At 46.3% G+C, this 56,062-nt stretch overlaps 1 protein-coding gene across 1 annotated transcript; it reads left to right on the forward strand.

Annotated features, from left to right (window-relative positions):
- The first annotated feature begins 19,982 nt into the window (after window positions 1-19,982).
- On the forward strand, window positions 19,983-33,615 carry LOC129343290 (hyaluronan synthase 1-like). Its single transcript, XM_054999433.1, has 5 exons — window positions 19,983-20,027; window positions 26,403-27,100; window positions 29,380-29,605; window positions 30,931-31,063; window positions 32,264-33,615. The coding sequence occupies exons 2-5, from the start codon at window positions 26,405-26,407 to the stop codon at window positions 32,937-32,939; spliced, it is 1,731 nt and encodes a 576-aa protein (XP_054855408.1). The 5' UTR covers window positions 19,983-20,027; window positions 26,403-26,404; the 3' UTR covers window positions 32,940-33,615.
- Window positions 33,616-56,062: the final 22,447 nt, after the last annotated feature.

The raw sequence follows: 56,062 nt of genomic DNA on the forward strand, positions 1-56,062 counted from the left end.
AACAATGCAAAACCGAATTATTCAAAAAGGCTTTTTACTCAGATAGGAGACCTGCAGGGCTTTTTTTCAGTGGGAACGCAGTGGAACGGAGTTCCGGCACCTCTTGAAAATGGTCACATGGCCAGTGGCCCCGCCTCACAGCACAGAAGGCAATCTAAACTCCCCTCTGTCTGGAGATCAGGGGGCGGGGCCACCGGCCATGTGACCATTTTCACCAAGGGCGATTTAAACTTTAAAAAACTCCCCCCTTGTTCCAGCTGACCCACAGTGATGTCATTGTACAGTCCTGAGTTCCACCACTGAGTTCCACCACCTCTTTTCCCAGAAAAAAAGCCCTGGAGACCTTTATTGTAGGGGTCTCAGATGCTTTGCTAATAAGTTAGGGACCATAGACTTCACCATGTCACCTTGCATATTATTTGTTGCTTTGAATATGTGCTTCATGTTATCTAATGTCAGTCCTAGAAATGATTATGTTCTGTTTCAGTAGTTCTTCAACTCTGTTTTGGATGCTTGCTAATGCTGTTTTTGTAAAATCCTATGACATTGTTTATGGAAATGTCCTTGACACTGTATGGAAATATCCTTGATATTGATTGTACTATCTCACACTATGTAATCTGCCTTGAGTCTCAGTAAGAAAGGCAGACTATGAATGAATGAATGAATGAATGAATGAATGAATGAATGAATGAATGAATGAATGAATGAATGAATGAATGAATGAATGAATGAATGAATGAATGAATGAATGAATGTTTGGAGGTTCCTTTTCTTTCTGGTTTCAGCTTTGGTGACTTTGTTGCATCATAAACAGCAGGATTTGAGTTCAGTGGCACCTTAAAGACCAACAAGATTTTCAGAGTATACGCTTTTGGGAGCCAGAATTCCCTTCTTCCAATGTGAACCTGTGTTTGAAGAAGGGAGCTTTGACTCTCAAAAGCTTATACACTAAACGTCTCGTTGGTCTCTAAGGTGTCTCTGAACTCAAATCCTGCTGTTCTACTGCCGATCAACATGGCTACCCATCTAAACTTGCTCTGTGAAAGCTCCACTAAAACGGCAAATCAATCATATTTTCCTTTGTTAAGAACAGCTAGAATATACAAGAGAACTACAGGAAATTGTTGGTGTTGTAATTCTGGAACGGTTGCAGTGGAGCTGTTCAAAAGCACAAAGGTTTGGAGGTGAGGTGGTTAATATATTTCCCTTAAACTCCTTAATCTTGGCATTAAACAGCTTTTTAAATGTTAAAGAATTAGAATTAAACACTCTTATTTGCATTTAGCCAAAATGGTTTTAAATGTGGGTTGCCCAACTATGGCTTGGGAATTTTCTTAGATATTTGCCAGCCAGTGCCTAGAGAAGGCAGAATTTGGGCAGGGGACAGAATTCAGTGGAGATGCGATGCCATAGACTCTGCCCTCCAAAGCTGCCATTTCTGTTAGAGGTAGCGTTCCCAGTTGCCCGCCGACAGTAAACAATCTTCCAAGGTTTTGCCCTGTTGTCCAACGATCGCTGGCGATTGGCGGAAGTTTGCAAACCGCCTGGCAATTGCTTGCCACCAGCAGGCAGCCCAAGCAAGTGTGCAGCAGGCACTTCCTTGAGTGATGTCATCGCACCCGCAGCAGGCATGCCCCCGCACTTAGCAGGAGCAAATTTTGACCCCCAAACGGGCTGAATTGGCCATGCACAAAGCATTGGAGCACTCCCGCTGTCAGCACGATGATGTCACTTCCTGGAACTGAGGTCATCACATTGGCACCAGGAGCACCCACACACGGAAGACCGGGCAACCCAAATCAGAAAACCTGATCTCAATAATCCAGAGATCAGCTGTAAGACCAGGAGAACCCAAGCCTTACCTGGAGGTTGGGTAAGGTAGGGAGGTTGGCAACCTTATTTACATGTTATGCCCATTTTATTATGAATTAAATCATAACTACATTCAAGTCCCCAAATATTAAAGCGGCCAGAATCAGAACATGCTTTGAAGTCTAAAAATCTAATAACACAGGCCCAAAAGGAAAAGGAACGGAGAGATAATTAGTATAGATTATGAAACTCTAAGCCCTAACCTGGATAGCCCAGGTGAGCTTGATCTTCTCGGATCTCAAAAGCTAAGCAGGGTCCATCTTAGTAATTGGATGGGAGACCTCCAACAAAGACCAGAGTTGCAGAGGCAGGCAATGGCAAACCACCTCTGGAAGTCTCTTGCCATGAAAACCCCACCAGGGGTCGCCGTAAGTCAGCTATGACTTGAGGGCACTCTCCACTCCACCAAACTAAATATTTCATTCCATTGTAGAGCTTTTAAAAAAAAATCTTCTTGTTTCCAGCATGTCAAGAGCACAACCCAGTATCAACCCGTCACATCCTGTGCCCACTGGAGTCAACAAAACATTCTCCTTGGTAAAGAAGCAGCCTTAAGATAAGGGCCCCAAAGATCCATTTCCACCCTCCTCCTTCCCATTTTTTTAAAGAATAAGCAGCCTGCTGAAGAGTTCTGGAGGACTTACACAGTGTGATGCATTATTTTGGGTCTCAATAAAAAATATTACATTTGTAGTTTTAGGTGGGTAGCCATTTTGGTCTGTAGTAGAAGAGCAAGAATTGGGTCCAGTAGCACCTTAAAGACCAACTAGATTTCTAGGGTGTGAGTTTTCGAAAGTCAAAGCTCCCTTCGTCAGTTTTGCTTGCCGTCATTAATAATATAATTGTCTCTCCAAGATAATACTGCTTGAGCCTCTCTTCTTTTTTTACAAAATTTGTGCTGGATTTTACCAGGAGTTGGGCCACTGACTTTAGAACTATCCAATTACCACCATTTTTAACTGAAAACATCAACAGGAATAAGGATTTCATTCCGTGACAGGAAAGATTTCACCGTGTTGATTTCTACAGATCTGATCTTGTATGAACCTGTCTTTTACTGTAGCAGAACCTTGCTCTGTCTACCTGATAGCGTTGTTTGCAGAGTAGCAGGAATCTCCGGCAAGAAAGGTGTTTCCTAAAATCGACTACCTTTGAGAGATCTTTGGAGACAGCAAGAATTGACGCCAGCATATTGCGCGAGAAGCTGCAGTGCTTTGTTTTTAATTTATCTCCAGCTAGTGAACAACTCCGTCTCAGCCGGTCCCCTTGCATAAAAATATCTTGTATCCAATTTTCTTGCAGCTCTTTCAGAAGGATGGTGAGTTGGGCAACACAGCCTTCTTAAGTAGCGGCAGGATGAGAAGACGCAGTTAACGGAAATTCCCAAAACCGCAGCTACGCCAGGAATGGGGCTGCCAAACAGATATTTAAAGCACAGCTTCTATTGTTGACTCACCTGGAGTCAATTGGCATTAGCAATCAGTGTGTGTCACCACAAGCTGCCTCCTTTCCCACACACAATTGTGATGGGGGCCGTAGCAGCTGGACATGCTGCAGTTCTTTTTGCTGGGAGTGAGGTTGCCACCTGATTTTCCTAGAAGAGCTCCTCTACCTTTAAGAGCTGCACAACAGGAGCAAATGCTGCAGGGAAAATCCACCCGTCCCTATGTAAGCGTGCATGGAAAGTCCTTCATCTGTTGATGTTCTGCCTGTTATAGGATTTCCAACCCCTGGAAGGGGCCTGGAGCTCTCACAGCTTTGCAACTGCTGTCCTTGCTTCTGAAATCAAGTCCTCTGGAAGAAACAGTTGCTTTGAAAGGTGGACACTATAGCATTGTACTCTGCTAAAGCCCCTCCCCTCCTCAATCTTTACCCTCACCAGACTCCTCCCCTAAATCTCCAGGAATTTCCCAAAACAGAGCTGGCAACCGTAGCCTGTTAAAAGTAGAGGAACTTTGCCAACAAAACAAAATCAGTACAGACTGCTGTAGTGGGGAAGACCAAAGCCTAGAGTGGTAGAAAACCCCTATTCTGGCAATTAGAGTAGGTATTATATTTGTATGCTTCTTTAATTGAAGGTAATTTCATCCCACCCTCCATGCATTTCTTCCCCTTTCCCCATATTATCCTCACAGCAACCCTTTAAGGTAGCAGGTTTTGAGTGCAGTGGCACCTTAAGAGAACAACAAGAATTTCAGAGTGTAAGCTTTCAAGAATCAGAGCTCCCTTTTTCAGACAGAAAGGAGCTCTCACTCACGAGAAGCTTATACTCTGAAAGTTTTGTTGGTCTCTAAGGTGCCACTTGACTGAAATCCTACTGTTCTGCTGCAGACCAACACGGCTGCCCACCTAAAAAGACCCTTTAAGGTAGGCGAGGTTGAGAATGACTGCTCCAAGATCTCCCAGCGAGCCATTGACCACCAATCAAACCTCATTTCTGTTTTTGAAACCCTACAGCTAGAAGACCACACATTCAAACAGGATGTTGAGTTCGGGGAAAGATCATTCCAAAGAAGATTAAGAGAAGGATGCGCTGACGGAAGTTTAAGGGGGGGAACGTGTGTTGATGTTTCTTGAATACTTAAGTGGATCACAGAAACAAGAGACCAATTGTTCACCCCTCTCCAAAACAAAAAGCAAAAAGGAAGAGCTTGAAATGGCAGAGCTAATGTTCCACGAAACAAGGAGAGGAGGAGGAATTTCGGTTTATAGAAGAAGTCAGGATTGGTTGGCTAAGCCCCCTTCACAGGTGGCTTCAGGCCTTGGCAGCAGGGAGATGATTCTACGATCTTCATGCAAGCTTTCCCAGGAGCCCATCATGTTGAACTTAGTTTACTTCTGAGTCAATATTTACTGACTTTATTCCTACCTTGCCTTTCTCCCAAATGGGGACCCAAAGTGGCTGATCCCGTTCTCCTTTTCTCCATTTTATCCTTACAACAAGCCTGTGAGGTAGGTTAGCCTGAGAGAATGTGATTGGCCCAAGGTCTCCCAGTGAGTTTCCAGGGCAGAGTGGGAATATGAACCTGGGCCTCACAGATCCTAGTCCAACACTCTAACCACAACATCATGCTAGCATTGTTTTAGGCTGCAATAAACCATCGAATAAGCTAAAACCAGCAGAACGTAGCAGTCCTTGGCTCAATCATCAACCAAAAGGGAGATAGCAACCAAGAAATCTGAAGAAGATTGAGACTTGGAAGAGCAGCTGTGAGGGAACGAGAGACGATCCTTAAAGATAAAGATGTCTCTCTGGGAACCAAGATCAAGATAATCCAAACTATGGTATTCCCCATTGCCATGTATGGATGTGAAAGTTGGACAGTGAAGAAAGCTGACAGGAAAAAAATGATTCATTTGAAATGTGGTGCTGGAGGAGAGTTTTGCGGATATCAACCAAAGAGACAAATAAGTAGTTTCTAGATCAAATCAAGCCTGAATTCTCCCTGAAAGCTAAAATGACAAAACTAAGGCTACCGTACTTTGATCACATCATGAGAAGGCAAGATTAGCTGGAAAAGTCAATAATGCTAGAAAAAGTGGAAGGCAGTAGGAAAAGAGGAAGACCTAAAACAGGATGGCTTGACTCAATACAATAAGCCAAGTCCTCCAGTTTGCAAGATCTGAGCACGTCTGTTAACGACAGGACATTTTGGAGGTCTTTCATTCATAGGGTCGCCTTAGGTCAAAGGCCACTTGACAGCACATAACATATACAGCAATCATACAGGGTATGATATGGGGGGCCTACAGCTGCAGACAATTGCCAGAAAGTGGTTGAAATAAGGAACAAAAAAATGGAAGGTAGAGGATCCCAGCTGATCATGAACGAGTGCGAGTGGAGGGCTGTCAGGACAAATGAGCGGGTGGCAGTGGTGATTTCTGCTATGGAGCAGTTAAACCAGATTCAAAGGAATAGGAGAAGGGGATCAATGGCTCTTATATATCTTGGAACCTGAAAGGTCTTTGGAAACAGGCCCCACTTTAGTAGAAACCAGACAAAAGATGCATTATTTAAGACCAGGGCTTTTTTTCAGGGGGAACGCGGGGGAACGGCGTTCCGGAACCTCTTGAAAATGGTCACATGGCTGGTGGCCCCGCCCCCTGATCTCCAGACAGAGGGGAGTTGAGATGGCCCGCCACGCCGCGGTGTGAAGGGCAATCTCAACTCCCCTCTGTCTGTCGATCAGGTGGCGGGGCCAACAGCCATGTGACCATTTTCTCCGAGGGCAACCCGCTGAGTTCCACCACCTCTTTTCCCAGAAAAAAAGCCCTGTTTAAGACCATACTCCCCAAAGTGAGTCCAGCACTCTGATCCTAAGCACGGTTTCTCGGGTTGGTGGTGACCCCCCTAAGGAATTAGAGTTCTCCCAGAATTACAAATTAACTCCAAGTGACAGGGATCAGTTCCCCAGGAGGAAATAGAAGCATCAGAGGGTAGGCGTTGAACTTCCTCCCAGCCCCAAACTTCACCTCCCCCAGGATTTTTGGAGTTGGCAAATCAAAGGGTTTGCCTTTAAGTAAGTGTGTGCAGGACTGCAACCTTAGACCTTAGTCTTATCTGCACTTACTTGGGAGCAAGTCCCACTAAACACCTTCCAAAACTGCTCAATGAGAAACTGGGACACTGTTATATACCAATCCACCCTACTCGCGCAGTAAGGGTCATTGCCTTCTCCTCCAAGTTGTTTGAAGGATTTTCTCCATTTGTCATTTGTATCCTGCAGTTCAAACACATTCAGCACAATCTCTCATCAACCTGCCTTTTATTAATTCAGGCTAGTAGTCTATCAAGATCAGTCCTCTACCCTGACCAGGACTAGATTTCTGGGGGTCTCAGGTAGAGGGTGTCTCCTCTCACTTTTGACCTGATCCTTTTACCTGGAACTGCTGGGGATTGAACTGGAGACCTTCTGCATGTTAGGTAGTTATTCTACTACTGAGCCACACAGCTTCTTTCTTATTGTGATAGTTATGGTGGGGGGACTGTAGGAAAGCCAGGGCAATCAGGTGCACATTTTTTAAAGGATCCCCAAAAGGGAATATCGGGAAAGCATTTTAGCAGAGTTAAATACTGGAAAATAAGGTCTGTTATTGGTAAACAGAGACCACTGAAGCATTTAAAAGCACAGCCGGACTTGCTTCTGAGTAAGCAGTCATAAAACTGGGCTGAACTCCTTTTTGAGTAGAACACATCACATTTAATCTTTACATCTTAATGATGTGGGTTTTTAAAATATATATATTAGCTTAAAAAGCCAGTTCTTAGTTAAATAGCTCTGTTTTATTTTAGATCCAATCTCTGTTGGTATTTTTGTGTTTGATTCTTTCTCTGCTTTGTTAGCCTGTGGTGTTTTTTTGTCCCAGGCAAGGAAAATCAAAATGGGCACCTCCTTCCCTCTCAACTTGGGGCCTGGTTTTCATGACTTACCAAAATGGAGGCAGGAAAGAGTTTGCCCTGTGGAATAAGCTGCTCGTAACAACGGCTTCATATTGCTCCATGGTAAGGCAAGAGAACTGATGTTCAGGCAGTGCAACTTTTTCTAGTTTTTCAGTCTTTGCCTTTTGTGTGTGTGTTTTGGGGGGAATTTATTTTTTTCTGTCTTGGGCACCAAAACCTCTTGATCGGTCTCTGACCCCTGAGAAGTTCCCAAAAGCCCTGGAACTCCGTTTCAAAAACCACTTCTATCCTGGGATGGCCTCAGGCCAAACACTTAAATTTTGACGGAATGTCATTCCGGATAGAAAGGCATTTTTAAAATGTCTTTTAAAGAGCAGTTGCTGTTTTTGTTCAGGTTTTGCAGACTCGGGAGTAAACGCCAGAACCAATTCCCACATACGCTCCAAAATGTGTCTGTATTGATGATCCCTCAAGAGTCTTCCCCTAGTCTACCGTTCAGGGAGAAGCAATGCCCACTGAATTCAGTGGGACTTTCTCCAAAGTAAGGGCACATAAAAAAATCCAGAAATGATAACGTTAATCCTGGGATAAAGAAGAGATGAAAAATTGCAATTATGTGGTTCGGTTCAGAGATAACATAAAAAGCTGCTTTGCTTATTTATAACAATAGCAATATTCAATTTATATACCGCCCTTCAGGACAACTTAACACCCTCTCAAATCGGTTTACAAAGTGTGTTATTATTATCCCCACAACAATCACTCTGTGAGGTGGGTGGGGCTGAGAGAGCTTTGAGAGAGCTGTGAATGACCCAAGGTCACCCAGTTGGCTTCAAGCGGAGGAGCAGGGAATCAAACCTGGTTCTCCAGATTAGAGTCCTGCTGCTCTTAACCATTATACCAAACTGGCTCTCATAAATATCCCACCTTTCTCCCTCATGTGGATCAATGTAGCCTACATCATTGTTATCCTCTCTTCCATTTTATGCTCACAACAATCCTATAAGGTAGGTTAGGAGGAGAAAGTGACTGGCCCATGGTCACACAGTGAGTTTCAATGGCAGAATGTAGAACCTAGTCCTGCACTTCAATTACTATGCTAAGCTAGCCCCCACAGCTGTTTCAGGTTGGGAAAATGGAACAAATTGGGGCGGCATAAACCCCCTTTCCCTGCCTGCTGCAGTTGTTGTCAGAATCGGACCTCTGAGTGCCTGGGAACTAATTTCCTAGGCGGGAACTTGGAACAAACGCTTGTTTGAAAATCCTTGTAGCTCTCCCAGACATGACATGAGTATTTTGTATGGTGTAATTTGGCCATAAGCGTATGTAAGATCAGGTTACAAGTCGTGAATTCTGTTTAACGTGCTTTAAAACAAAATACTTACGGTCTGCTTACAAACACGCTTTGCTTCTGAAGGTAATGAAGGATACTCCAAGTAAATACAACTGGCAGAGAAAGGTGTTTGGTGGTGCGTAATGGAATTGGGGGCATACCTGTTCAAAAATGCAATCCTTAGTGCGAGCATAAGGAGATTCCAAGTATATAAGTGTTCCTATTTTCATTCTCTGAAAAGTTGAGGAGGGTACTTGAATTACATGCTGGAAGGTATTTCATGCAGTTGGTGGGAATCAAAAGCAGAAGAATGGGGAGGGGGGGTGAGAAGTACCTTCTATCTGAGTGCCGCGTCACCAGGAACTCATTCCCAGGGTATTTGGTAGCGGGAGGCAAGCCACACATGTCACGAAACTGGGTGCGTCTTCTCGCCCAGTACCTACAGCCGTCAGTCATTCCACAGTGCTGAAGGATTAGGAAATGACTGTGGCTGAGGAGGGCAAGGGCAGAACTTGGCAAGGAGAAGAGGGCCCTGGGGCGGTCTTTGCAAAGGCTCATAGGCAGTGACGGTGGGGTGTTTGCAAACATGCGGGCAAGCTGAACTGGGGATTAGGATGGAGGGGAGGGGCGGAAATCTCGAGAGCTGAAACAGAAGACTGCAAAGGCAGGGAACGGTCTGGAGGTGGTTGGGATTAATCTGTGCATTTTAGAGATGGGTAGTAATGCTACCATTTTATAATCCTTATCCCAGAGCCTCATTGCTGAGGGAAAAGGGGTCTTAGCTGGTAGAGTTGCCAACTCCAGGCTGGAAAATTCCTGGAGATTCAGGGGTGGAGCCTGGGAAGGGCAGAGCTGGAGGAGGGACCTCAGAGTCTACCATCCAAAGCAGTCATTTCTTCCAGGGGAACTAATCTCTGTAGGCTGCAGCTCAATTGTAACTCCAGGAGATCTCCAGGTTGCACCTGGAGACTGGCAAGGCCGCTGAGAAGTGGGAGGGGGAGAAAATTCCAAGGGTCCTGGCCACTATGTAGCCCCAGGGAGTGGGACAGGTCATTTACATTTGTTTTCGGACAATTTTTGGCAGCCCTTCTCACTCTGCTTCCACCAATGGCCAGGGTCGGCAGCTTGCAGTTCATGGGGGCATATGCTCCTCTCCAGGCTTCTCCTGGGCCTATGGGAAAGGGCAGGAGGAAATATCCTGTTATGTTCCTTTACATAGCAACTCCCCTTACCAGAGGGAGAAAGGAGAAAGGTGACGACCCAGTGACCCCAGTGGCCCAGCGGAAAACCATACAGGAATTCAGAGATATGAATATCCATTAATGGATAAGGCACGATCAGGGCTTTTTTTCTGGGAAAAGAGGTGGTGGAACTCAGTGGGTTGCCCTTGGAGAAAATGGTCACATGGCTGGTAGTCCCGCCCCCTGATCTCCAGACAGAGGGGAGTTTAGATTGCCCTCCGAGCGGCACGGAGGGCAATCTAAACTCCCCTCTGTTTGGAGATCAGGGGGCGGGGCCACCAGCCATGTGACCATTTTCAAGAGGTTCCGGAACTCCGTTCCACTGCATTCCCGCTGAAAAAAGTCCTGAGCACGATTATTGCCATGCCCCAGAAGGGTCTTGATCACATCTTGTCACATTGGGTGACTGCTAAAACTCTGTCCAACTTGGTTAGAGTCACATGTCTGCACGGCCATTGCTTGACATCCCCTTCAAAACTGCAGTATATTGAAAAATGGATGTCCCTTCCCGACCAATTTGCCCTTTTCTTTCCCCCCATACACACATGCAGTTCATGTGGATGATTATTTGGAGGGGATATGGAAGTTCAGGAAGGCACCGTTATAAAGGCTTCGGAACCTCAGTATTGTGGTCTTTCATGTATCACCTTGCTGCTCCTGGATAGCTCTGTAACCCCCCTTCTTCATTAAAGTATGCCAAGCCCTAGACTAGGTGTCCCCAACATGGTGCCCCAGGGCAACATGGCACCTGCCAACCTCTTTCCTGGCTCCTGCCAAGTGTTTTTTGGAAAGTGAACTGGGCCAGAAGGAGCTTTTGCCCAGCAGGGCTTCAGATCAGCCGCTGGAGTTCTGGTTGGCTGTGCAGATTTTTTAAAAGTTATTTTGGTAGCAGTTGCCACCACAGTGCAAGCATTTTTAGTGTGTGACTGAAGTTAAGTTCTGGATTTGCAAAGCAATACTTTAAAAGAGTATGCTCGTTAAAAAGGGATCCCATTAAGCAGAGCTCCTTCCGGAAATGGTGAAGTTACTATTAGAGTTATGCAGAACCTCACTCCATGACATTTTGTGGTTGGCTCTGTGTTCAGCGGCAGCCATTTTGAGGTTGCACCCACCACCCTCTACCAGCATTCCAAAGTTGCCCAAAGTCTCAAAAAGATGGGGGACCCCTATTTTAGACAGTGTTTTCCTTGCATTATTTTCCATTCTGCAATCTTAACCCCATTTTCATTGTTTTGTGTATTAGAGATCTTCACTGCTTGAGTGAATTCTTTGTCATATTTTGTAATCTGCCTTGAGTCTTGGTCAGAAAGGTGGGCTACAAAAGAAAATTATCATCATCATTATCATCATCATCAACAACAACAACAATATATGGGTACACAAACAAAGAGAATCTCCCACTTATTTTCAGTTCCTGGGATGGCATGGAGAAAGAACATCCTTAGCCAAACCAATTGCCCTGAGGGAATGATGAAGGAGAATCAAGAAAATATGCTAGGAAATGCAACCTCTACCATGGGTAGAAATCCTCTTCTGACCTAATACGTCTGATAATTTTGGCCCTTTGTCACCCAATTAACCAAGTTTGGAACTAGGAAAGTGATGCACCCGTTTTTTTTTATTATTATTATTATTTGGTTTATAATACTATATAGCCGCCTTTCTCCAAGGAAGATAACAGCCATTATATATGCAGAGGAGTTAGCCGTGTTAGTCTGTGGTAGCAAAATCAAAAAGAGTCCAGTAGCACCTTTAAGACTAACCAATTTTATTGTAGCATAAGCTTTCGAGAATCACAGTTCTCTTCGTCAGATGCATGATACAGAGACTGGTCAAATACAGAAGAGGAGGGAAAGAAGGGGAGGAGAGAGAAGAGGCAATTGGGGGGAAACCAAAACATTCCTTTGCTAGTATATGTAAACATCTCCTTTTGATGTGTGGATCAGTTGGCTTCAAAGAAGTTTGCCCTGTTAGTTTGTAGCAGCCAAACAGCTAGACCATCCAATTCCAATGCAGTATGAGCCTTCGATAACCACAGCTCTCCTTGCCAGATGCATCTGACAAAGAGATCTGTGGTCCCCGAAAGCCCACGCGAGGTGCCACTGAGCTCCCCCAGACCCCACCCTCTGTAAAGGAAATCTGTTACCTGTGGTAATGTGATAACCATTCATAGTCCCTATTCAGTCCCAGCTTGACAGAGTCAAATTTGCATATGAATTCCAGTTCAGCAGCCTCCCATTGGATTTTGTTTTTGAAAGGTTTCTGTTGAACTACAGCGACCTTTAAGTCTTTGATGGAATGTCCTGGTAGATTGAAGTGTTCTCCCACTGGTTTTTGGACGTTTCCATTTCTAATGTCAGATTTGTGTCCATTTATTAAAATAGGATAAAATATTACACAATCGGAGAGTAAACAAAAATTAAACATTAAAACAAATACAAAGCACCAATAAACTCCTAATGAGAAAAACTTTAAAAGATCCTCCCTTTTGACCGGAGACTGTAGTAGTAGTAGTAGTAGTATTCTTTATTACAGCACTTAGCCAGTACCGGAGACTGTAGTGTATGCCATTGTTTTCAGGTGTGCAATGTCGACCAGAATTCTCTCTGACAGAAGCTCACAAGCACTTTTGGCTTCCTGTGGGTCCAGAATTTTCATACGGGACTTTTAGGGCAAGCCTGCAACGTATCAGGTCTTTAGGCTAAATTTGATGGAATACCAATAAAAGAGAATGAGAGGTTGTTGGATATTATCGAGCCATCGTCCTTCTTGAGGAGCGCTGAGAGAACCGTGGGGGCATTTGATCGCCCCAATATTCTGATCGGATGAATGTCTTTGGCTCCACGGCATCTCTCTTGAACTCCCGAGCCCTGTCTTTTTGTTTTTAAGTGGTTCATTCCTTAAAAGGGGGTTTAAAAAACACACAATGTTGACATCCAAAAGCTGAAAGAGAAGGTCTTATGGGAAGAGGAGGGCAACCTCGTCAGCCAGCCGAGATAACTAGGGAAGCGTGGGCTGTTCCACTCCTCACCATGCCTGGTCTCTGGCCTTTTACTATCTTTTACAGCTGGATGGGGCGCACCCACTTCAGGGAAAAGCCCTTTGAACTGGAAGTTGCAGGCTAAGTCCTGGGATGGGGGGAATTTGCCCTTTGCTGACCCCTAGGCGGGGATGCAACCTGGGAATCAACGGAGCCTTTGCAAGCCAACTTCTGAAGTGACTAATCCCAGTAGCATCTGGCTAGAGATTCCACATGTCAAAGTCTGCACGGGTGACATAAGCCAGAAGTGGCCAGACTTCAGAGAAGGAAAATGGACATTAGACTACAATTTACATTTCTCTAAAACAGAAAATCTGGACTCCGTTCTGGGCCTGCATGGTTTGGAGATGTGGCTCTATTTACTTATTTATTTACTTCATTTATGCCACACTCTTCTCTCCAGTAGAGACCCAGGACGGCTTACATTGTTTCCCCGCCCCCCACCCCATTCTATCCTCTGAACAGCCTTGTGAGTGGGTTAGGCTGACACAGAGAGTAACAGGACTAAGGTCACCCAGCAAGCTTCTGTAGCAGATCAGAGATCTGAACCCGGGACTCCCAGATCCTAGTCTGCTACTCTAACCACTACACAATGCTGTCTCTCTCGAAGGTGGGAATGTGTTAATTTTGCGCAGAGCTGAGAGAATTTTTGTCTTTTTGTATTTCCTGAGTCTGTAAGACAAATGTAAATGATGCTGAGCCCATTCAGAGGACCAATTCTAGGACACATTATCAGCTAACGTGTGTGAAAAATTTCCCCTTACCACTTGGTAGCAGGGCATTTTTTCAGGGGGAACGCGGGGGAACGGAGTTCCCGAACCTCTTGAAATTGGTCACATGGCCGGTGGCCCCGCCCCCTGATCTCCAGACAGAGGGGAGTTTAGATTGACCTCCGCCACCTCTTTTCCCAGAAAAAAAAGCCCTGCTTGGTAAGAAGATGCAGGTGGCTTTTACCCTGTGGTAGTGTGGTCATCTAATGAGGTCCTTTCCTAACCTACACTTTGTATTTTCTCACTCCTGCATTGTAATCTGCATTAATGGCATTCACCTATGCGCACAGAGAGAGCACGAGAGGCATATGTGTCGGTTAAATCTTGCATGAGAAAATGCTGATCTCTTTGATGATGTTGCTTTCCCAAAATGAAGTCTTTTGGAGGGCTGCTTTTTTCCCATCCTTAAAAGTTCCCTAAGTTATTTTAATAATACTTGTGCTTACATACCACTCTTCTGCCTTGACCTGGGCCGTTTTCAGATGGCTTACCTGCACCCGGAACGTCGCGCCACATTGCGGGGAAAATGCGAAATATCGTGTTTTCTCACGTGAGTTTTGCGCGACGTCACACGACGTCGCGCAAAACTTGTGCGAGAAAATGCGATATTTCGCGTTTTCCCCACAACGTGGCGCGACGTTCCAGGTGCAGGTAAGCCATCTGAAAACGGCCCTGGATAGCCCAGGTGAGCCTGATCTCATCAGATCTCAGAAGCTAAGCAGGGTTGGCCTTGGTTGGGAGATCTTGAACAAAGACCAGGGTTGCATAGGCAGGCAATGGCAAACTGCCTCTGTTAGTCTCTTGCCAGGAAAACCCCACCAGGGGTCGCCATAAGTCAGCTATGACTTGATGGCACTTCTCACCACCACCAGTCTTCTAGACAAATGAGTGTCACACTCAGAACAGTGACCAAAGTCAGTGTTATTATTATCCCCACAATACAGCTTGGGAGCTGGGGCTGAGAGGAGTGGCTTACCCAAGGCCACCTGTTGAGCTCCTGGCAATAGTGGGATTCAAACCAGCAGAGTGTTGATTTGCAACCCAGCCACTTAACCACTATGTTCCTCCTCTCCCCACAAGCTCTACCCCCCCACACACACGTTTTGCTTAACTAATCCCCTCAGCTCTGTGTAGGTGAGCATGTTCTCCTGTTCACAAGCTCTGTGGGGAGTGGGGTAGAAGCTGGCAACCACGAGAGAGGACCAGTGTAGTATAGTGGCTCGAGCTCCTTATGATTATGATACGGGTTCGAATCCCTCCCTCACCAAGCTCTCAACCGAACCTACCTCACAAGGTTGTTGAGAGGACAAAACGAGAGACAGAAGTCTCTGGAGTTCCTTGCAGGAGGAATCAAAATGTAATCAATAGAAGACCGCCTGTTGCTCTTCCTTCACCCACAGCACTCACAACCAGAAGGGCAATGGTGCTCCTCCAGAAATGTAGATTTAATTCTGACTTTTCAGGTTTCTGAGCCTTCCTGCACTGGGAGGTTGGCCAAAGCTGCATTGCCAAAGGGAAGCACATAGTCGAGCGTATTTAATGTGAACATAACTAAACCACTGTCTAGTAGTGAGTCAGATAATCTGAGTCAGGCCTAGCTAGCTCTGCGTTGTCTGTTTCGACTGGTTCTTAAAGATCTTAAGCCTTTAAACTGAGATTTTTATAAGAGGGAGAGTCATTGATTTACAGCTATCCTCTAACAGTACAAGCACCTTGAGGGAGGTTAAAGAATGGGGCTTATTTCAGTGGCATTATACACCGTAACAGGAATGATAGAGAAGATTAGTATGGCTCTCCAAAAGGAAGTGTGACAGCAATTTGGAAAGGGTTTAGCATAGTACATATTGGCAGTTACATGGAGCCTGGAGCCTGCATTTTGTTCCTAATTCATATATCCCACTTTTCTCTGCAGTGGGGACACAAAGCAGCTTTCATTATCCTCCTTTCCTCTATTTTATCCTCAACAACCCTGCGATACGATAGGTACGATATGATCAGGGCTTTTTTTCAGCGGGAACGTGGTGGAACTGAGTTCTGGCACCTCTTGAAAATGGTCACATGGCTGGTGGCCCTGCCCCCTGATCGCCAGACAGAGGGGAGTTTAGATTGCCCTCCGCGGAGGGCAATTTAAACTCCCCTCTGTCTGGCAATCAGGGGGCGGGGCCACCGGCCATGTGACCATTTTCACCGAGGGCGATTTAAACTTTAAAAAACTCCTCCTTTGTTCCAGCTGACCCAAAGTGACATCATTGTGCGGTCCTGAGTTCCACCACCTCTTTTCCCAGAAAAAAGCCCTGGATAGGATGACAGTGTGTGACTGGCCCAGAGTCACTCAACAAGCTGCTATGGAAAGAGTGGAGATTTGAACCTGGGTCTCCCAGATCTTAGGGTCAAACCACATGAGACGAAATACACTTGGATTACACTCAAATACACTCGAATTACAAAATACACTCGAATTAGTCGCTCCCTACACAAGACATCTTGGGGACGCTCAAGTGAAAGATCTTACACTTGTTCTCCCATTGTGGCTACACATGCACTGCTAGGGAGACAGAGTACACTTGAATACAAGACCACACAGAAAGCAAGTCACTTGAGCATCCCCGTGTAAAATATCTCGTGTAGAGAGACTGTATATGACAATGTAACCATATCAGTGCTATGCTTAATAGAGGGAAACAAACATTACAGCAGCAAAAACCCCAAAGAAAACCACTTGTGTGACATCTTCCAGTTTTGTATTTGGGGGTGATTCTCATATTCTGAAGACAGGTGGAGCGTGACATCTGTGCACAGCGCATGTGTGTCATTTTGGACAAAGCACACATGCATGGGAGGGGCTGGAATGGATGCTTTCTGGCCTGTTACGTATTTTGCTAGCCCCTCCCACACACACATTACTTATACCCATATATGCAATTAGTAAATAACACATTATTGACATTCATGATTATTTATTTATTGCATTGATATTCTGCCTTTGTGCTTCACGGCTGAGCCCCAGAAATGGTTCTGTCCAGACTGTGTCCAGATCTGGACCTGCTTTGTTTCAGCAAACCGGCTGCACCACGTGTTTCACATCATACCAGAGGGCAAGCATAGTGCAGTGGTCAGACTAGGATCTGGAAGACCCAGCAAAAGAAGCTTGTTAATTGACTCTGGGCTCAAGGTTGCCAACCTCCAGGTCGAACCTAGAGATTCCCCCCAGAATTACAACTGATCTCTAGACGATAGAGACCAGTTCCCCTGGAAAAATGGCTGTTTTTGTCTCCCCTAGGTTTCACCTCAAATCTCCAATAATTTTTCAGCCCGGAGTTGGCAACCCTACTTGGTCCATTCGCACCTTCTCAGCCTAACCTACCTGACAGGGTTGTGGTGTGGATAAAATGGAGCAGGGGAGACTATTGCAAGAGTCCCCATTAGGCCAAAAAGTGAGGTGTGAATTAAGTAAATAAATACGCTGGGTCTCGTGACATGTTTACAAAGAGAAATGGTCATGTCTGAAGATCATATTTAGGGAGCATAAATTGTAATTTATTGTTCGCACACACACACACACACACACACATGGACTATTTCTCAATCGAGTGAATCTATGTTGGTTAATTAATTAACCGGAGCAAGCCGTTGAATCTGCATAGTTTTGCATTTGAAGTTCAATTGCTTGTTCTGGCATGCTGCTCTCCTTAAGAAGAACATTTCCAGGAAGCCTCTTCTCACCTGAAGCCAGTCAACCACCATTTTTTTTTTGTATTTAACATTTTCACTTTCAAAAAATGCTAGCCGACGAATTAGGAGCAGTCTCTGCAGCAACCACAATGTTCTTCATGATCAGCAGAACGGATGAATTATTCAGTGTTGGAAATTTTATTGGTTTCTTCAGGGCTTTTTTTCTGGGAAAAGAGGTGGTGGAACTCAGTGAGTTGCCCTTGGAGAAAATGGTCACATGGCTGGTGGCCCCGCCCCCTGATCTCCAGACAGAGGGGAGTTTAGATTGCCCTCCGCGCTGCTTGGCGGCATGGAGGGCAATCTCAACCCCCCCTCTGTCTGGAGAGCAGGGGGCGGGGCCACCAGCCATGTGACCATTTTTAAGAGGTTCCGGAACTCCGTCCCACCGCGTTCCAGCTGAAAAAAAGCCCTGGGTTTCTTCCTGTACATCCAAGGTGTGTTTGCTCAGAAGCAGGTAAATTCATTGATGCTTACACCCAGATAAGTGCACCCAGGGCTGCACCTCAATCTATTTTCTTAGTCCCAGCCTTGAGATAGCCAAAAACTTGGTTTTTTTAATGGAAGTTTATTTTTTTAAAAAAAATGAGAGTTACTAATAGTAAAAATGAGATTTGAGGAAGGGCATTGATGCCAAGGGAATGCAAGTTTCTCACCAGAATGGAAACTTCATTATTTTTCTCTCCCCGCCTCTATTTCATAGCTCTGAACTCTCCTCTTCAATACTTGTAGGCCCTTCCCTCTGAGAAGACTGTGACTAACCCATATCTTCACCCTGGGTTGCCAACTCCAGATTGGTAAATTCTTGGTGATTTTAGAGATGGAGTCTGTCAGGGCAGGGACTGGAGAAGAGAGGGTATAATGTCCTAGAGTCCACTCTCCAAAGCAGCCGTTTTCTCCAGGGGAACTGATCTTTGTTGCCTGGAGATCAGTTGCAATCCCAGGTAGGGTTGCCAGCTCCCGCTTGGGAAATTCCTGGAGATGGGGGAGGGGTGGAACCTGGAGAGGGCAGGTTTGGGGAGAGGTGGGACCTCAGCAGAGCGTAATGCCGTGCAATCCATCCTCCAAAGCCACTTTTTTTCTCCAGGGGAACTGATTTATATGCCATGGAGTTCAGTTGCACTGCCAAGAGATCTCCAGCCACCACCTGGAGGTTGGCAGCCTTAGTCCTTTCCCCTCCACCTTCAAATTAATCCCCTAGCTCTCCAGCCCTCCGACTTTCTATTCCCAGCCCGCGCCTTCTTCCACCCCTTCTCCCGCTCTGCTGGATTTCCCCGTCTGTGGTTTTCCCTTCAAATCCACCAGCCTCGATTGCAACACGCCAGGCGATCACCGCCCCCACCACGAGGAATACGCCTTCCCCGCCACTTTGCTGCGGATATATTTGCGCTGCAGCTTCAGAAATAATCATCCTTCCATCCTAAGGGAGGCTCTAATTTTTTTCCCTCTGTCAAGAGTTTTATCGGAATTCGTGTCATAAGCCCGGACTTCAACACGGGGTGCTTCTGCTCAGGGCGTTTCACGATCCTGTGAAAAATGGAGTCGGGGGTAATTTGTTTTTAACATCCTGGAAGCTCTCCACCTCCTCCCCCCCGGCAAAAAATCGCAACTCCTGTATTCTGTAAACCTCGCCCCATCCTTTTGATCTAGCTTACCAACCTCCAGATGGGGCCTTGAGATCTCCCGGAATTACAGCTGATCTGCAAGCCAGAGATATCAGTTCCCCTGGAGCAAATGGCAGCTTTGGAAAGGGGACTCTATGGCACTATACGCTGCTGAGGCCCCTCCCCTCCCCAAAACCTGCCCTCCTCAAGTTCCACCTCCCAAACACCCAGGAATTTCTCAACCTGGAATTGGCATGGCAACCATATTCCCCTGGAAATGGCTGCTTTGGCATTATACTCCACTGAGGTCCTCCCCTCCCCACACCTTGCTCTCCCCAAGTTCTGCCTCCCAAATCTCCAGGGATTTACCAACCTGGAGTTGGCAACTCTATTCCCTTGGAGAAAATGGCTGCTTTGGCAAGTGGGCTGTATGGCATTGTACCCCACTGAGGTCCTTCCATTCCTCAAACCCTGCCCTCCCCAGCTTCCACCCCCCAAATCTCCAGGAATGTCTCGACCTGGAGTTGGCAACCCTATTCCCCTGGAGGAGATGGGTGCTTTGGAGAGCGGGTATGTCATTATAACTTCCAAATCTCCAGGAATTTCCCAAACCTGAGGTTGGCAACCCTATATGCCTGCAAACTGGCAGGGCGTTGATTAGTCCAGCGGTGGGAGAGATTGCGCTCTTCACATGCACAGTGGCGTCCTCTTCTGGCATTCAAAAACGAGGGTGGGGGGAGGCTGTAGGCTTTCTTTCAAGCGGAGATGGAGCGCTGAGCTATAAGGAAACGAAGCGAGCGAGCAAAAGTTCTGCCTGGGGGGAGGCGATCCCGGGGCGCGTAAATGCCGAAGGGTGACTGATGCAGATGAGCTCAGAGCGACCCGGCCCAGCCTGACGCAGGCAAGAGGACACCTCCCCTCCCACCCCCGAGATTCAAAAGCTTCCCCGCCAGAGATCAAACAAGCCAGACCTCCTTGCCCGCAACTCCAGAGATCCGACGCCGGCTGCCTCTCTGGCTGCCTCGGAACCGCAGGTGAGGAGGGGGCACTTGGGCTGGTTGGGAAGGGGGCGCGGAGGGGAGATCTCCCGGGACAAATTCTCCTGCTTTGGGGAAGCCGTCTGAGCTAGGGGCCAAAGTCAGCCCAGAGGCTCAGGTGAGACCAAGGCTCAGGTGGAGGAATTAGCCCTGGGGCAGAATGAAGCTTCCTGAGCATGTGCAGAGTGCCTTGTCCACCTTATTAAACAGGCGCCCCAGACAGGTTCAGAGGGCTTCTAGATCAGAGGGTGGTGGTTTGTTCTGAAGCTCTTTATATATGGTGGGCAGGGGTGTGAATCTAAATTCCCAAATCCAGAAAGGTGTGCCTGTCTCTTTTATGCATGAATGGATCTCTGGCTGCCAGCTATTTTACAAGCTTTTTTTTTTTTGTTAAACAGCAATAAAAAGTTATTTCCGACCCTCTAACCTGGTGCACATTTAAATGTCAAATAGGTGTGGTGGTGTATAGGGCACATTAGGTATTGTATGGAACTGGAGCGTGGTAGACAGGTTGCATTCACGAACCTGGCGTAAACGAACAGGAATGCGCCCTGGATAGCAAGTTGTTTATTTCTTTGGTGCTTTTTGAACAGAAAGTATGCATAGAGGGGTACAAATTTCCTCAACCAATAATAGATGTGTTTGGTAAAAATTGCCATTGCGTGACCTAATTTCCCAGAATTTTTGTTTTAGTGATTGATGTTGGAGTAGCGTGCAATGGGGTAGGAATGTGATGGTTCTTGGGTGCCATTGCTGGCATAGAGAGAGGAAGAAGGTATAGGTTAATGCGAAGGTGGGACAGCGTCCCAAGCTATGGGGCTGGTTTACGCAAGTCTGTATGCGGGCACAAATCTTTACACCTGCAGCAAGCCGGTGAGCAGCATCTCTGTGTATTTTGCACTGCGTCACGTGTATCCCACATGTGCGATAGATCAGCAAACTTATAATGAGTTTGCCATGCCAGCTTTTGAATGGTAGCAGCAACCAAATCCTCCCCATTTAGGGTCTCTGATCCCACCTGGATCGACAGGTTGGCTGTGCGTTGACGATGTGCTGAAGTTCAGTCATTCAGCACAAGCCATGCCCATTGACAAGGCGGTGCACAATTGAGTTGGTGAGTCTGGATTCCAGACCAGCATTACTGTAAAATGTGAGTCCTTCAAAGTCATTTGAATAAAATGAAACTTAGCATTCATGTGGCCGTCTGGGGTTTTTTGGAGCACTTCACATACGTAATGTCATGCTCAGATGTTTGCTTTTGAAAAAAAGTGCCTTGAGAGAGGCTTGGCTTCCTATGTGCTGGTTGAATTTTTTTCACCCCTGCAACAGCCTCTGGGCTAAACAGGTTTGAAAGGTTTTTTTAAAAAAACGGACGCAAAAGACCCTGCCAAACCTATTTACCAGTGGCAACTATGAGATGAACTGGCAGACTACAAATGGCAGTCCTTCTTTCAAATTGTCTTCAGCGCTTTGACAAAAAATGTCTATCCTTACAATCAAAAAGAGTCGAGTAGCACCTTTAAGACTAACCAACTTTATTGTAGCATAAGCTTTTGAGAATCTTCTCAAATATTCTCGGAAGCTTATGCTACAATCAAGTTGGCTAGTCTTAAAGGTGCTACTCGACTCTTTTTGATTTTGCTACTACAGACTAACACGGCTAACTCCTCTGGATCTGTATTCTTACAATGATGCTGTAGGGTAGGCCAGTATGCTTAGCCCCCAGGTTGTAGATAGGAGACTGAGAAAACGGTGACCATACACAATAGAAAAAAGATCTGAAATGAGGGCTTCCTCGCCCCAGACTTGCCCTCTTGCACAATACAGTATAAGTATACCGCAGCATTGCAAGAAAGCTTTGGTCACAGGAACGTCCCACATTGTAATTCTTGCAATGTATTTTTGTCTGCCCTTTCTCCTATTCTGGATGTGTCTGAAGGTCTGCTGACATGACTATCTGGGCACATGGTAGCTAAAAGCATGCATGGTTTCAGCCACCATATGAGGGATCCAGCTTTTGATATACCACTTGCACGCTGCTTTTCAAAAATTGGCAGCAGGGTGCCGAAACTGCCAGGTCTCTTGAATTTCATCGTTTCAGGATAGCAAAGAGTCTGACGAAGAGAGCTGCGCTTCTCGAAAGCTTATGCTACAATAAAGTTGGTTAGTCTTAAAGGCGCTACTGGACTCTTTGCTATTTTGCAGCTATAAGACTAACACGGCTAACGTCTCTGGATCTATGACCATAGTTTCAGGAGACTCAGTACTTCTTGTTCTTAAGGGCTACATCAGGAGAAGGTGGAGCGGGGGGTTCAATCTGCCAGTTGTCGTTATTAGAGCTGGGAGGGGTGTGTGGGAGGTGTGGTATATGTACCCTTCTGAGCACTTTGTAATGTATTTATTCAGTGACCCATTCGTGCCAGTTGCTGTAATTTTTTGAAAACGCCTTTTTGTTGGCCCCGTTAATTTTTTTATAGCTTTACTCTGAGCCCCTGCCAGGAGATTGGTTTGGCAAAACTTTGGCATGGAGGTGCCCGGAGTGAAGTATAAAAAAAATTGCTGGAGGGTCCAGCAGTTTTGGAACCAAATGGAGAGCCTCTTCTCCATCATCGCTGGGGTGGGAAGAACATCTGTTGCACATTATCCGGTGGCCCCTTGCAGGGCTCAGTCCATGCTTCGGCCCTGGAAAGAACATCCCCACATCCTATATAAGCCCCAGGTCAAGATTTCTGTCTTGCTCATGTGGGGATTTTGGTGCAGCGCACTGTTTTCGAAGGGATACAGCCATGAATTTCAAAAACAAATGGTTCTGTCCTCAAACAATTATATGCTGTTTTTTAATGTAATGAATTATCATGATTTTTAATATTAACAATGTTGAATAAGGCACCTATAAATGTGAATTATCCAGCCAGCAGGGTGTAGTGGTTAGAATGTCAACTTAAGATCTGGAGGAATTAGCCGTGTTAGTCTGTAGTTGCAAAATAGCAGAGAGTCCAGTAGCACCTTTAAGACTAACCAACTTTATTGAGGCATAAGCGTTCGAGAACCACAGATCTCTTCATCAGATGCATCTGACAAAGAGAGTTGTGGTTCTCGAAAGCTTATGTCACAATAAAGTTGGTTAGTCTTAAAGGTGCTACTGGACTCTCTACTACTTTGCAAATTAAGATCTGGAAGACCCAGTTTCAAATCCCCCCTCTGCCTTGGAAGCTTGCTGTGTAACCTTGGGCCAGACACACACTCTTCAGCCTAACCTATTTTACAGGGCTGCTGTGAAGATAAAGTGGAGGGGAAGAGAACAATGAGAGCTGCTTTGGGTCCTCATTGGGAGGAAAAGTGGAGTATAAAGAAAGAATAAAATGTAGCCTACAGTCTCTGTTTAACTCCAAGAGTTCACCCTTTAGGCCACTTTAGGTCCCCATTGAGAAAAAAAAGTGGAGTATAAATGAAGGATGGTGGCTGTGATGAAGACAGAAAGGCAGGGTATAAATTTTGCAAATAAATAAAAGTAAAGTAAAATCGTCCACTTAGACTGTGGCATTCAGGACTTCGTTTTTTGACAGTTTTTTAAAAATTCTGGTGAAATAACAGGTGAGAAATTTACAGCATTTGACCAGCGTGCCAATCCTAAATGTCCCAAACTTAAAAGTATCCAGTGTTTTTAGACTGTTTTCGTCGGAAGCTTCTCTATGAGCCTCTAACCGTTTTGACGGCTATCCTAGGTGCATATTATTGGAAGTAAAACCTATTGCACACCGGATTTATATTTGAGTGAAATATGCTTAGATTCTAGATGCAGTGTGTTGTGATAATGATTAGAGTGTCAGATTAGGATGTGGGACACCCAGGTCTGTCTTGGAAGTGTGCCAGGGTGGCCTTGGGCCAGTCACTCTCTCAGTCCCTAACCATACCTGACACAATTGTTGTGAGGATAAAATGGAAGAGGGGAAAATATCGTAAGCCAACTTGGGTCCCGCACTGGGGAGAAAAGTGGGGTATCAACAGGACTTTTTTTCTGGGAAAAGAGGTGCTGGAACACAGTGATGGAACTCAGGACCGCACAATGACGTCACTTTGGGTCAGCTGGAACAAGGGGGGAGTTTTTTAAAGTTTAAATTGCCCTCGGCGAAAATGGTCACATGGCCGGTGTTCCCGTCCCCTGATCTCCAGACAGAGGGGAGTTTAGATTGCCCTCCATGCCACGGTGGGCAGTCTAAACTGTCTGGAGATCAGGGGGCGGGGCCACCGGCCATGTGACCATTTTCAAGAGGTGCCGGAACTTTGTTCCACTGCGTTCCTGCTGAAAAAAAGTCCTGGGTATCGATCTCTAGCTCAATACATTTCTGCCCTTTTGAACTGGAGGATATCTTTTTTGTGATGTGCATTTATACAATTTGGAGAGATAAAAACAGGAATTCCTAAAATAGACTATGATGTTCAGTGTAAAAAAAGAGTATTTGTGGAACTGTTCTGTCTCTTTAGGGGCAAAATAAAAATGACACAGTTCTTGAGGAAGTAGCAATAATGCGTGTAGATTGGATGCTTAAAAAATACAGCATTGGTCTCAAGTGAAATATTGATCATATTATAAGTCTTAGCTTGCAAACATAATTGTTTGATACCAATCATTCTGTCTCCGAACTGGTTTAAAGTGGCTGAACTGTTGATCAAATCATTTTTTTAAAAAGCCAATGTCTGAACTGGAACCATACCTAAAAGCTTTTTTTTAAAAAAAGCCGATGAACTTGAATTGGAATTGTACGGTTTCTTTTTAATAGCTCAACTCTCCGGTTTTATTGTATTTGATGTTGTTTTAATTCAGATCTCACTGATGGCTAATTGCATCTTGCAGTCTATAAACAAGACTGTGTACACATCTACTAGAAAGAAAATCAAATAGAGTTTGGTGCCCAGAGAATCCAATTCTGTGTCTGGAAAAAGACAGATTATGTGAGCTGCATAAATTATGCAAATTAAGCAGATTGGTATGCATTATGGAATAATTTATCCTGGCTTTGTTAGCTATGAGTCCAAACTGGGAAGCTTCATTTTCAGGTATGTTCTGGGCTTCTGAAACTGCAGCCAGCATTACTCACTGTCTCCATGGCTTCCGTTTGGAGCCCTCAAAACTAGAAACTTTCTTTTAAAAATTGCTTCTGTCCTTCTTTCTGTGCTCTTTTGAGTATGGAATCCTCTCCTCTGTGTGTATTGGTTCCAGTTCAGACACTGGCTTTAAAAAAAAACGATTTGATCAACAGTTCAGCCGCTTTGAACCAGTTTGGAGACAGAATGATTGGTATCAAACTTTTATGTTTGCAAGCTAAGACTTCTAATATGATCAATATTTCACTTGAGACCACACACACACACAGAGTAGACTTACGGCTACACTATGAATTAACAGCTTTCAAAACTTTCTATCCTTAACAGCACTGCACAGGTCTTTCACACTGGAGGCCATGGCTTCCTTTATTCAGTCAATGCATCTCACGTTGGGGCTTTCTCTTCTCCTACTACCTTCAACTTTTCCAAGCACTATTGTCATTTCCATGAAGATAGTTTCAGGTGGGTAGTCATGTTGGTCTGTAGTAGAAAAGCCAGATTCAGATCCAGTAGCACCTTAGATTTCCAGGGCATAGGCTTTCAAGAGTCAGAGCTCCCTTCGTCAGATACGAGGACTGGAAAAAGGAAGGCGTTCTTATAATCCAGGCAGACTATATTTCCGCTCCTCATATCTGACAAAGGGAACTTTGACTCTCAAAACCTCATACCCTGAAAATCTAGTTGGTCTTTAAGGTGCTTCTGGACCTGAATCCTGTCATTTCCAGAGAATCTTGTCTTCTCATGATGTGACCAAAGTATGTTAGTCTCAGTTTAGTCATTTTACCTTTTAGGGAGAATTCAGGCTTAATTTCATCTAGAACCACTTATCGGCCGATTCCAGACGGCCCTCTGCCTCGCGAAACGTTGCGCGTCGTCGCACGGAAAACGTGAAATATCGTGTTTTCTTGCGCGAGTTTTGCGCGACCTCGCGCAAAACTCGCGCGAGAAAATGCGATATTTCACATTTTCCACGCGACGACGCGCGACGACGCGCAACGTTTCGCGAGGCAGAGGGCCGTCTGGAATCGGCCATCTTGTTTTCTCATGAAGTGACAAAAGTACAAGAGCCTCACAGTTTCAGCATTTTAGCTTCTAGGGAGAATTCAGGCTTCTTTGTCTTTCTGGCACCTGTATGACTCTCCTTCAACAACACAGTGCAAATGAATCAACTATCTTCCTGTCTTACGAGGGGGAAAAATCATGCCCTATAGCATATTAAATAAAATGCTTGTAGAAACAACTCATGTTCCTTACATTTCCTTTCAGGAATGGATGTTGCCAAAGCCCCCAAGGTCTTTGTTTCGACAGGTCGCCGTATCCTCACAATCGGTTTTGCCTTGCTTATCCTGTCGGTCTTGGCTTGGGCCTACATCACGGGAGTCCAGCTGGTTTCCGACCGGTACCACATAATGGCTTTTGGTCTCTACGGAGCTTTCCTTGCAAGCCATCTGGTCATACAGAGTTTTTTTGCCTTCCTGGAACATAAGAGAATGAGAAGGGACTCGCTGACTTGCAGCTATACCAAAACGGTGGCCCTCACCATCTCGGCGTATCAGGAGGACCCGGTCTACCTCCGCGAGTGCCTTCAGTCTGTCAAGGCGACCTTGTACCCACCGGAGAAGCTCCGGATCATCATGGTAATAGATGGCAACAGTCCTGAGGACCAATACATGATGGACATGTTCCAGGAGGTTTTTGCCGGAGAGGACGTGGGTACTTTCATCTGGGAGAACAATTACCACCACCAGCCACAGTTGGATGTGGATGAGGGAGACAGCGGTTACCAGGCTGGGGACGAGCCATCTGCTTACAGTGAAATCGATATGGAGGATCCGGGGCAACTAGCCGTGGAGGAGCTGATTCGGACTCGGAGATGCGTCTGCATCATGCAAAAATGGGGCGGGAAGCGGGAGGTCATGTACACCGCTTTCAAGGCCCTGGGCAACTCGGTGGACTACGTCCAGGTAGATAGCTCTGGTTCCAGCTTTCCAATTAGCAAATAATCCAGATCCTAGGATTTTGCTTTAAGCTATTGATCCCTCTTGTAACTTAGCCTGGTGCTGTAGCTCAATGGTAATGCACATGTTTTGAATGCAAGAAGTCTCAAGTATAATCCCCAATATCTTCCGTTAAAGATCTCGAGATGCAGGTCTGCCTGAGACTGTGAGGAATAATAATAATAATAATAACAACATTTGATTTATATACCGCCCTTCAGGACAACTTAACACCCACTCAGAGCGGTTTACAAAATATGTTAGTATTATTCCCCACAATAATCACCCTGTGAGGTGGGTGGGGTTGAGAGAGCTGTGACTGACCCAAGGTCACTCAGCTGGCTTCAAGCGGAGGAGTGGGGAATGAAACCCGGTTCTCCAGATTACAGTCCTGCCGCTCTTAACCACTACGCCAAACTGCTGTCATCCAAAAGAGATGAACCTGCTTTCTTAACTTCTGTTTATATGTTGCTTCATTTGTCTATCCAATGAATCTCTTGTGCACTTACAGTGGTTTTTTAAAAATGTTCTACCTTCAGGAAAACGTTTCCACATTGACATATCCGCTGAGTAATTCCTGCACATTGCACAGTTTTAGAATGTGTGGTCGACAGAAACAGTGTTAGCCAGACCTCTTGCATCTTGTTGTCAGTCTATGAAAACTAAGATTATGCTCCACAATGCATCCACTATCCCCAAATGGCTGCACATTGGAAGATTAGTAGGGATGTGCCAACAGTCCGTCATTGTAGATCTCCTTATATCCTTCCAAGGATCTCCTGGGTTAACACAGTTTGACAGCCACTGAACGAAACTAAAGATATAGCTGGGAAATTCTCACATATGTTCGGAGAAGTCCCAGAAGATTAGAATGGATGGGAAATTCAGCATTAGGAGAACTTTCACTTTCGTTTCGATGGGAAGTGTTTCTCTAATCCCTGTGTCTGTGGAGATAAGCTTTGAAGCTATGGGAGCTAAATCTCTGAAGACAGAGCAGAATTTCCATCGGTTGGGAGCGGAGCGGGGGGAGTAGGTTTCCAATGCCTTCATTGTGTCTAACTTGTCAGAATTTAGAAAGCTTGATGCAAAATAAGGAAACGTATGCAAACTAAGCAAATTGGCATAATCTGTATTATAGCATTGGGCTTTTTCTTGGCACAGAAGTACAATTTGTTTTCCTTTTTTAAGTAGAGAGTACTTAACGTCCTTAAATGTCGATTCTCCCTCCATCTTTATTCTCTGTTAACCATTTCTTTCCTTAATCCTGTGGGATAGTTGAAATCTGAACTAATCCCACATAGGACCATTTTCATTCTCCTTCTAGAAGTCTACCAGGTATCCAAAACTGTGTGGGAATCTTTGGGCTTCATCCTAAGCTTTGCTTTTGGGGGCCCTCCGTGTTCATTGTGGAGGCATTCTTCCACTTTCACTCAGGTCATGCATGAAAATAAGTTCATAGCAGTGAAGGAACATGCCCTGCAGCAAAAAGCCCATCCCGACAACAAAAAAGGGTACAGTGCAAGCCGAAGTTGGGCTTAGGATCCACGCTTTGGTCAGCAGCTAGTTTTTCTAGGGGAAAACTTAGACCAAGAAGAGGAAGAAGGGGTGAGTTGATTGGTCAATGTCCCAGATTGGTCCGTGCATCTGGTACAGCATATAAATGTGTGAAATGAATGTCTGGAAAAGCATTGCGGTTGGAAATTTCAGCCTTAGATGCTTCATTCCTCCATGGAAGTCATCACTTGGGTCTTGGAGTCCCCAAGCGATGAGTGTAGCTGCGTGAAACAAGCTTCGGAAGTGAGAATATATTTTCTGACTTCCTCCTGAACTATCACTGAGAGTTCAGTAGTGCATAGATCTTTTTTTAAGAGTCTTATAAAATAAAGCATAAAAAAGAGTTACACAAAAACTAACCAAACAAAAGATCAGCCAACAAACAAAAGTAACAGAACATACAGACAAAACACAAACAAACGAAGAAAAAGAAAGAACTATATACACTAAACAAAGGCTTCTGATTTTCTCTGCGACAAATATAAGTATCATTTTCAGATTTTCTCTTACTCTATGTTAAAGATACAGTCCCTCTTTTTTCTAATGTCAAAATTCCATAATCCATAAATCCACAAATCATTATTGTCTGTCTCATATAGAAAGTCTATAAGGGGTTTAAAGTTCAGCAGCACATAGATCTTTTCTGGGGAACCCTAATAACCCCAATTATTAAATCTCTCGGCATTTTCTAGGTTTGTGACTCAGATACCAAGCTAGAGCCAGTGGCAACGGTGGAACTGGTGAAGGTACTGGAATCGAACGAACGCTACGGGGCCGTCGGGGGAGATGTGAGGATCCTCAACCTCTCTGATTCCTACATCAGCTTCATGAGCAGCCTCCGCTACTGGATGGCCTTCAACATCGAACGCGCCTGCCAGTCTTATTTCGACTGCGTCTCCTGCATCAGCGGCCCCCTGGGTATTTATTCTATTAATGTCTATGTATTTATTTGGGGCGTTTCTTATTCTGATTTTCTCCCCAAAGAGGAGTGGCTTTTAAAAAGACAACTAGCATTTAAATAAACAAAATACAATGCAAGTAATCAAGGAAGGGGAGGAAACCTCCCTGAGCGGGCTTGTTGTGCTGCACTAAGGTAGTCTATCAAGGCCTCAAGCCACGAGGCATGAGAGCCAAGGACAAAGAACTCTTTGACTAATGCCAAAGGCGCCTGTCTCTGGCCACACCCAGGCTTCAAGTACCACAACAGGCGGGAAACAAAAGCTCACCCTAGACCAGGGGTCCCCAACCTTTTTGAGCCTGCAGGCACCTCTGGAATTCTGATTAATGTGGTGGGTGCAACAACAATATGGCTGCCACAAAATGGCTGCTGCAGGAGGCGGAGACAGCCACAAAATGGCTGCCACAGCTTACCTTCAGCTGTACAGTGAAGATCCTTGTGCTGTGGAAGCAGCTTCTGCCAAAGCGGTGTTTTTACAAATCTGCACAGCCAATCAATACTCCAGTGGCCCATCAGAAGCCATGCTTGGCAAATGCCCCACCTGGACCCACTCACTTTCTAAAAACACTCGACAGGGAGCAGAAAAGGTGTTGGCAGGCACACTTGTGCCCACAGGAACCGCGTTGAGGACCCCTGCCCTAGACTATACATAGTAGGCAGCCAGGTTTTGGGAGGCTCTGGGCAGATAGTTCCCAGGGCCCCCCCTCCTCTCCTCTACCGCCCACCAAAGAATGTGGACTGTCTGTGAATAATAAAAGTTGATAATGTATACTCCTCTCTCCTTCTGTGCCTCAGGAGCTTTTGGAGACCTGATGTAAATGGGGTAGGTCAGTGGGCCATGTTTCAGCCTAGGCCCTGAGTCTCTTGGTGTAGATCCTAACAATGCAAAGGCGCTATCCCCCAGCTTGAGCATGAAAATTGCACTATTACTTTAACAGGGTCTAGCATTTTCCTTCTCTCTTTACATCCATGGACACATCCCAGCTCAGAGAAACACCATGACCTGAATTTATTTCTTAGCATTATGTCTTCTTTATTCCCCCATGTAGCATAAACAATTTGCAAAATGCTGCCTCCTCTTGGGCAGGGTGTGTGTGTGTGCGTGAGTCCTCCTAGCAAATAGGAGCCCTGCCCAGGAGCCAGTCTCCTAGTGCAGAAGTTGTGCTGCACCCTCTCTCGTGGTGCACACAACAGCCGTTCAATGGCACCGCAAGGATGCTCTGGTTAGGTTTTCCTGTTCCCGTCTCCCTCTTACCTTATCTGTTCTCACTGCTGCTCCCTGCAGGCCTGTACCGGAATGACCTTCTGCAACAGTTCCTGGAGTCCTGGTACAATCAGAAATTCTTGGGGACCCACTGTACCTTTGGCGATGATCGGCACCTCACCAACAGGATGCTGAGCATTGGCTACGCCACCAAGTAAGAAAATTTGGATACCTGAATTGTTTGGAAGAAGACTGCTGTAGAATAAAGCTGGGCAGGGCGATGGGGGCAGGTGCCAGTACCCCAAAGCTAAGTAGGGCTGTAGCAGTGAGAGTGCAAAACCTTTCTTTGAATGTTCAGCTTTCATTTTATAAAAAAAATTGGAGTTCCCACCTTTTATACTTACCAAGTGTTTAGACTAGTATGTAAGAAACCTGCGTTCAAATCTTCACTCGGCCCCGAAACTCAGTGAATGACCTGGGGACTGGACAGTGGGCCAGTCCTCAGAGTATTGTTGTGGGGGTCAAACTTGGAAAGTCCCATGAACACCACCCTGAGATTCTAGGAGGAAGAATGGAATAACAGTGTTCTAGATCAATGGTCTCCAACATGGTGCCCGTGGGCGCCATGGTATCCATCTTCTTGTTGGCCATCCCAAGTGTTTTTAGAAAGTGGGTGGGGCCAAGTGGGGCTGTTCTGATTAAAATAACAATGTTTCAGCGGCAGCTGCCACCATAGTTTTACTCCCCCTCCTGCGGCAGCCATTTTATGGTTATGCTCTCACCTGTGTCAGAATTCCAAAGGTGCCCACAGGCTCAAAAAGGTTGGGGACCCCTCTACTAGATATTTATCATTTATTTATTTATTTTATTCAATTTATACTCCGCCCTCCCCACAAATGAGCTCAGGGCGGCTAACAACATTAAAAAATACATTAAAATCACAAAAACATAAAATCAACAATAATTTTTAAAAAATCATTAAAATAGTCCAGGAGCAGGCTATTTAGACAAATATTGGGAGTCCGTATATGGGCATAGCAGATGGCCGAGGGCATCCCCAGAAGAAGTGGTAGTCTTAGATGGAAGGAAGAGGACACCCGCTGTCACTCAGCCGAAGGCCCGGTGGAACATCTCTGTTTTACAGGCCCTGCAAAACTGTAACAGGGCCCGCAGGGCCTGGATCTCCAGCGGGAGAGCATTCCGCCAGGCCGGGGCCAGGGCAGAAAAAGCCCTGGCCCTGGTTGAGGCCAGGCGGATGGCCTTCGGGCCGGGGACCACCAGGAGTTGCTTGTCTGCAGAGTGCAACACCCTGCAGGGGATGTAATGGAAGAAGTATACAGGTATACAGATAGATAAGAAAGAGACACCATGCTGGAATTCTCGTACGCTAAAATTCTCCTTGGTCTGGTTCCAGGTATACAGCCCGCTCCCGCTGCTATTCAGAGACCCCGTCTTTGTTCCTCCGATGGCTGGCACAGCAAACCCGTTGGACTAAGTCCTACTTCCGTGAGTGGCTCTACAATGCTCTCTGGTGGCACCGTCACCACTTGTGGATGACCTACGAGTCAGTGGTCTCCGGCATCTTCCCCTTCTTTGTCACAGCCACTGTCTTGCGGCTCTTTTACGGGGGGAATTTGTGGGACGTGCTGTGGGTACTGCTTTGCGTCCAGCTGGTGGCCTGCGTGAAAGCCCTCTATGCCTGCTGGCTCCGGGGAAACCTTGTCATGATCTTCATGTCTTTGTATGCCGTGCTTTACATGGGCGGCCTCCTCCCAGCCAAGTATTTCGCCATCGCAACCATGAACAAGAGCAGCTGGGGCACCTCGGGGAGGAAGAAAATGGTGGGGAACTACATGCCCCTCTTGCCCGTTTCCATCTGGGGCCTGCTGCTCTTGGGGGGCATGATCTATACCATCTGCCTGGAGGCCCTAGCTGACTGGACAACAGAGGCCAAGCAAATGGAAATCTGGTACCTGCTCTCCGGCTCAGCCATCTACTTGAGCTATTGGGCTTCCATGATCTTGCTTTATTGGGTGTGGATACGGAGGTGCTGCCGGAAGCGAGTCGATTTCTACAGCGTCCAGGTGTGAACCGAGTCAAAGGCTGGGGATCCTGAAGCCTATGCGTCTGGGTGCAAGACTGAACGTTGGCAGTCAGGCTGGGAATCGAGACTCTTGGGATGCCGCCCAAGCTGTAGGGGTAGAGAACAGACCCGCAGGGGTAGTGCTGGGATGAGAAATAGGAGTTTATACACTGGGTTGGGTTCCATCCCGTTTTCATCACAGTGTCTGTAGAGCAGAAGTGTAGACTCTCAGAACCCAGGATGGAGCTGGGTACGAACCACCCCAAGGTTTTTGTATCTCAGGGAGGATACTGTTTTATCCAATGAGACCAAAGCGTTGTTAGCGTCGTCCTTCTTCCCTCCTTCAGCTGGGAGGAGAGGAAAACATTTCAGACCTCAGTTTGTTTATTTATCATTGAATTTTCTCACACTGAGCACCGGTGTGCCTCTGCCTTCTCCTTCGAAATGCAGCCACTTCTGGGGTGCAGCAGTTCAGGGATAGCCGCACAAGGACACGTCACGCGGGAACTGATCTCTTTGTACTGAAATGCTGCTCTGAGGCTGGCTGCTGCAGCTCCAGTTGTGATTTTTGTCATGTTTCTGGCTATTCTGTTTGAGTTTGGAACGGGTCGGATCTCACTTGGGTGGGGAACCGCACTTTGCTGAAATTTGAGATGAGACCTCGTCACATAGGAATTGTTGCACATGTTACGGCATTCACTCTCTCTTTTTTCTGAAAAAGAAACAAGAAAAGTAGAATTTTTCCTTGAGGACACTTGTCGACCATTAAAGAAGCACAGGCGTTTACAATTTTGCAATGGAAGCTGGATAATACTGTGTTTATTTTCACCTGGAAAAAAGAGGTTGGCAGCATGGCAAAGAAAAGGGTCCAATTTGATCCAATGTTCTCTAGATTTTGTCACTATATTGACTACGGGGGGCGGGGGGCATTGCTGCAGGAGGATGAAGTCAAAATGTTTATTTATTTGCTGTATTTTAATAATAAAAGCAAAGACTATTTAAGGATTTTTAGAAGAGTTGAAAAATGGGGGATTTTTAATTTTCTTTTTATACAAAAGCTATTGAATAAAACATATTTTTGTTTTTGAATATGTTCTCCTCGTATTTTTGCTTTAAATTTGTGTTTTCAGGAGCAAGGGGCAGAATCTTGTGATCCAACAACGTGATGTGCTATTTGATTCAATAGTACTGGCAATTACTTTCATGGTTGGCTGATGACAACTTGTCAGAGAATCATAGGGTTGGAAGGTACCTCTAAAGTCATCTAGTCCAACCCCCTGCACAATGCAGGAAATTCACAACTACCTCCCCCCGCACACACGCACACACACACTGACCCTTGCTCCATGCCCAGAAGATGGCAAAACACCATCAGGATCCCTAGCCAAAATGGCCTGTGGAAAATTGTTACCTGACCCCAAAGTGGCGACTGGCATTACCCTGGGCATGTAAAAAGGGGTCATGAGAACTAAGCACTGATGGAACCCTTCCTGCCCTCCCTCTCATGATCTGCCTACGTTCACAGAATCAGCATTGCTGTCAGATAGCCATCTAGCCTCTGCTTAAAAACCTCCAAAGAAGGAGAGCCCACCATCTCCCGAGGAAGCCTGTTTCACTGAGAGCCAAGCTACAAGTGACGAATGACACTTGCCTGGCAAGTGAACAGACTCACGTGTATTCCGCCCTGTTCACTTGCCCTCCACTTGCGCTCCAGCTCCGCGGCTCACCATGCGCTGGGGCGGACGGCTTGCCGCGTGGGCGGCACAGGGCAGTGGGGCACGCTAACTGCACAGAGGGCCTCCTAGCCCTGCGCTCAGCTGGCCAGCGGCAAGCCGGCAACCCCAGCACCTGGTGAGCCGTGGAGCTGTCGCCAGCAAAAGCGTGTGCTGGGGCAGCTGGCTTGCCGTGCGGGGTGGCTGAGCGCAGGGCTGGGAGGTCCTGCGCGGCAAGCCAGCCAGCCGCCCCAGCGCCCACACCGCCACCAGTTCTATGGCTCACCGGGCGCTGGGGCAGCTGGCTTGCCGCACATGGCTCCCACCCTGCGTGATGACGTCACAAAAGTTCCCTGGCAAAGTTTGTCCCCGGTGTCCGCGCGCCCGGATCCAGCGCTGTCTAGGGGTGAAATCCTACAGGGCCTGCAAGCATACAGTAACATGCAGAGTGACCCAGCTGGAGTCGATGCCCCCTCCTGCCACAGAGCCACCTGTGTATTTCTGCCTTCTCATTCAAATGCAGCCACCTCTGGGGTGGAGCAGTTCTGGGGCACGCCCCACAGGAACTGGTCTCATTGTTCTGAAACACCACTCGAAGTCATTGTGGCCACATTCTTCTGTCCAAAGCGGGTCTAACGATGGTGCTAACCCTGCCTCGAGGGAGGCATTCTGCTGACTCCGCCGGGGTGGTACCTCATGCTACTTTATGCCTCATAAACCACTATTGCGCCCAGCAGTCAGCATCCTTGATTTCGATGAGCTGTAATAATTTTCTCAATATCAAGTTTTAAATGTCATTTAGAATTCAGTCACCCCTCCAGCGCTGCTCTCTAAAAGTCTGCAAAACATACAGAAATCTCTCTAGCAAAAATTACTCATAAGACTTCCCATCATTTTTTCCTTAAAATGTCAGGTGCTCAGTTCAGAACTTCAAGGCAAGGCGGTTTAAACTTCCCCATCCGGTGCCATTTTCCTGACTGGTAATACATCTGGGGGCTCTGACCTAGATAGTCTAGGCTAGCCCAATCTCGTCCAATCTCGGAAGCTAAGCAGGGTCGGCCTTGGTTAGTAATTGGATGGGAAACCTGCAAAGAAGTCCAGGGTTGCAGAGGCTGGCAATGGCAAACCACTTGTTAATCTCTTGCCTTGAAAACCCCAGCAGGGGTCACTATAAGTCAGCTGTGGCTTGATAGCACTTCCACCACCAATACCTCTGGGGAGCAGCTGTTTGCCCTGTTAGGGATACTTACATATTTTATCCAACAAAGTAAATACTAGTTGATAAAGGTCAGGAAAATCATATGGGGGTAGCTTAACACACACCCCTTTACAGTGTGAACTAAAACGGGGTCCAGCATGCCTGATTTTGGGGGGTGTGGGAAGCCCATTACAAGCTTCTTTCGTGGAACTCCCAGTATCACATGTAGCTGAGCTTCGAGAGTCTAGGGGCCAAGCTAGAAGTGACAAATTACACTTGAACAGCAAGTGAACAGACTCACATGTATTCCTCCCTGTTCACTTGCTCTCCACTTGCACTCCACTCGATCACTACATAGAGTGCAAGAGGAGCACAAGTGAACAGGAAGGAATACATGTGAGGGCCAAGCTACAAGTGACGAATGACACTTGAACGGCAAGTGTATTTCTCCCTGTTCACTTGCCCTCCACTCAATCCACTTGCCGTTCAAGTGTCATTCGTCATGTGTAGCTTGGCCCTGAGTCTGTTCACTTGCCGTTCAAGTGTAATTTGTCACTTCTAGCTTGGCCCTACTTCTGTCCTTATGTAGCTGAGAGACAGCTCCGTTAAACACAACAATCCTTTCGAGACCAAATACTTTGGGATTGCATTGCAAGTCCCATCAATTTCAACACTCGTGCCTACTTTTTGCTAGAGAGTGCTGTTTGTTATGTATTGTGGATCTTGCCATTGCATAGCTCAGAGAAGACTGGAACTCAGACCTTCCTGCTCCAGGGCTACCACTATGCTCACCACATTGGACTGGGTGGTTCCACATCAGTTTCTGAGACATGCCTTAAAGCCCTGCCTGTATATAAAGAGAGAAAAGACTCACAGGAGCCACTATTCAAAACCCATTTGAATATATAATCACAATCAAATATATTAATGCATATACTATTCAATGTTATTGATCACAGTCAAAAATATTAATGCATTTACTACTCAATATTATAAAGCAACCTGTTCCACCTGGTAATTTTTCGTTTAAGAAGACTTTGTGAAGATTCTGCTGTTCCTCGTGGCCAAAGAACACAAATATATACATGATGGAAACCCTGGACTAACTTTATTGAATAGCTCATATATGCTTTATAATATTGAGTAGTAAATGCATTAATATTTTTGACTGTGATCAATAACATTGAATAGTATATGCATTAATATATTTGATTGTGATTATATATTCAAATGGGTTTTGAATAGTGGCTCCTGTGAGTCTTTTCTCTCTTTATATACAGTTTTGAACAGGAGCAGCCTCTTTCTTTTCTTTAAAGCCCTGGCTGGCAACTTGTTTGTTAGCGGGAGGGCTGTGTTTTGAACTGAGAAGGGGGCTTCAGGGTTGTAAGCTATGGATGCCTCCCACTCCCATATGACCTGAGTCGTGGGTCAAAAGACTCTTTAACTCCTTCCTCCCTACCATGCGCAGAGGCCTCGGAAGATCCATGTTCCTGTGTGTTGCATGGCACTTAGGAGCTAGCAGCTGCTGAAGTGCATAACGACAGGACGTCACATTGGCCATTTCCACACACGTTGAATAATGCACTTTCAATGCACTTTCGCAATCCTTTGGAAGTGGATTTTTTGTTCCACACATGGAAAATCAGTTTCAAATGTTCACTAAAGAGTATTGAAAGTGGATTATCCAACATGTGTGGAAGCAGCCATAGTGTCCACTTAAAAGCTACCGGGGGGGCATTTGGAGTAGGGTATAGAGAAGGGTCTCACCAAGGGGTCACCATAAGTCAGCTATGACTTGAGGACAATTTCTAACTAATAGAGAAGGATGCTGATATCCTGACCTGGATAGCCCAGGTGAGCCTGATTTCATCAAATCTCAGAAGCTAAGCAGAGTTTGCCTTGGTTAGGAATTGGATGGGAGACCTCCACCGAAGACCAGGTTTGCAGAGGCAGGCAATGGCAAACCACCTCTGTTAGTCTCTCTTGCTGTGAAAACCTCACCAGGGGTTGCCATAAGTCACCTATGACTTTATGGCATCCCTCCACCACTACTTGTTTGGGGAAATGTAAGTAAAGTATATGTTACAAGGAGAAGATCCAGGAAATGTGGAGCTGTCCAGGGAACCCCTAATGGCTGGATAGAGCCTTGGGCTACCGAATGCTTCATCCTACCATAAAGTGTTGCAGAGGTCAGAAAACTCTGTCTGACTCACAGCCACCCACCTCCTGATACAAGCCACGGGACGAGTTAATGAGAAGCAGGAGAATGTTGCAGCAAGGGGGAGAAAGTTTTTCCACCCCACATGAATTATGAAAGTCTCAACCCGTTATCAGAGCTGAGTAAGCACTTCTGCTACCTTTGGTCAATTCGACTCTGACTGAATAAAGGCAATCACTCGTGAGGTAGCATTACCCAGGGCCGGTGCCAGGATTTCTGCCACCTGAGGCGAGATACCTACTTGCACCCCTCGCCCTGTGTGCAAAGCGCACGCGCACACTGGCCACTTGTGACATCATCGCGCAGGAGCGTCCCCCTCACCTGAGGCAGGTGGCAGTGGCGAAGGGGCAGAGAGACGAGCAGGGACCCAGCCTGCTTCCAGGTCGGGTGGGGGGTGTCAGCACGGCGCCTCCTTCAGACCTCAGTGCTCAAGGTGGCTGCCAGCACTGCAGGGCCTGGCATTACCTCAACTACTCCTGGCTCACATCTTTCTTACAAGTAGCTGTTTTGAGGGGAGCAGGTTGGGTTGCGAATCAGCCCTCTGCTGGTTCGACTCCCACTCCTGCCATGAGCTCGGCAGGTGGCCTTGGGTAAGCCACCCCTCTCAGCCCCAGCTCCTCAGTTGTATTGTGGGGATAATAATAACACCGACTTTGTTCTCTGCTTTGAGTGGGGCACTAATGTGTCTAGAAGAGCAGTATATAAGCACAGTGTTATTGTTGTTGTTGTTGTTGCTGTTAACCACCATCACAGGGTGTTTGTAAGCCACCTGAGAAGGTAATTATTCGTATTGGCCTGCCAAGAAGCAAAAAGAATTTTAGCACTTCCCAGATTTTGGCTTAGGTATGAAACTGAGGTAAACATAATACACACAAGGCACGTACCATGCAGTCAGTGTTCCTTTCCAATTCCTCCTTGGGAGGTTTCAGAATATGACAATATTCTTCCCTTGCACATGGCACAATGATAGAGATCTTGCCATTATAGTGGCCCCCTCAGGCAGCGGGCTGGGGGCTCTCAGCAAACCGTCAATGACTTAATATTACATTTTAGTAGGAGAGTGCAGGTCACAGCCAAGTTTTACCGTTGCCGGGGTGACCCAAAATTCATTTTTGGGTGGTGTGGATATTTTGGCACGGGGAATCAGTTTTCACAAAGTCCAAACTGTTCTGCTTCAGATGCCAAAAGAACTTGCTGTGCAGGATTTCATCCTCAGGTCTTTCCTGCCCAGTTTTTTGTCTCCGAGAGTCACTCACTGCCCAAATGCCCTCCTCCTGGGAAACTTAAGTATCATCCTCTGCTGGTTATGGCCCCCAAACCAGGTAAGCAGAGATCCATACTTTGCCTAATAACCATTGAAAAACTTGCTAGGTTTTTTTTCTGTTTTAAAAAAATGAACAGACCATGCTAGCAGCCATCTTGTAGCTGTGAAAGTCATTAGAAATAGTTCGTGGCGAGGTCACCTTTCTTTGAGGAAGCCTTTGCCCTCATAAAATGAGTTTGTGTCTGTTCTCCTGCCATGTCCTAGCTAACTGCATCTTGGTGACAATGGGGGAAACCTTTCAGAACGGGTTGAGTCACAATGTGATAAATCACCATATGCAGTTTTCGCAACTTTGTGAAATGTGGCTTTTTCTTTATATATATATATATATATATATATATATATATATATATATATATATATATATATAAAATTTTTATTTTTTAAATAGAAAATAGGGAATAAAAAGTAAAGGGAGGGGGGATAGAAAGAGAAGAAAGAACAAAAAAAGAAATTGCATATCTATTACATTGCACCATTCACTCTAATTAGTATTCTGCTAATCAGCTCTCTGTTTGTAAATTTTTCCATTTATCTTCTATAATGTCCATAAAAGACCACATCTTAGTTGAAAGTTAAATTTCTCCAAACTTATCTTGTATCCATTTGTAAAAAGGCTCCCAAATGTCATTATAGGTTGTAATGTCCAATTCTTTCAATAAACTCGACAATTTGTCTATTTCAGCTGTTTTTCAACCAGGTTTTCTTGTGTTGGGATATTTGTCGTTTTCCAAAGTCTTGCATATGCAATCCTAGCTGTTGTAATTATATTCAACATCAAATGCTTTTGCTCTTTATTGACCAGGACCTATATGTGGTTTAATAAAAAAGTTCTGGTTTCAAAGGTAGTGGAGTCATGAGTATCTTTGTAACATTGTATGTACCATCTTCCAGAACTCCACTGTTTTTTTGCATGTCCACCACATATGATAATAAGATCCCGGTATCTTCTCACACTTCCAGCAATTATTTGACATATTTAAGCAGGATTTAGCTAACCTAATTGGGGTTAGGTGCCACCTATAAAACATTTTATATACAGTGAAATGTGGCTTTTTCCATACCAAAGTCTATTCCATCCCCTTTAAAGGTGTGGCGATTTTACCACAGGTAAAAATGTCCGTGGATTTCTGCCCAGTGTCTCCCTGCCTAAACTCTTTAGTGAAAACGTCAATCATTCTCAATTTTTAACTGAGTTTAGGGTTGCCATCCTCCAGGTAGTGGCTGGAGATCTCCCAGAATTACAACTGAACTGCTCTCCAAGCCACAGAGATCAGTTCACCAGAAGAAAATGGCTGCTTTGGAGGATAAACTCTATGGAATTATATCTTTCTGAAGTTCTTCTCTTCTCCAAAACCTGCTTTCTCCAGGTTCCACCCCCAAAATCTCCAGAAATTTCCCAACTTGGAGCTGGCAATCCTAGACTGCATCCATATGACAAGGATTCTCCTCTTCCCTGTCACCCGCATTGTGAATGCAGACGTACTGGCAAATACTGTATTCATTTCTGTTTGCAAAAGCCAGTTCTTTATTACTGTGGGTGATGATAATCAGGGCTTTTTTTCTGGGAAAAGAGGTGGTGGAACTCAGGACCGCACAATGACATCACTTTGGGTCAGCTGGAACGGGGGGGGGTTTAAAGTTTAAATTGCCCTCTGCGAAAATGGTCACATGGCCGGTGGCACCGCCCCCTGCTCTCCAGGCAGAGGGAAGTTTAGATTACCCTCCGCACCACTTGGTGGCGCAGAGGGCAATCTAAACTCCCCTGTGTGTGGAGATCAGGGGGCGGGGCCACTGGCCATGTGACCATTTTTAAGAGGTGCCAGAACTCTGTTCCACTGTGTTCCCGGTGAAAAAAAGCCCTGGTGATCATTCGAATTGCAATAGAAAAGGCAGGCTTTGGTCTAGAGAACTGGCTGCTTTCACACATGTTGGATAATGCACACTCGATGCATTTTAGCAACAACTGACAAGTTGATTTTCCTGTGTGAAACAGGAAACGAAGAGGTTTTCAACGGACCACAGGGGCTCAACTCCCTCTCAGCCATCAGTTGTGCCTCAGAAGTGGTGAGTTTAATATTAGTGATGCCGCTAATTTTGCATCAAAGGGTTCAGGTAAGCCTGGAAGCTCTTGTATGGGGCAGGTTGTGGATGCTCCATATTGAACTCTTATTTTTATTATTATTAATCCTTTATTATTAATCCTAACATTCGAAAAAAATATAATTCGGGAGAATGAGGCAGGGGAAGTTCTGTTTCAAGCTAAGGTCTGGTTTTCTCCCCCATCCACAAAATCCTGCTTTCGCTGATGGGTCCTGAGATGACCTTCCTGCTGCCATGAGTGGGCAAAAGGGAGCTGTTTGGAAATACCCGGTGCCAACAGGGTGGTACTAGAACTTATTTAATGCATGCTGGATCCATGCCATTCACAGTGAGCAAAATTCCTCATTGGCTATAGCATTTCCTCTTTCATGAGTCCTTGGCTTTGGATCTTATCCTTAAGATTGACCACTGCCAGATTATTATGAGGTGGGAATTATTCACTCTCGGTTTGGGGTGGGGGGGCAGTTTTTTAGCTGGCTGATTTGCTTAACAACTCTCTCCACCACCACCCCCCTTCCCAAGTCTGCAAGACGTAGACAGACGACTCTATGACGTTGCAGTCTCCCTTTTGGTCCACCCTCCTCTCTGAGAACATTTGCTTCGGTTGCTATGAAACATCTGGCTTGAGGGATCAGGGCAGGAGTTGAGTCAGGGCTTGGAAGCAGGGCCGCCAGCTTTGTACGGGAAATGATCAGCTCTTGACACAGACGACTTGGTGAGGAGGGGAAGCAGTTGAAGGAACTTGAGGACAGGTCCTTTACTGAAAACGTCGGGTGGCTGTGATCGAGGGCCAAGAGGGAGGGATGACTCAGCCCCTCGTCGAAGGAATTTGCACAAAGAAGAATGAACCACTTTTGATCACAAAGATAGCATGTCCAGACTACAGGGGTGGGGTGGGAAAGCTCAAACATTTGGACAAATTCTACACATCTGGCCTCTGGCCTTTGAAAGCTTCAATGAATGTGTTACTCTTTACGGTGCCCCACACACACACACACACACAACATGACGCTTCGGTTATTCGAAATCAGTTAGTTAATTAATTGAACTCCTAGCTCACTCTATCCCAGGGGCTAGGGTTGGTTAATAATAGGCAACTACATTATTTCCGGCCACCAAACATCTGTTGGGAGAATACTGCTTTTTTTAAAAAAAATCTTACGCTGCTTTCTAAAGAAACAAGACGCAGGCTTTCGCTGGTCTTCAGAGGGAGAGAATTTCAAAGCTGGGTGTTTTTTTTCTTGTGGCCTCAACTTGGTGCCTATATAGCAAATTCTGGGCCATTCTTCAAGAGGTTGTGCACCATAGGAAACCTTACAGATGAGTCTAGGCTATTGAGGGCTTTATAGGGGGGGGGCATTTATTACTTCTGGCATTTATTACCAGAAGTGATGCTGCCATGCCCGCAGGGGGTGCACGCACAGCGCTTCTTCCCTGGGTGCCAGTGGCAGGCAACCTCTGATGGTTTGCTACCGTCTTCAGGGATTCCCATAGGGCTGCCAATTCCAGCTTGCGAAATTCCTTCTGAGATTTGGGGGCAGAGCCTGGGGAGAATAGAGGTTGGGGAGAGATGGGAGCTCATCAGGGATGTGAATCGAGAGAGCAGAGGTCCCCAACCTTTTTGAGCTTACAGGCACCTTTGGAATTCTGACACAGCATGGCGGATGCAGCCACAAAATGGCTGCCGCAGGGGTAACTGCTGCCCAAGCAACATTTCCAAAACTCTGCACAGCCAATCAAATCTCCAATGGCCGATAAGTAGTCTCGGTGGGCAAACTCCCTGTCTGCTTTCTAAAATCACCAGGAAAGGAGTCAGCATGTGTCATGGCACCTACAGGACCCCTGCCATGTAATCAGTTCTCCCAAGCTGCCATTTCAACCCGGAGAACTGATCTATGCAGTCTGGAGATGTGCTGTAATTCCTGGAGAACACTTGGAGACAGCAAGCCCAGGTTCTTGCTGCAAATAATTTGTAATTCTGTTGCACTGGCTGTCTGCAGAAGCTCTCGATCTGGAAACACCCTAATGGGAATTAGCTGCAGTAGATCTTCCCGATTTAATTTAGTTACTCATGTATATGGTAGTTTTGCTTTCCTTCTTCAATGAAATGTTTTCCATTTAACAAGTGGGAGGTTTTTGCTTTATTTTTTTAAACGGAGAACTAACTCTAGTTTTTGGACAATTCTTAGGAAAGTAGACTCAGACCCAAGAGTACTGGATTTCCCCTCACCAGTGAATTTCGGTGAAATTCCATAAAAACATTCAGTTTTTAGAAGCATATATTCCTCATTTTGGAAAATCCAAAGGATTCCTTATGCTTATTTTCACCAAAACTGAATACACACAAATACATCTGTGCACTTTCTTGAAAATTGATCACAACATCAATTTCCTCAAATCTAAGGAGCACAAGAAACCCAGACTATCCTCCTAGACCAGAAGTCAGAGCTGGATTCATGAACAAGATAAGTAAACTACAGTTTAGGGCCTTGAATTAACAGGGAACTCTAAATTTTAAAACAGTAATTCATCAATAAATACCACCACCCCGCTTCCTTATCTGTAGTGCTATAAGGCCTCTTAAACTTGACATAGCTTAGACTCTCCGCTTGTATAAATTTGGCCCTGTCTGAAGTTTGACTATCATCAGTGGTGTTCTATTTATTTGCAGTATGATTTTAGAGTTTGGGTTGCCAGATCTTTACCCTTGAAGTTTTGGGGGTGGGGATATGAGAGCATGGCCATTGGCAATGGTATACCACTTCCAAGGGGGAAAAAAACAAAGCAATGTCATGCCTCTCTAAGGATCACTGGAAAATCCATGGTAAAACCATAGAGTTTCTGGTGATACCTTGAGAGGACTAGCATCACTTCTGGGTTTTCCCTGGAAGTGATGTCACACCATCAGCCTGACCGACATTTTTTTTTAAATATCTGAGCAGCAGTGAGAAAGTAGGAGGCAGGGGGATCCCCGCCCACCCCCAAGGGGGGACTGGCAACATTGTCTGGAAGTGATATCACCCTGTCAAGCAACATTCTAGGAATTCCCCCAATCTCTATGGTAAAGGATGAAAAGTTATATCCTTGGGTAAGCTTCTTATCTTCAGCGCCAATCAAGCCACCCAGCAGCTTCTTAGAGTGGCACAACGAGGAAGGTGCCAATGCACTACAGGGGCTTGGCTTGCCCCCTGCCATCGTTGGCAGGAGAGGTGGTGGTCATTGACTCCAGGATCATGCTGTCGGTGGCTGGATGCAATATGGCTCCTGCCCTCCCTGCCAAAGCAGAATTTTATACACAATTGTGTGAGTCTGAGTTTGTGTTGCTGGCCCTGGGCTCATCGGTGCATGTCCTTGTCACCTCACCCCAGCCATGTGCCAGCTCACCATTACAACCCATGTCCCCCTCTCTGGCTCACTAAAGTTCCTCTTAGGGCCACAAAGAGGATATACATGGCTTGCCCAATCCTTGGCTATTAATAGCTGTTATTGACTGTGGTGGGGTTCCACTGGAAGTGGCCCAGGCAAGACAGCCAGAAGAAGCTCATGCATGCAGAGTGGTTTGGTGGGGGTTAGGAGCTGGGCTTTTGCAGATATTGCAGCTGCAGCTGGTGTGGCTGGGACAGACAGGTCTTGAAAAAGGAAGGGCGGGAGCTGAGGAAATGGAAAAGAGGCTTATAAAGTTCAACAGACGAGGTCCACCCAGCTGAGCTCAGCACAGTGTCTCAGCTGAGGGGTTACAGAACACCCTGACACACACACATGCCTGTTTGGGATCTCGAGTGAGAATTCTGCAGAAGTTCCAGCCTCCCAACTGTGGGCAGCTCCACATATTCCGAGAAGCAGATGCTCAGATAACTCACACTTCTGGGCAACGTGCTAAAGGCAGGCAGGCAAAACTCGCACATCACTCCTGCGGCATGATGCGGGCTTGCATGATGAGCATCGCGTGGCATGCGGTGCCACTCCCACATCTGCATTTTTACTGCTTCTCAGAATATCTCAAGTGGTTCCAGGACAGCTGGAAAATGAGGTATTTGGGCTGAAGCCACGAGAGAGCTTTTGAATATGTATCAATCACATGTGGAAAGCCATAGAAATGTAACATGTCACAGAGCAGGATTTTCACCTCGCATTCTAATGCCTTCCTAGTAAGGAAACGCTAGGCAGGGGTACTTGCTTGGTGATCGTGTTCATGTTGACGTTCTCAGGGGATCAGAAGGCTATAGCCCTCCACTGCTGTCACCCGTGATAGCTAAAGGGAAACCTCTATGTTCAGAGGCAGTTTACCACTGAATAGCAGCGGTGCCAGGTTTTTCAGCACTCACAGCTGACCAGTGGGCCGGGTGCCCCTACGTGCGGGCATGCACACATGCACTGGCCCGCGTGATGACGTCACGTGTGATGTCATCATGGGAGCGCACGCGCCGCCGGCTCGATTGCTGCAGCAGGCGGCTGGGACAGCGCGTGGATGGCCTCCGAGCTCTCCCGCTCGGTTGCCCTGCTCAGCCACAGACGCCTGCCTGTGGCTGCTGCACCCAGCCGACAGCGTGTGCTGGTGGCGGTGGCGTGGAGTAGGAGGGATAGGAGGCGTGGCATGCGCTTCCACCCCCCGCGCCTCCTCCGGTGCCCCCTCCAGCACCCCGCGCCCTGAGGCCACCACCTACCTGGCCTCAATGGGAGCGCCGGCCCTGCCACTGAATATCGGTTGCTCAGTGGTCTCTTGCATCTTGCTCTGCTCACGAGCAACCCTGGAGCATCCGTGGACCACTCCGGGAACCAGGATATGGGACAACATTTATTATTTATTTATTTGTTCCCTGATTTTCTTCCCAGCGGAGACCCAGAAGGGCTTGCCTCATTCTCCCCCACTCCATTTTACCCTCACAACCACCACCCTTGTGGTGTAGGTTAGGGTTAGAAAGAGGGACGGTCCAAGTTCAACCAGTGAGCTTCAGTGGATTGGAACCTGGCCCAGGGCTCCCTGTGGTGCAGAGTGGTGAGCTGCAGTACTGCAGCCCGAGCTCTGCTCACGACCTGAGTTCGATCCCGGTGGAAGCCCGGTTCAGGTAGCCGGCTCAAGGCTGACTCAGCCTTCCATCCTTCCGAGGTTGGTAAAATGAGTACCCAGTTTCCTGGGGGTAAAGCGTAGATGACTGGGGAAGGCAATGGCAAACCACCCCGTAACAAAGTCTGCCAAGAAAACGTCATGATGTGACGTCCCCCCCATGGGTCAGTAATGTTTCAGTGCTTGCACCTTTACCTCCTAGACTTGTAAAGTTAAAATAATCCTTGGCCCTATAAAGTCTCTTATTCCTTTACTAGGCTAGGGTGGCTTTGTATTGCAGACTGATTATATGGACACCAACACCCCATCGATTTGCATCGCCCCGTCACCAGAATTATTCTTCATTGAGGATATCTACCCCATCCTCTTTGCCTTCAGTGTTTGTATCCCTGTTTATATTTCACCAGTTTCATTGGGAGTAGAGTTGCCAACAACTTGAAGATAAAATGTCTCTCCAACTTTTTAATAGTGGCTGATGGGATGCTATTTAGCAGGTGATATTATCTACTTCTGTGTCCTGAAAAACTTCAGCTGCCCATTAAGTTTCTGTTAAAGGAAAGAGACTCTTTTTTTCACCTCCCTGTTGTTGGCAACCCTATTTAGGAGATGGCATTTGGGGAACAAGGAAGCAGGAGGTGGGAGTAAAACCTGCACACAAAAACCTCTCTCCTATTCTGCATCTGAAATAAAGGACAGCCAGTTGCTCTCTAGACTGGCATTTGGTGCCATCTTCTGGATAAACTTTGCAATAGCAGCCAAGAAACCTGCCACAGAGGTTTAAATTCAGAGGAGTTAGCCGTGTTAGTCTGTAGTAGCAAAATCAAAAAGAGTCCAGTAGCACCTTTAAGACTAACCAATTTTATTTTATTGTAGCATAAGCTTTCGAGAATCAAGTTCTCTTCATCAGATGCCTGATCTGATGAAGAGAACTTGATTCTCGAAAGCTTATGCTACAATAAAATAAAATTGGTTAGAGGTTTAAATTGAATTTTCAAATCTGTGGTTAACCTTCATGTGAACACTGCTATAACACTGAACAGTTTGGGTACTGGAAACAGAGGGTGGGGAGTTGAAGAGAGGAACATGTGATAATAACAACAACTGTGCTTATAGATCATTCTTCTAGACTTAAAGTGCTGAACGGAGTTAGTATATTTTATCTCCACAATACACCTGGGGATTTGGGACTGACGCTACCTACAGAGCTGGTGGCAGTAGTGGGATTTAAACCAGCAGAGTGTTGATTTGCATCCCAACCACTTAACCTCTATGCTACAGTAGCTGACTTCATCTCCCTGGCCCTTTAACTCTGGTTAAGCAAGTAGAGATGTTTTATGTGAAGTGGATTTAAATTCTAAAACGGTTGACATTTTGTGTGTTGTTTTTCAACTTATATCCTGCTTTTCTTCCCAATGGGGACAAAACTGGCTTTAAAAAACAGCTCTCCCATCCTCCTCTCTTAATCCTCATAAAAACAACCATGTGGGTTAGGCTGAGAATATGCATCTGGCCCAAGGGCAAGCTTCCATGGCAGAGTGCAGATTCGAACCTGGATCTCCCAAATCCTAGCTCACCACTATAGCATATGCAAATCAGTTACACTGATGACACACTTCCAGTGATGGCAAGAGGCGTGGAATATGTTAATGAGTTATGCTAATGAGTTCCTCCAGCTCTTTTTCTACAAAATGACCCATTATCTGGTATTTATGACAGATCAAACAGATATTAAAGGGACTGCTACAGGGACCCGTTTTAAAGTCGGCAGCCAGTACCACCGTGGTTCTCAGATGGCAAGGCAGCAAATACAACACATTCCTATGGAACCAGAACTCGCTCCGTAGATATTTCACCCTCACAGCAAACCTGTGAGGCAGGCTCGACTGAGAGATGGTGACTTTGCACCAAGTCAGTCGTCTCTAGAGACTCTCTACAGCTAACCTATTTCACAGGGGTTTTGTTGAGGACATGTCGGACCAGGCATAACTCAACACCTTCCGAGTGTGGCAAAACATAATAAATCACGCATTCACTGGCCATCAAAATTGATGGGCCTGAAGCTAGTAAATAATAATTTTCCCTTCACACGGCTCGATGCCTCTCATCAAGTGGGCCCTTGCATGCAAAGCTTTCGTCAGTAAGCCCGAGTCTTTCAGGCACTCTTGGTTTTCTAGCACTGGCGGCTTTCAAATTGTGTGCAGCCCTGAGATTCGTAGGAAGCTTATGGGGTGGGCATCTCCATTAGAAGACGCACAGGGGAAGGCAGGCTACCATTGCTGATCTGCTGCAGTGCCCAGGTGAAGCGGAATGTTGGGTTTCTTCTGAGAGGAGCTGTCAGTTCACACACAGGGTGATGATGATGTCCAACGTGCTGGGCCAGTCCCCAATGTCTTTTGCACGCACCCTAGAAAACCCCTCAAAAACCTCAGCAATGTTATGGAGTTCTACAGGAGATGTTCAGGGTTTTTCCAAAAGACGTATCAAGGGGGAACAGTTCTCTAAAGGCTGAAGTTTAAATTAAAAGATTTTTCTGCTAAACATTAGGAAGAATTTCCTGACCATTCGAGCGGCCCCTCAGTGGAACAGGCTTCCTCGGGAGGTGGTGGGCTCTCCCTCTTTGGAGGATTTTAAGCAGAGGCTAGATGGCCTTCTGACAGCAATGCTGATTCTGTGAACCTGGGCAGATCATGAGAGGGAGGGCAGGAAGGGTTGCATCGGTGCTTAGTTCTCATGGCTCCTTCTTACATGCCCAGGGTAAGGCCGATCGCCGCCTTGGGGTCAGGTAGCAATTTCCCCTAGGCCAGTTTGGCTAGGGATCCTGGAGGTGTTTTGCCATCTTCTGGGCATGGGGCAGGGGTCACTGGGGCAGTCGGGGCAGGCAGTTGTGCATTTCCTGCATTGTGCAGGGGGTTGGACTAGATGACCCTAGAGGTACCTTCCAACCCTATGATTCTATGATTCTAAGTTAAAAAAAAAACCCATAATGGCCCGTCTCCAAATTTCCATTTTAGAGGAATATTTTTATTTTATTAATGAGATTAAAAGCCCAATAACTGTGAAAATGACAGCATTAGCAAAGATGGCTCAACTTACAGCCCTGATCAGAGAAAAAACATTGTCTACCTTTATGGTTAACTGGAAACCCCTTATTGACTTGAAAAAATGAACTGATGATTTATGGTCTTGATTTCTAAGAAGATAAATTTGGGAAAAATAAATAGAAGGGAGGCAGTATTGAAAAGGTCCATTTTGAAGATATTAAAACTAAAAGTATAATGTTCATTAAAATACGATAGGTGTTGTAGAGAAAAATGGAAAATGAAACGTATTATTTTTCTTTATTATTTTCAATCTTTGTTCTTCCTTTTCTCTCTCTGTATTCTTTTTTCTTCACTTTTTTCTTCTATTTCTCCACATTTCCATTTTGTGAGGGTGCCCAGGTGCTTCTTCTCAAAATTATATTTGTCAAGGTTCTGTGGAAGGTTTCCCACTGCAGGCTGGGAAATTCCTGGAGATTTGGGGATATAGCTTGGGGAGGGCAGGGTTTGGGGAGGTACCTCAGTGGGTCATAATACCACAGAGTCCACCCTCCAAAGCATCTATTTTCTGTAGAGGGAGTGATCTCTAGCCTGGAGATCAGTTCTAATTCTGGGAGATCTCCAGCCTTCACCAGGAGGTTGACAACCCCAATCCTGTTTTTCAAGCGAGACCAACTCCATCCCAGAGTTATGCCATTCTATGGCCTTGTTACTGGTGGAGAGTGCCATCAAGTCATAGCTGATCTATGGCAATCCCTGGCGGGATTTTCATGGCGAGAGACTAACAGAGGTGGTTCACCATTGTTTCTCTTTGCAACCCTGGTCTTCTTGGAAGTCCCCCCCCTCCAATTACTAACCAAGGCGATCCTGCTTAGCTACCGAGATCTGACGAGCTCAATGGCCTTGTTAAAGAGGCTTGAAGATGGTTTGCGTCTGAAGTGTAGAAAGGCCCAGATTTATTTTGGCAAGACCCTCCTTCCTTATTATTTTATTGTCTTCAAAACTGAACAGCAGTCGAACGTGAATACATACATGACAGAATATATGATGTTATGACAAATTGAAGCCATTGATGGACATTAGTTGATTCTATGCCCTTATTACGCCAATACTCATTAAACAGTCTCCGGTGTTCGCTAAATAAATCATTTGTGTGAGGGGAAAGCTTCTTTTTATTCTCATAAAATGAGTTTGCTTGACCATTCGTGCCAAGGTCTTCACCTCTGAGACTATTGTCTTCCCTCCAACTCTTGGCAGAAAGAATTCAAGAGGCAGTTGGCTTGCCACTGAAAAATTCTCACCCATCCTTCATGGATCAGCGTACACGCACGTCAATAAGAACCTCAAAGGATCGAGTGGCATTAACAACTAGGCAATTCTGTTTGCTGCTTTGTTTCTATTAAGCCAAAGTTTCTTATTTTGTGAGCGAGATCAGCAAAAATGTGCATGAGGGGAAGAATGGGAGTTCTGCTCACAGGAAAGACTGTGTGTCCGGGTGTGTGTCCGGGTGTGTGCATTACCAAGAAAGGACAGCAGAGGGAGAAAAATCCTCTCATGCGAAGGTCTTGGAATAGCCCCTTAGAGTGCCTCCATCTCCACACACACACTCACACACATACTCTGCTGCATAGAGTGTACATGTACAAAGAGGTCTGTTTGCTCACGTCGTCGTGTCTTCTGACCCCAGTCCAGGGCTGGCTTCCCTTCTGTAACTCCGTCCCCCTCTTCTGACCCCAGTGTGGGCTGCAACCTTTCAGCTTTCCCAGTTCTATTGTTGCTGCTGTGCTGTCCCATTGAAGGTTGCAAAGGGTTAACCTGTTCCAGACAAAACAGGGGCAGGGGGGGGGTCAGCTTCTTTGATCTGCCGTGACCTACTGACCTGCAACCTCTGCCTTCATGGCTGGTCGGTGATGGGGAACTAGAGAGCAGCTGGGGCATTCGGCCCTGGAAGGCCAGGAACACCCTCCCACTGTTCATCCAAAGAGCATATCCTTTGCCGCAGAGTGGGGAAGCCAGGGCAGACCCTTGGGGCCGGTGTTTCAATCACATTGAATGGAGCACGCTGACTCTCCCCCCGCCTGGCTAATGTGGCAAAGTGATGTTCCCAAAAACACGGATCGCCCTTGAAAGTATTTGGTTTCCCCCCCAAATTGTGTTAGCCGTATGGATGCCCATCTCCAAGTGGAGCCCAAAGATCTCCCAGAATTACAACTGCTCTCCAGACTAAGAGTTCAGTAGACAGACAGACAGACAGACAGACAGACAGACAGACAGACAGACAGACAGACAGACAGACAGACAGACAGACAGACAGACAGACAGACAGATGAATTTATTGTATGTGGCCATAGGCCTTTACAAGTTAAAAACGTATTTACAGCTCTAGAATTTTAAAATTTCTAAAATTACACCCGTCTCTAGAAAGATTACATTTCATTTCGTCTGGCTGCTTTCTTAATACAGAGGTCAGTTCCCCTGGAGGAAATGCCAGCTTTGGAGGGTGGACTCTATGGCATCATGCCCTACTGAGGTCCCTCCCCTCCCCAAACCTTGCCGTCCTCGGGCTGTACTCCCCCCCCCTCGTCAAATCTCCAGGAATTTCTCAACTGGGAATTGGCACACCTAGTTAGCCCTTTCCCCCACCAATGCCCAGTCATACGGAGATGGTTCTGCCTTGCCACAGGAGATCAGCAGCTGTGTTACAGACCTGCTCTGACACATGGGAGAGTCATTCTCTTGAGAAGTGCACCCCATATGGTCAGGCATCAGGCAAACGCAATGTCCATTCAAAAAAGCACTTGCGGCGTACTGTTTGCAGCTAAATGATGTTTGCAGCTTGCGTTCCACTCCCTCCATCCCACTGTGCCTGCTAGCATCTAGTTTTACTGGGAGGGGCTGGGTGTTGTTTTAATCAGTATTGCGGCTTTTAACTATCTTGTTCGCTATCTTGTGGGTTTCCAAATTGGCAGATGGGTAGAAATATTTTTTAAAAAATAAATACAAGCTCCTCGCCTCCCAAAATGCTAATCCGCAGAGATTTCCCCTCAAACACCAAGATTTCCCCTACCTGAGATATCTTTACTTCTCTGGAAAACTTCACTAAGTTTGAATGATCTAGTGTGGGTTGGCTCACAAAACCGACCTTTTCCAAAATACCCTGAGAATGCAACAATTCTTCTGTGCAGCAAAGAGATACGAAGGAGGCCAGTGTTTATAATTGTTGTATATTTATTTTTATTTACTTCCTTCATTTATACCCCACCGTTCTCTGCAATAGGCACCCAAGGTGCCTCTCCTCCATTTTATACTCCCAACAACCCTGTAAGGTAGCTTAGCCTGAGAGTGTGCGACTGGTCCAAGATCACCCAGCAAGCTTTGCAGTCCTCAAGGGGTGGGGAAACAGCTCTTACTAGGAGATGCAGCTTCCTCTGTTAGGGATGCCAACTTCCAGGTGAAGCCTGAAATTAACAGGATGATGATGGAAATACTAACCAGGAGGACCAATATATGCAATTTTACAGCATGAATATTGGCCGAGACGAAGAAATATCAAAACGAGCAAATTATTAGCTGGCAGGCTCGTTGCCAACTGTCTGGAGTTTTCGGCTCCTCGGAGCTTCAGCTGTTCCCCAGAATCTTCGGCTTGTTGGAGCTTTACTTTTAAGACATCTGCTGTTCTAATGTGATCCACAATTACCTACAGGAATTCCAACTGAGTTTTTTTTTATTATTGTGGACTTATCTTGGGACACTCCTAATTCATTGGAGAATTATACTGGACTGAGCACTTTATGATTAACTGACTGACTTCTGAGGAATATATGAGTTTTGTAATTGTAGTGTATGAGCACTTGCACTTTAATTACAAAGGTTATTAGCATACACCCGGTAGTGCATTTGGGTTTCTTAGGGCGATTCCCTTGTTTTTTGCAGTAGAAGCCTAGAGATCTGCCAGAATTACAGTTCATCTCCAGAGCACAGAAACCAGTTCCCCTGGAGAAAATGGTGGCTTTGGAAGATGGACTCTGTGGCATTGCATCCCACCCTCCCCTCCCCAATTGACACCCTCCCCAGGTTCCACCTCCAAATCTCCAGAAATTTCCCAACCCTATCCTCTGCAAAATGCTGGAAAATAAAGGAAATCTGTCCTCATGTGCATTAGGTCACCTTCTCTGTCTCTCTCTTTCCCCGGTTTCTGATTTTAAAAGGAAAAGGTGATTCTACGTTCGGTTGGTCCGATCCGCCATCTGAAGACCATCGTTTTTGCTTCTTTCCCTTGCGCTGGTCTTTATTGGAGAAGGCAGTGTTTGTGATTTGGCCTGCCAAAGGGAGGGAGGCCTGCCCTGCGTCTACGCCGCCATTCATTATTTAAACTCTGAGCATTCCATGACTGTAGCTGATTTTAACTATTGCAAGCTCTGCGTCGAGTAGGAAGGGAGGGGGCTGTAGGAACTGCAGGCCTCCAACTCAATGCCAGTTAAGTGCCCTCTTTGCGGGGGGAGCTATGAGGAAGAAGCCCCATGAGCAAGATTGCAACAGCCCTTTCCCTGCAATGAGTGCTCCAACGGTGGCTGGATTTGCATTCAAAGTCACAAGCATGGATTAGAATCTCCAGTTCACCCATGGAGAGAAATCCCACCGTTTGGGGTTGTTTCCCAGTATTGCCGCAAGGTGGTCAATGAGGGCAAAGACAGGACTGAAACACATCATGTTGCCTTGAATGAGACCCCTAGCAGTCTGCCTCCTGGAGGACCAGTGATGCTGTCCATTCCAGTGGAGCTCAAAGCCAGTCCTTCTGGGCTTGATCTCATTTTCTCCAATAAGCCAGCATCAGTTTTATACAAGGGCGTCAACCACAAGTCACAGTGTCAAGTGTCCTTGGGTGACCTCTAAGCTCCAGCTAAGTGCAAACTCTGCAGCCTGTACACTGGGATGGGGAGAGGAAGGCTGGCTCACTCACTTTCTGTCTCTTTCTTGTTGAAAGACATTCTACTTTGACCTTCATTTTGGTGCCAACGGGTCCAGGGATTCCACCTAACCTGCATGACACAGGCCTGCACTCGTTCATAAGGCACATTCGGTGCCATTTCACCAGCTAAGATTGACAACTAGGGAACCCCTGGAGGTTTGAGAGGGTGAAGTCTGGGGAGGGCAGGGTTTGTGGAAGGAAGGGACTTCAGTGGGGTACAACCACACAGTCCAGTCTCTGAAGCAGCCATTTCCTCTAGGGAAATGGATCTCTGTGGTCTGGAGATCAATTGTAATTCTGGGGATCTCCAAACCCCACCTGGAGGTTGGCAATCCTATCACCGCTTAGGGTTGCTAGCCTCCAGGTAGTGGCTGGAGATCTCCCAGAATTACAACTGGTCTGCAGGCCACAGAGATCAGTTCACCTGGAGAAAATGGCTACTTTGGTGGGGGAGGGGGTTGGACTCTATGGAATTATGCCATGCCAAGATCTTTTTCCTCCCCAAATCCCACTTTCTCCAGGTTTCTCCAGGTTTCACCCCCCTAGATCTCCAGGAATTTCCCAACTTGGAGCTGGTAACCCTATCACCAGTGGATTCCCCAAGTAGGGTTGCCAGGTCCAGGTTGGAAAATTCCTGGAGATTTGGGGGGGGGTAAGAGCCTGGAGAGGGTGGGGTTTGAGGAGGGGAGGGGCCTCACTGGGGTATAATGCCATAGAGTTCACCCTTCAGAGCAGCCATTTCCTCCTGGGGAACTGGTCTCTGAGCCAAGCCACAAGTGACGCCTGACACAGGTTGGACACTTGTCAGCTTACCTCAAGTTTTGATGGGAAATGTAGGCGTCCTGGTTTTACAGCTTGGCTCTCCATTACAGCTGCAAGGCCAGGATGCCTACATTTCCCATCAAAACTTGAGGGAAGCTGACAAGTGTCCAACCTGTGTCAGGCGTCACTTGTGGCTTGGCTCTCTGTTGCCTGGAGAACAATTGCAATTCCGGGAGATCTCCAGCTACCATCTGCACCCTGGCATCTCTGCCCCAAAGGCTTGGAACATAGATTGAAAACCACGGGGATGATGTAATAAAGATCATCTCGTACTTACCGGGGTGGGACAGAATCTAGGCATCTACAAGATTGCTAAGAGGGAGGGAAATTATCTGTGTAAGAGAAAGGGAGGAAGAAGCACGGCTCATTTCGAGGGGGAACGCACAGGAACGCAGTTCTGGCAGTTCCCCAAAGAGGTCACATGTCAGGTGGCCCCGCTCCCTGACTCTCGGCCATTTTGGGCCCGTTTCGGCCTGGATTGCGGCCGAAACGGCCTGGATCAGGCCTCTGACGGGTGGTGGATCACTCTCCCGCTCATCAGCGGCCCAATCCTGACCATTTTGTGGCCCTTTTCAGCCCTTTTCAGCCCCTTTTTGCCATTTTGGGTCCAATTTTGGCCCTGAAAGGCCAGAATTGGGTCCAAAACAGCCAGAATAGGTGATATCGGGGGTGTGGCATACG

The sequence above is a fragment of the Eublepharis macularius genome, chromosome 15 (assembly GCF_028583425.1).
Source record: "Eublepharis macularius isolate TG4126 chromosome 15, MPM_Emac_v1.0, whole genome shotgun sequence".
Taxonomy (NCBI): Eukaryota; Metazoa; Chordata; class Lepidosauria; order Squamata; family Eublepharidae; genus Eublepharis; species Eublepharis macularius.

Bases quoted from the DNA above. Each gene is read 5' to 3' on its own strand.
- LOC129343290 (XM_054999433.1), top strand. From the start codon at position 26,405: ATGGATGTTGCCAAAGCCCCCAAGGTCTTTGTTTCGACAGGTCGCCGT. The intron at 27,101-29,379 runs GTAGATAGCTCT...GGCATTTTCTAG, and splicing joins ACTCGGTGGACTACGTCCAG to GTTTGTGACTCAGATACCAA. The intron at 29,606-30,930 runs GTATTTATTCTA...TGCTCCCTGCAG, and splicing joins CTGCATCAGCGGCCCCCTGG to GCCTGTACCGGAATGACCTT.